Source organism: Ovis canadensis, chromosome 24, assembly GCF_042477335.2.
Source record: "Ovis canadensis isolate MfBH-ARS-UI-01 breed Bighorn chromosome 24, ARS-UI_OviCan_v2, whole genome shotgun sequence".
NCBI lineage: Eukaryota > Metazoa > Chordata > Mammalia > Artiodactyla > Bovidae > Ovis > Ovis canadensis.
Window position 1 is genome coordinate 55,807,988 of NC_091268.1, and position 59,217 is coordinate 55,867,204.

At 58.5% G+C, this 59,217-nt stretch overlaps 2 protein-coding genes and 1 long non-coding RNA gene across 29 annotated transcripts; 1 reads left to right on the forward strand and 2 right to left on the reverse strand.

The window, feature by feature from the left end:
• Positions 1-269: 269 nt before the first annotated feature.
• On the reverse strand, positions 270-10,346 carry BRAT1 (BRCA1 associated ATM activator 1). 4 transcript variants are annotated; one of them, XM_069571516.1, is made up of 15 exons: positions 10,118-10,346; positions 9,333-9,515; positions 9,105-9,247; positions 7,687-7,841; positions 5,752-5,899; positions 4,946-5,318; positions 4,556-4,672; positions 4,274-4,365; positions 3,500-3,618; positions 3,238-3,424; positions 2,957-3,030; positions 2,310-2,412; positions 2,089-2,187; positions 1,765-1,940; positions 270-1,456 (listed from the first exon to the last, which is right to left on the reverse strand). In XM_069571516.1, the coding sequence occupies exons 3-15, from the start codon at positions 9,229-9,231 to the stop codon at positions 785-787; spliced, it is 2,442 nt and encodes an 813-aa protein (XP_069427617.1). In that variant the 5' UTR covers positions 9,232-9,247; positions 9,333-9,515; positions 10,118-10,346; the 3' UTR covers positions 270-784. The 4 variants fall into 4 exon arrangements, with proteins under 4 accessions (XP_069427617.1, XP_069427616.1, XP_069427614.1 ...); XM_069571515.1 differs by having other exon boundaries at positions 270-1,459; XM_069571513.1 differs by having other exon boundaries at positions 4,556-5,318.
• A 2,832-nt stretch (positions 10,347-13,178) lies between these two features.
• On the forward strand, positions 13,179-49,309 carry IQCE (IQ motif containing E). Of its 24 annotated transcripts, none has more exons than XM_069571301.1 (25): positions 13,208-13,445; positions 13,569-13,753; positions 20,672-20,719; positions 21,600-21,645; positions 24,216-24,344; positions 24,871-25,005; positions 26,404-26,474; positions 28,664-28,777; positions 28,876-28,926; positions 31,387-31,457; positions 32,684-32,756; positions 33,002-33,051; positions 34,718-34,881; positions 36,079-36,134; positions 37,241-37,419; positions 38,989-39,093; positions 40,181-40,271; positions 41,103-41,273; positions 42,535-42,558; positions 42,740-42,836; positions 43,591-43,701; positions 44,315-44,436; positions 45,114-45,211; positions 46,011-46,097; positions 49,067-49,309. In XM_069571301.1, exons 5-25 carry the CDS (start codon positions 24,281-24,283, stop codon positions 49,218-49,220), a joined length of 2,088 nt encoding a protein of 695 aa, XP_069427402.1. In that variant the 5' UTR covers positions 13,208-13,445; positions 13,569-13,753; positions 20,672-20,719; positions 21,600-21,645; positions 24,216-24,280; the 3' UTR covers positions 49,221-49,309. The 24 variants fall into 24 exon arrangements, with proteins under 24 accessions (XP_069427405.1, XP_069427399.1, XP_069427400.1 ...); XM_069571302.1 differs by having other exon boundaries at positions 13,279-13,445; positions 13,653-13,753; XM_069571298.1 differs by lacking the exon at positions 13,569-13,753 and having other exon boundaries at positions 13,180-13,445.
• Positions 36,438-38,153, reverse strand: LOC138429609 (uncharacterized). The gene is made up of 2 exons (XR_011252858.1): positions 36,995-38,153; positions 36,438-36,688 (listed from the first exon to the last, which is right to left on the reverse strand). It is a non-coding gene; the product is annotated as an uncharacterized lncRNA (long non-coding RNA).
• Positions 49,310-59,217: the final 9,908 nt, after the last annotated feature.

The following is a 59,217-nucleotide window of genomic DNA, read 5'->3' on the forward strand; positions in this document are numbered from 1 at the left end:
TTGGAGGGTTCGGAGACTGAAAGTCTGGCCTGATTGGGCCCGGGGTCACTGGCCTCAGGGCCAAGGCCGAAGCCGCACTCTCCAGCCTGAGCGGTTGGCTCTCTGAGCCTGGGTGTCCCTGGGGCATGGTGGGGTCTACGCAGAGGAACCCCCACCCCAGGTCAGGGAAGCACGTGGCCCCCGTGCAGAGGGTCCTCTGCAGCTGTGTCTCTGAGCCCCATGGGGCCTGGGCCGCCCCTGGGCCGCCTCAGAGTCGCTGACCCACTGGGCATGGTCACAAGACATTTATTCTGAGTAGAAAATGAACCATTTCTTCAGCAATGCATCAGAATGGGACTCCTTGACCTTGCTGGGCTCGCCTGGTCCTGGATCCCCTGGAGGGTCCCCTGGGCGCCCGGCCAGACCAGGGCCCCTGGGAGGGCAGGGCCCCAGCAGGGTCCCAGGGAGGGCAGGGCCCGAGGAAAGGCCGTGGGGCCCAGCAGGGTCCCAGGGAGGGCAGGGCCTGAGGGAGGGCCGTGGGGCCTCAGCAGGGTCCCGGGGAGGGCAGGGCCCGAGGAAGGGTCGTGGGGCCCCAGCAGGGTCCCGGGGAGGGCAGGGCCCGAGGGAGGGCCGTGGGGCCTCAGCAGGGTCCCGGGGAGGGCAGGGCCCGAGGAAGGGTCGTGGGGCCCCAGCAGGGTCCCGGGGAGGGCAGGGCCCGAGGGAGGGCCGTGGGGCCTCAGGGTCCCGGGGAGGGCAGGGCCCGAGGGAGGGCCCGGAGGGTCCCGGGGAGGCGCTGCTCGGCCGGTCAGTAGCAGTCGGCCTCATTGTCTCCCAGGACGCCCACGGTGGCCAGCATGTCCTGCAGGAGGGACTGGGGGCTCCTCTCCACGTGGTCACTGCTCTCAGCCAGGGTGTCTCGAAGGGCCTCCAGGTCCATGGACCTCAGCACAGCCAGGACAGCCTCGGGCGCCAGCTCCCCCAGGGGCTGACCCTGTTCACCGGCCTGCCACCTCCGCAGGGCGGCCTCCATGGAGGCCACGTTGGGACCGTCTCCCACCTCCTGCTGGCTGCCGGAGGGAGTGGCCTTGGCCTTCAGGAAGAGGAGGAGGTCACAGGACTTCTGGGCCACGGGGCGGTCACAGTCAAACAAGGACCGGAAGGCGAACTCGAAGAGCTGGACCCGGCAGAGGGCCTGCAGGGCCTGGGTCAGTGCGCCGGGCGGGGCCGCCGTGGAGGGGCCGCGGGGGCCCAGCAGCTGCTCCAGAAACACCAGTGCCAGCTCCAGGCCCTGGACGCGCACCTCCCAGTCCAGGTCCCTGCTCGCCGCCTGCAGCACCGGGGCCACGGACTGCTCCGGGTCCTTAGCCACGTCTGCGTAGCCGTCCCGCAGCCACTCGGTGAAGACCCGCATGACGGCCCGCCGGGGGAACCCCTCTGAGTCTGTGGTCAGGACGAGCAGAAGCTCCTCGAGTGGGGTCTTCTGGAAGACAGAGTGTGAGGCGGGTGGGTGGGGACCAGGCACCGGGGCGGCAGGGAGGGCCCCCGAGGGACCCCGAGTGAGTGCTGGGGCTCAGCCTGCTCTGCCTCCTTCAGGCCACAGGCCCCTGGGCCCCCCACCTGCTCATCTGTCAAATGGGGGTGACCACGTCCAAATGACAGGGGTGCAGGAGGCCGAGCGGGAGACTCCAGGCCCTGCCCACACCCGTGGCAGACCCGCTTCACCCTGGCCCTCAGGAGGCTGGCCAGGGGTGGGCCGCGTGGCCGTGGGGGCCCACCGTGTCCTACCTGCGGGACGTCTGGGTGCTCAGGGCTGGAGGGGGCAGCGAGCAGCCCCCAGCTGGACAGCTGCCCCACGGCGGCCACTGCGCTTGCACGGACGTAGCTCTCAGGGTCTTGCAGGAGCTGCCTGGTGAGCTCGGGCACCTCCGAGCCTAGCAGCGCCTGTCTGAAGCTGCCCTGCCCTGCGGGTCCAAGCAGCCACAAGCAGCAGTGACCAAGCGCTGAGTCCACGGCCCCGCCTCACTCCCCCAAAGGCAGCCAAGAGGGCCCAAGATCCCACAGCCTGGGGGCGGTGCCAAGGCTAGGCCAGCCCCCGAGCCCTGCGCTCACCTCCCCAGCGTCTGGTCATCTGGGTCAGGAACTCGAGGCCCGAGTCCCTCACCTCCCAGCAGGGGCTGCACAGGCGCTTCTGTAGCACGGCGAGCAGCTCTGGGATGGAGGGACGGCTCAGGGGGGCCCGCCCCGGCCCCCACCTGTGGCCTCCCCGCCGTGCCCCGGCCCCCCGCCCCACCCTGCACGTCCCTCGGCTCCCCCGCGGGGGCGAGGGTTACCTCCGAGGACCAGCTGGGCGTAGGGCTCCAGGTCACAGCAGCCGGGAGGTGTGGCTGAGCTCAGGAGCCAGCGGAGTGTGGCCTGGAAGGCCTTCTTCAGAACCTGGGGCGGCAGGGTAGGTAGGGGTGAGCTGGCCCCCGCCCCGCCCAGCGCCCTCCGCGCCCGCCTGGCCGTGGGTTGTGCGATAGGGACGGCGTGCTGGGGGAGAGGGGACCTGGGCCCAGCTTCTGTGAGGCCGGAGCCTCTGGAGGAGGCAGACGGGCATCAACACGAGACAGAGAAGCAGAGGGCAGCTCTCCTCGGGACCCCTGGTTCCCAGGTCAGACGGGAACACCAGGGCCTTTTCCTGAAGGCCTGCACCTAACCCCCCCACCCCGCCGCCTGCCCAGGGCATGAACCGCTGACCCTGCGCCTCACAGCACAGCAGCTCTGGGGCTGTGGGAACAGGGAGGCTGGCAGGGAACCTCAGGGAGCTTGGTCCCACGCATTAGGCCACCCGATTCTAGTCTCCGTCTCTCAGAGAGAATTCCTGGGAAGACTGGGCCCTCTCCCTGCTTCCCACGGCCCCTCCCTCAATCTCCACCAGCCCCGAGCCCGGCCAAGCCCCAAGCAGCTGCCTGCGCACCCCCGCCCGCCCTGCCCGTACCGTGGGGCTGGAGTCGGGGCTCACGAGGTACTCCAGCAGGATGGCAAACACCTGCGTCACCAACTCCTGGGGGCCTGTGACAGACGTGGATGGGTGAAGCGCCCAGCCTGCCACCCTGGGGCCTCCCGCGCCCAGAGGTGTCAGCCCATGGAGAACAGGGGCACAGACACCCTCAGGCAGCTGAATCCCGGCCCCTCCCAGGAGAAGACAGGAGAGGACAGCGGTCCCGGGACGCCGCTGAGCGATGCCCGAGCTGTGCAAGAGAGCACATTCTCACTCACCCAGTCCCTGAGACAGGACCCCTAGGAAATCCAGGGCAGCTCGCTGGACGCGGACACAGCCCACCAGCATCGCGCACAGGCGGCTGCCTGCCTCAGAGCTGGGGGCTGCTGAGCCATTGCAGAATCGCAGTATCGTCACCGCAGCGGCAAGCAGGGGCGCCTGGGGCCAGGGCGAGGGGCGCTGGGGCTGGGGCGGGGAGGGAGCGTCAGTGCCAGCCGCAGGTCCCGCTGCCAGGGCAGACGCGGGCCGGGCCACACCTACCAGGGGCTGCAGCAGCTCCAGGTGGGCCAGGGCGCTGCACAGGAGACCCACGCACGCCGACCTGGAGGGCGGGAACTTGTCCACGGCCATCAGGTCGCCTGCGGCCCCCTCCAGCAAGCCTGGGGGTGAACACGCGCCTGGTGAGTGGGCCCCTCCTGTGAGGCCGCCGGTCACTGATTCCCACCAGAGACGGGGCTGGCGGCTCTGAGCAGTGGCCGTGCCGGGTGACTAGAGTCTGAGCCTGTCTGCAGGGCTCGTGAGTGGGGTCCCGCTCTCCTGGCAGCCAGTGCAGAGGCTGGCTTCTGCTGGTCAGAAGGCCCCTCTCCCCCTGATGTGGGGCTACTGGGCACAGCGGGCTCCCTGCGTCTAACCCCCAAACCACCATGCAACTGAAGCAGACAAGCTGTGGCAGAGGAGGCCCGCTTCCCATCACAGAACAGCCGGTCTGGGAGGACGAGGGCCAGGCCCAGGTGCCCACGTGGTCAGGAACAGTCCACGCGGCCAAGGCCCCAGAAGCCACCACCGACTGCAGGGTCGGCAACTCTGGGGCCCCCTCGACGATGCCACGGGGTCGGGGAGGGGGATGCTGCCCCACGAACTCCTGGTGGCACACGAGCCAGGCACTGCCGAGACCACAGCCCTGCCAGCCTCGCTCTTGGCTGGGGAGGCGAGCCAGGTACCTCGATGCCCACCAGCCTGCCCGGCCCCAGGGACATGCTCAGGACCCCAGGGTTCTGCCCCCCTGCACCCACCCGCCCTTCCCCGACAGCCTACGTGGCGTTCCGGGGGCCTGAGCAGCGGCTTCCAGGACATGGGCCAGGGGCTGGAGGAGGATGCGGAAAGCCTGGATCCTCAGCGCCTGGGGACTGCAGACAGGACAGGGTGAGGGTGCCTGCCCCTCCAACACCCCCAGCAAGGCCGGGGCAAGGGCTCAGAGCTGGGGACCGGGAGACAGCGACCCTGCAGCCTCCGGACTGGCACACCACCAGGAGCACGGGTCCTGGGAGGTCCCTAACCCCACTGCCTGCCCTGCACAACATGAACCCTGGCCCTTACCAGTCCTGCAGTTTCAGGATCCCCGCGGCCAGAGGCCCTGCCTGCGTGGGGCTCAGGCGGCTGAGGGCCTGTGCTGCGGTCTCCCACAGGCCAGGGTCAGAGCTCAGCACAGAAGAGCTGCAGAGGAGGCCCCAGAAGCCAGCGTTACTGCCCCGTCCAGCCCACACCATGCCCAGTGGGCAGCTGTGCCCGTGGTGCTGGGTGTGCCCGACCCAGAGATCGTTCCCAGTGTGCGGGCTTTCAGACCCCCTGAGGGGTTCCCCTGACTCGAGGCAACCTTCGTGAGAAGCCAACGAGCTGCGGCCCCGGGTGTGACGGCCGCCCTGAGACCTCGAAGGAAACGAGCGGCACCCCCTCCCCCCGCCCGGCAGCTGCGCCCGGGGGCCTGACCGGGCCACGCTGAGGAGGAGATCCACAAGCGCGTGCGGGGCCGGCACCGGGTCCTTCTCGAGCAGGCGGGCCACGAGGGGGCTCAGCCGCGCCCAAAGGCCCTGCGTCCAGAGGCCGTGGCAGTGCCCGAACGTGGTGGTCAGGACGTGCAGGGCCTGCGTGACCCGCGGGGCGGCCTCGGAGCGCAGGCAGTCTTCGAGGTGACACACGACCTTCCGGGCACAGGCCGGCCAGTCCCAGGCCTGTGGGCAGACGTGCCCCTCAGCGGGCCCGCGCAGGGCCAAGTCCAGGACACGCACCAGGAGCTGCCCGGCGGCGGAGGCCACAAACAGGCTGGGATCTCCCTGCAGGGAGAAGATGGTGTCAACAGCACCTGGGGGGGGACAACGGGGTGAGGGGGGAGAGATAGGGTTCAGCTGGGACAGCGTCACGGGGCGGCAGGGACGCTGGAGACACTGAGGGGCTTCAGAGCCTGAATCCCGCCCGCTGGGGAGGCAGGGTGAGAGGCCCAGCCTCCCCCCGCTTGGAGGCTGGAACCAGCTGGGGGTTCGCAGGGTCGGGGGTTGAGAACCCTTGCCACTTTGGAGCTTTCTAACCAGTCTCAAAGCCACCCCAGCTGCTGAGTCTGACCTACAAACCAGAGCACACTGCACAGCCTAGAGGGGCCCCAACACTTGGTCACCCCGAGTGTTCCTCTCAACAGCCCTGTGACACCACGGCCGCTCTCCCATTCAGAAGAAGAACCCAGCGCGGCCCAGGAGCTCACACAGGGATGGGGAGGGCAGAGACGCGGGCGGGGCACTCACCCGAGTCGGCAAGGAAGCGCAAGGCACTGGGGTGCTGCGCCAGAGAGTGCAGACCTTGGATCCAGCCGCTGCGCACGGAGGGGGCCGCCCAGGCCGCTGCCCCGAGGGGGCCCGGCTCCCCGAACAGCCCGGGCAGCAGCTCCCCCTGCTGGAAGTGAAGGAGGAATGAGCCGAGTGAGTCCAGCTCTGCCTCCCAGGGAGAGAGCTTGGGAAGGAAGGGCTGGGTGTCAGACTCAGGCTCCGACCCTGTCACAGTCCGCTCCAGAAGCCCCTCCCACCGCAAACGCCGGCCAAAACGCCAAACGACCCCCCTGACCATGACGCCCTGTGCCCGAGACACCCGCAGGTCTCCACAGCCCCCTGGGCTCTGCGCTTGGCACGTGGAGTTCGTGCCCTCCTCCAGAAGTCCCCCGCCCCAGACCCCCCAGCACACCCCGTGTGTCAGGCCTGCCCTGCACATACGCCTGCTCAAAGCCCTTCGGACCCAGCTGCGAGCCCGCTGCCCCCCGCCCGCAGCAGGCAGTGCCCGACTCCCCACTCAGTGCCCATCTGTGCACGGGTGTCCACCTGCGGCACAGCAGCGCACCGCCCTGACCCGTGCCACGTGCCGGAGGTTCCTGTTCCCCACAGGGCCCAGTACAGTGAGTGGGAACTCGGGGGCTGCCTCTTTCCCCCAGAGCCCCTCCCTGGGGCTGTGACTTGCTCAGAGCCTTGTCTATGTTGACAATAAAATGCGGGCCCCACCCTCGAGGGACAGGGTGCCTCTAGTCACCTCAGACTCCGGGTGCGGGATCCCTGGGCCGAAAAGACGCTCTTTCAATCACTGGAGGGTGAGTCTGACCCCACGACGGCCTTACGGGGCACCGCTGCTGGCGGCAGCCCACAGGGAGGCCCTCTGTGGGGTCACCCTTCATCTAAACGCCCCCCCCCAAAGTTACAGCCCTCCTGGGGGCAGCCTGCAGCCAGCGGGAGGGCACCGAGGCTCAGCCGCCAGCCTCATGTCGTCTGTCTGCATGCCCCCTGCCCAGACGGGGCCCATGCTGAGCATCTCACTGACAAGCAGCCCTGGGGTTCTGTGAAAGGGAAGCCAAAAAGGGAACAGGAGCCCAGGCCAGTGCCAGGGGCCCAGGGCCCAAGGCAAGCTGCCTCTGCGATGCAGGGCTCAAACCTGCCGTGTCCCTTGTCCCCGTATGCAGGGGCCAGCCACCAGACAGAAGGGCAGCCCGCGGCCTGCTAAGCCTCCACAGCCACGGTTGGCTGCCGGAAGGAGAAAGAGGAGATGGAGAAGAAGAGATGGGAACCAGGGAGCACCCAGAAGTCAGAGAAGCTGGGAAAACCCACGTGATCGGGACTGAGGATCTGTTTCAGGGAGGCAGATGGTGTGACCGACCACGCCAGCAGCCCGACTTTGCAGGGTCCGCTGTGAGCCCTGCCGGTCCTGTGGCGTTCCTCTACTGAGCCTTCGCTATCTCCTCACCCGGAGACAGAGGCGATGGCTCCTGACCTGCGAACTGGCCAGGGATCTCAGGATAACCCGAACGTGACTCTGGAAACGCTGAGGTATGTACGGAAGGATGATCAGACATGAAGTCATTTCCTATAACAGGCTTCAGTGTGGAACACCCTGGAAAGTCTGCCCCACCATTAGCTGGGGTGGGCGGGGCCTTAGGAGCTTGCACTGTTGAACTGAGGGGCACCCACGAAGGGGCAGAGGCCCAACCCCAGCTCTGTCTGATTCCAAAAAGTTCACCCTCCACCCCAATCCGTTCCTGGTGAGTTCTTCAAAGGAGGACTATACCCAGGAATAAAAACCCTGTGGAACACGCCAAGGTACGGGGGCGAAGCGAGTTTCAGAGGCTCGGGGGCCACGACAGTCACCGCTGCTGGGCACCTGCAGGGGAAGGTGGGTCACGCAGGTGGGAGGCCCAGGCTCACCTGGAGGAACTGGAAGCAGTTCTCCTGGGCTGCAAAGATCCCTGCGAGGCGGAGTGCGAAGGACAGGATTCTGGAACTCAGATCCTGGGGTTTCAGCACATGGAACAGCAGCTCTACCAGGCAGGGGTGTTCCTGCAGTAATAGGAGACTGGACCCTGGGGACAGGCCCAGCCGGGACGCAAGTCACCAGGGCGCCGTGCGTGCCTCCAAAAGGGACCGTCCTTCTGGCAACTCCCAGACCCCCTCTCTCAGGCTGTTAAGACTCAGTAGTCCAACCGGGAGAAGTATTTGCAACAACTGCTTCAAAGGACTCATTACTCTAATTCAACAACACCTCGACAACAGGCAAGGGACTTGGACAGGAAATACAAATGGCCAGCAGACCCGAAAAGACGTTCTGTCCTGCTGATTATGAAAAGAAGACACAAATAAGAGCAGCAGAAAATCTTCGCCTCTCCAGTGGGTAATTTTCTCTTAAACGGAGAGCACTACAGCAAGACACGCAGGGAACAGGCATTCTTCTCCAGACATGGCACCTGAAGTGTCTACACACCAGAGCAGCGCTGCTCACAACAGCCAAGACATGGAAGCAACGTAAACGTCCACCAACAGGCGCATGGATGAAGAAGGTGTGGTTCCGTTGCACACACACAGCGGACTACGACTCAGTCATATAAGGAGTGAAACAAGGCCATTGGCAGCCACGTGGATGGACCTAGAGACTATTGTCCTAAGTGAAGTAAGTCAGACAAGTATCGTCTGATATCACTTACATGTGGCATCTTAAAAAATGATGCAAATTAACTTATCTGAAAAAGAGAAACAGATTCATAGACAAAGAAAACAAACTTATGGTTCCCAAAGGGGAAGGTGGGGGGATAAATTAGGAGTTTGAGATGAGCAGATACAAACTACTACATTTAAAATAAACAACAAGGGTCTACTGTAAAGCACAGGGAATTATACTCAACATTTTGTAATAAACTATAATGGAAAACACTCTCAAAGAGTGTGTGTGTGTGTGTGCGTGTGTGTGCGTGTACGCACACCTGTTGTTGTTGAGTCACTAAGTCGTTTCTGACTTTGTGACCCTGTGGACTGTAGCCCACCAGGCTCCTCCGTCCATGGGCTTCTCCAGGCAAGAATCCTGGAGTGGGTTGTCATTTCCTTCTCCAGGGGATCTTTCTGACCCAGGGATTGAACCCGAGTCTCCTGCGTTGGCAGGTGACTTTACTGAGCCACCAGGAAAGCCTACACACCCTAACCCTAACCATAATTTGTGGGTGAGGAAATATGACAAGCCAGGGGGACTCTCTAAGATGTAGAAGAACGACCCCAGACAGACGGCCTCTTCCTAGCACACGGGAGCCCTGCACCCTCCGGCCTCTGGGCAGAGTCGGCAGCTGCCCTCACCCTACCTGCTCCAGTGACTGCCTTAAACCAGTCCAGCAGCTTCTCCAAACAAGTGTCATCTGCCACCGGCTGCCTGGGGTCTGCCAGGACAGCACAGAGAGCCGGGAGGAGCCGGGCGCACTCTGGGTCCATGATGGGGCTGGGGTTCCTGCAGAGGAGATGTCAGGCAGGGCCAGACCCCATCCGCCTAGTCACAGGCAGCCCCCAGCCCCACCAGGCCCCAGGACTTTCACCTCAGGCCAGGTGATGACTCTTCAGAGGGAAACTCCAAGCCGCCAGGACTGCGGTGAAGCCTCGGCTGGGGTAAGATTGGAGGTTGTCAAGAGCAAACTGGAGCCCTCGAGTCTGGCGGTGGAGATGGGAGTCTGGGGTAAACCATGCAGCCTCAGGAGCTCAAAGGCAGCCAACTCTGGATTCTGGTGGGAGGAAAGAGCGTGAAACTGATCTAGGCTGCAGGCCTGTCGAGCTAGAGGCGCATGCCTCTCTGGGGCCAGCCACGTGTAGGAGGCTGATCGGCTTAGTCAGTCAGAGCTGTAAGGGTCTCAGTCCAGCTGGGAGGTGTCTGTCTCCGTGTCTGTCCCTCCCAGAGTCAGTGTGAAAACCCTGCAGCCAGCAGTGTGCGGAGGGGACGGCGCCCTGCCCACTGTTGTTTCCTCCAGGGACTGCAAGAGCACCTGCGGGCCTGGCCTGGGAGAGGCCCGGGAGCCCGTCAGTCCTGTGGGCAGGAAGGGCTCTCGCCGGGGTATGGGGTGGCCAGTGACTCTGTCTGCCGGGGTCAAGAGCAAGCTGGGACGTCCATCTGTCCATCCCTGGCCAAGCTACGTTCTTGAGGAAGGCGCCCTCCCCGTGGACCCCAAGGAGGACGCCAGGCCGGCGGCTGCGGTGGTGCTGGGGCCCAGTCCAGGGGCGCGCACGCGGGCCCCAGGCGGTTCTACGGCCCGGGAGGCCCTGGCCCCTAACCTCGACCCCGCCGGGCCCTCCACAGCGACCGCCACCCCTCCCCGGGTGCGCGCCTCACCCGCTTCGCTTCCCTCAGCCGCCGCAGGCCCCGCCCCGGGCCGCGCGACCCGCCGGGACTGGAGGAGGCGAGGACGGGGAGGACGCCCCTGGAGGCCACTCTGAGAGCCCCAAAGGGCCAGGCTCAGGGAACGGGCTAAGGAGGAGCGGGACAAGCCGCCGCCAAGCCCGTTGCCTGAACCCGTCACCCGACCAGGGCGCTCAGAGGTGTGTGCACCGGAACCCAGCAGGCTTTGCGCCTGGAAGGCGTGGCTTTCGGCGGAAGGGGCGTGGCCTCGCCGACCAAAGGCCCGCGTGTCTGAGCTGGCCAGCAAAGCAAGATGTCAGGCGCGCAGCAGGCACGACTTCCTCTACTTACAGAGGGATTTCATCCTGACTAGATTCAGAATGCATTTACTGTCCCTGCCCCACCAGCGTCATCATCCTACCACACCACCTGCCCGGTGTGCGGACTCCCTCCGTGTCACACAGCGCGCACTTTGGAACCCGCAGCTGCTCTAAGCACTTTCGGTTCGGTTCAGTTCAGTTCCGCCGCTTAGTCGTGTCCGACTCTTTGCGACCCCGTGGACTGCAGCACGCCAGGCCTCCCTGTCCATCACCAACTCCCGGAGCTTACTCAAACTCATGTCCATGGAGTCGGTGATGCCATCCAAACAACTCCTCTGTCGTCCCCTTCTCCTCCCGCCTTCAATCTTTCCCAGCATCAGGCTCTTTTCCAATGAGTCAGTTCTTCGCATCAGGTGTATCAGTCCCTCCAATGAACACCCAGAACTGATTTCCTTTAGGATGGACTGGTTGGATCTCCTTGCATTCCAAGGGATTCTCAAGAGTCTTCTCTGCCGGGGTCCAGCCCCGGTGGATCCAGGGAATTCGAAGGGTGGACGGCATCGGCGTGGAAAGACTTGTTTATTTATTAAAGTAAGATTAGATTAAGAAATTATAGTGTAGTAAGAAGATTAAGTGGAGGAAGAGGGCTGAATAGCTTGGTTTACACGGAAGGCCAATAAAATTCCAGACAAGGAATTTGCACCATATACGTTGGGCCACCGGCGCCCGCTTGAATATCTAAGGGTGCCTCGCCTTAAGCTCCCTTTCTCGCGGATCTTAACAGCCGGGGCAAGTAAGTAGACCTGGTGAGCCTCCGCGCTCCAGGTGGAAATTCAACCCGAAATTAAAGTAAAGAGCAGAGAGAGGGAAAGAGAGAGGAGAAGAAAGAGAGAGAGACACAGGGGGAGCCAGAGTGCCAAGAAACCAGGCCGGGAGACTAGTTAGAGAAGCTAGTCCAAGAAGCTGGCCCCCGGCCCCAAAAGCTGGCCCCCGGCCCCAGAAGCTGGCCCCTGGAGCTGGCCCCCGGCCCCAGAAGCTGGCCCCTGGAGCTGGCCCCATCCTTTATTGTTCAGAAGGCCTTTTATACTTTTGATAAAACAGAGATCAATGGGTAACACAAGATTATGTAGCGTTCGCAGCTCAGGCTCTTTCTATACATCATTTGGTATACAAAAGGTCTCAGGTGATTTACATTATCTTCTGGCCAAGAGGCTTGTTAACACTTTTTGGCTCTCTTCCTTAATGAATGTTAATCTTGTTTCCCCTGAAGTGTTTTTCTTTAATCTACATCTCCTTAAAGCATTAGCATTAAAGTTACATCTCTATAGAACAAAGGTGCAGTGGGACACAACAAAGAAGGTACTTCACTCAAAGATCTAATGTTGCTAACACAAGGTCTACTACTTGTTATTCTAACTATATCTACAACTAAAGGATGTGAAAATTTGGCAGCAAATATTGACTCAACAAATGAAACCTTTAATCAGTCCTATTCTAAAGATTTTGACTCCTCGGAAGCTCCTACATTCCTAGGATGTTTTAAGCTTCCTGTGCCTCCTGCGGTCAGGAGGCCTCAATCACACGCGCAGCTGTAGGAGTCCTGCAGGCAGGCTAGAAAGCCATCAGAGGGTTTTTTGGATTGAAACACTCTTTCAAATGCAGAAGACTAAAGCCCTGAATTGACTTTTTCCAGAAAATGTCAGAAGAGTGGAAAAGCAGAGCACAAAAGCCGGCAGATTTTTGTTGGGGTACATGCTTAGGAATTTCCAGAGGGGTCCCTGAAGTCTGAGCACGCCTTGCGTATGTCAGCTTCCTTCCTCATGACCTTGTCACGGGCCGGATTCCTCACACTGGCTCCCGGCACTTCTCCAACACTACAGTTCAAAAGCATCAATTCTTTGGCGCTCTTCACAGCAGCTCTTTCTTTCCCTTGCCCGGCGCCAAATACCTACTGATTAATCACCTGTTGTGTGCCAGACACTGTTCCAAGGGACAGCAGTACAGTCAGGAGGGAAACAGCCCTGCCCCAGAGAGCTTACATTCTAGACAAAGGGAGTTCTTGTAGATAATAAAGGTCAGGGGCTGGAAAAATACATCAGGGCAGAGGAACAGAGTAAATGCCCTTGGAGGCCTGTAGGAGGAGAAAGGGCAGATTATGCTTGCTAATAGTTTAAATGAACCTTGCAGCCCAACGGGCCCAAAGATCTTCATTATACACACTGAATACAGCGAGTGTAAACTTTTTTTTTTTTTTTTCTTGTCCTGTGACTGCGTTGTAACCCTTGGGCCTAAGATCTTTTTTTTTTTTTTTTGTCCTCTGACTACATCACTGGATAGGCTCCCCACTCCAGTATTCTTGGGCTTCCCTTGTGGCTCAGCTGGTAACGAATCCTCCTGCAGTGCCAGAGACCTGGGTTTGATCCCTGGGTTGGGAAGATCGCCTGGAGAAAGGAAAGGCTATCCACTCCATTATTCTGGCCTGGAGAACTCCATGGACTGTATAGTCCATGAGGTTACAAAGAGTCAGACACGACAGCGACTTTTTTTTTTTTTTTTTTACATCATAACCCTTGAGCCTAAGATCCGAGATCAGGAAGATGGTTTTCTCAATGCCAGGCGTTCAGAGCTAGCAGGCTGTGGACTCCCTGTCCCTTTCAGCGTTAACCTACTAAATATTTATTAATGACAGCTCTGGGAACTAGAGCGCTGTTTCAGCTCCGCCCCGCTCTCCGCCCCACACTCTGGGCGCGCAGCCGGTCGGCCCGAGGGTGTCCCCGGGCACACCTATAGTCGGCCGGGCTCGCCACATCCGGGGCTCGGCGGGCTAGTGCGGTTGCCATGGAAGCGGGGTCGCGGCGGGCGCTGGGGCCGTCGGAGAGGCTGCGGGCGACCGGGTGGCCTGCGGAGCCCCAGAACCCGACGGCCGAGCCCGCCGCGCCCCGGGGCGATCGGGCAGCGCCGCCGCCATGTCGCTGGGCACCGCGGAGCCAGCCTCGGAGACGGTAAGCGCGGAGGGCGGGGGCGGGGGGCGCCCTCAATGCCTCCCACGCCGGGGCGCGGGCCGGAGGGAAGGGGCGCAGGCCGGCGGCCGCCGGTGACCGCAGCCATTATTGTTACCGCATAAGAGCGGACCTCCGGCCGCCGCCCCTCGCCCAGCCTCCGGCCGCCTCTAGTTACCCGCTCGTCCTTGCCCTGGCCGCCGCTTCCAGGAAGCCCTCCCGGACGCTGCGCCCTCGCCGCTTGGCGCCTGCGAAGCCGCGCCTGAGCGGAGCCTGCGATCGCGGCCCGCCGGGGTGACGGAGCTCACTGCGTAAGTGCCCGCCCGCACGGCGATTCCAGGGCTGGGGGCCTCGGACGCGGCGACGGACCCGAGCCGTGCCGGCTGTGAGGGAGGGGCCCCGGGCGCCGAATAGGGCAGGTTTTCCGGAGGAGGGGCCGCCCGCCCAGGGTGGCTCCCCCGGGTCAGAGCGAGCGTGGTCTCAACTGTCCCTTCACCCAGTGTTTCTGGGGCGTCAGCCATCAGCTGTAGATGCCACTGTGGGTGAATAAGCTGCATTCCGGTGGCGAGGTGATGGGACTCGGGATGGAGGTGAGGGAAAACACGGCAAAAAAAAAAAAAAAAAACCCCACCAAACGGATCGTGTCCATCAAGTCAGAAAATGCCCTGCAGAAAATAAAACAGCCCACGTAAGGGAGGCGGGGTGGTGGGCTGCTTTAGATTGGGTGCCCCGAGAAGTTGGAGCAGCGGGGTGAAGATCTGAGACACCGGGGCCAGCAGGTGCGAAGGTCCTGAGGTGGGAAAGTGCAGGGTTCCAGGGCGCGAAAGAGAGCTTGCTGGGATCTCACTGGGCGACCTGTGTGGATGGAAGGGAGCCGTGGACCTGATCACGGAGGGCCTTGCAGGCAGTGGTCCGGGTCTGAATTCACTCCTGCCACAGTGGGAAGGCTTTGGAGGGCTCCAGAGGCTTTGGAGCTTGACTCACGGGTTGCTTCCTTCACAGGGAGCGGATGGCAGAACCCGGCAGGGCTGCTGGGCGCTCTCCCCAAGTGGGGGCCCAGGGCTCCTGCCACTTGTCCCCCAGGGCACCGAGTCCTGCCTCACCAGGAAGGCCTGCCGCCTGAGCGGGCCTCAGTTACTGCTCCTTCACCTTTACAAGTAGCTCCTCATCCTGTGCCTGTAAAGGTTATTCATGCCCAGAAAAGAAAGTCAATTACCCATATCTAACTGCCTACAGAAAACCGCAGTTAATGTTTGGTATACTTCTTTCTGATATTTTTTTCAACGCATTTTTTCTTCCCATATGGCCTTTTAAAACTTGGGCTCCTATTTATATTGGTTTGTAATTCTTGCTGTCTAATTTACTGTTAGCATCTTCCCATACCTACGTTTTCAAAAACATGTTTTAAAAACTAAGTTTATATATGTATAACTGAATCACTTTGTTGTACACGTAAAACTAATGCAACATTGTTAATCAACTATACTTCAATTTAAAAGAGAAAGAGAAATACATCAAACAGATAAAGACAAATGCTGTATGATCTCACTTATATATGGAATCTCAAAAAGCTGAATTCTAAACAGCAAGGACGGATTGTATAGCACAGGCTACGCTCAATATCTTATAACCAATGATGGAAATGAATCTGAAGAAAGTACGTATGTAGTATAACTAAATCACTCTACCGTACACCTGAGGCTAATATAATGTGGTAAATCAACTATACTTCACTTTAAAACTTTTTTACTCTTAATTTGGGGGACTTCCATGGTGGGTCCAGTGGCCAAGGCTGTTCGCTCCCAGAAGGTCTGGGTTCGATCCCTGGTCAGGGAACTAGATTCCAAGCGCCAGGACTGAGAGTTCACGTGCCACAACTAAAGATCCCACGTATCGCCACTGAAAAGATTCCGCAGGCCCCAAGGAAGATCAGACATCCTGTGTGCTGCAGCTAAGACCCAACACAGCCAAAGAAAGAAATATACTTTTTTAATAAAAAAAATTTTAAAAATAAAAACTCTAACTTGGGAATTCCCCTGTGGTCCAGTGATTAGGACCCTTGAGCTTCCACTGCAGGGGACACAGATTTGATCCCTGGTCAGGAAACTAAGGTCCCACGTGCCCTGCAGGACAGCCAAAATAATTAAATATATGTATAAACATCTTCACAAGTGTTATTCATGCAAAAATGGAAAGATAATATTTTTTAATAAAAAATAAAACCTCTAACCTAATCAGTTCAGTTCAGTTGCTCAGTCCGACTCTTTGCGACCCCATGAACTGCAGCACGCCAGGCCCCCCTGTCCATCACCAACTCCCAGAGCTTACTCAAACTCTTGTCCATGGAGTCGGTGATGCCATCCAACCAACTCCTCTGTCGTCCCCTTCTCCTCCCACCTTCAGTCTTTCCTAGCATCAGGGTCTTTTCCAGTGAGTCAGTTCTTCGAATCAGGTGGCCAAAGGATTGCAGTTTCAGCTTTAGCATCAGTCCTTCCAGTGAGTATTTAGGACTGATTTCCTTTAGGATGGACTGGTGGTTGGATCTCCTTGCAGGCCAAGGGACTCTCAAGAGTCTCCAGCACCACAGTTCAGAAGTGCCAATTCTTCGGCCCTCAGCCTTCTTCACAGTCCAACTCTCACGTCCATACACGACTCCTGGAAAAACCATAGCTTTGAGTAGACGGACCTTTGTCGGCAAAGTAATGTCTCTGCTTTTTAACATGCTGTCTGGGTTGGTCATAACTTTTCTTCCAAAGCACACGCGTCTTTTAATTTCATGGCTGCAGTTACCATCTGCAGTGATTTTGGAGCCCCCCAAAATAAAGTCTGACACTGTTTCCATTGTTTCCCCATCTATTTCCCATGAATTGATGGGACCAGATGCCATGATCTTAGTTTTCTGAATGTTGAGTTTTAAGCCAACTTTTTCAACTGTCCTCTTTCATTTTCACCAAGAAGTTCCAACCTAATAGGATACTCCTATTTTAACTCACCACTTCCTTCCTTTTGGACTTCCCTGTTGGCTCAGACAGTAAAAAATCTGCCTACAATACAGGAGACCTGGATTCCATCCCTGGGTTGGAAGATCCCCAGGAGAAGGGAATAGCAACCCACTCCAGGTTTCTTGCCTGGAGACTCTCCTGGACAGAGGAGCCTGGCGGGCTACAGTCCATGGGGTCGCAGAGAGTCAGACACGACTGAGTAACACTTCCTTGCTTTTCCTCCATTGTCTTCACCTTGTGCTATTGGTAACCACGCTGCTCTTAAGGTTCTTACGCACAGAAGCGTTTGTCAAGCCCCTGACGCGCGCTGGCTCTGAGACCACCCGGTGCCCGCGTGTCTTGGTCCCCAGGGGCGCAGTCCCTCTGCTAGGAGGCTGGCAGCCGTTGGCCCAGGCTGACTGGCGGTTCCCCTGCTGAGCTGACATCTGTTCTCAACCAGACGAGACCCTCTCGAGGGCAGGCACTGGGGGCAGAGCTGCCTCTGGGCTTGCTCGTGCACTTCACGGGGTACGCACGGTGCTGGGGTCCCTGGTGAAGGGCTTCCAGGTTCCAGAACAAGGTGAGAGCATCTGTAGAGCGTCTCTGCTCCCGAGGTTCTCCGTCACCTGCGCCCCCCCGCACCCCGCCCCACCGCCGGACCTATTGCTCACATCCACTGGGCTGTCCCGCCTCACCGTCCTGCCCAGCCCCACCGTCCTGCCCAGCCCCACCACAGCCCTCCTCTGAGCGTACAGAGGCGGCTGCCCTGAAGCCTGCGCATGCCGAGCCTGCAGCGGGCCCTTCAAACAGAGCTGCTTGTCGCCTGCTCCCCCCGTGCCTCAGTCGCACTTTTCCTGTCCTCTGTTATCTCTTAGATTTTTTGTTGAAAACTCGACATTTAGTTAATATATTACTGCAGCTCGCCCCCCCCAACATTTAGATAATACATTACAGCTTCTCCCACGCTGCCCCCCCCCCGGTTGGTTTGGGGAGGGACTTGGCTCATCTGACTCTGAAGTGGTCGTGCGCGTGCTGTGCAGCCTGTTTCCCTGCTCAGACTTTTTTCTTTCTTTTGAAATCCTTTAGCCCAACTACCGTGGGGTTACCCTTAGGGCAGCAGAGGCCACGTGTTGGTCAGAGGTTGTCTCACCCGCTGGGCCAGATTTCTGCCGTTACTCCTTGCATATGTGTGCCCCTGCGTGTGTGTGTGTGCGTGTGTGTGCAGGCGGCTGTTGCCGTTCGGGGGTTTACAGCTTTGCCCACACACAGCCAGGAACCCGTGCGTGGTTCTCCCCCTCCGTCTCTCCTGAGGGCAGCCTCGGACGTGCCGTGGTCCCCCAGCCCTCCTGGGTATCTGCCTTCGTGTTCCTTTTTTACTTCGTTGGCCTGCTTCGGGCACGCAGCACACGGGATCTTAGCTCCCAGACCAGGGGTCGGGCCCGTGCCCCTGCAGTGGAAGCGCGCCGTCTTCAGCCCTGGACCGCCAGGGGAGTCCCCGTCAGTGGTTTTTAAGCCTGGCTCCCTGGGATCTGCTCTCGGGCCAGGGAGGTCCCCCGTTCCACCAGGGGTCGGTTACCACTGGGGCTCACACCCTCTGGTTGTCCTGGGTGCCGGGCCGGGCGGTTTCCACGTCTGCCCCGAGGCTGCACTGCGGCCCTTGCCCCCAGCCTCCCTGACCCTCAGGCCTGACTGCCGCCCCAGAAGGGCGCTGCTGGGCTCTTCGACCAGCGGCTGCTCTGCAGTGAGCTTTCTGCAGCCGTGACCCCAGAGCTGGGGGCCCGGGTGGAACTGTGCCATCAGTCCTCAGCACAGCTGCCATCCTGCCTCTTCTGGAGAAGGGCCCTTGGGCCCCGGCACGGCAGGGCAGCGGCGTCTCCCCCGAGCGGCTTCTGGACCAGCCCCTCCCTACACGGAGCCCCCGCCCCACAGACACAGGGGCTCTTAGCCTGCAGTGTCTGGGGAGGAGCTCACACCCTAAGCACCCAGCCCTGGGGTCTCGACTGCACCCGCCTGCCTGCAGGACCGCACTCTGGGGTCACTTCAGTCCTTGGGGAGCCAAGGGGCCTTGACTCTGGAGGCGCTTCCCTGACTTAGTAGATTTTCTGGAGTGAAAGATTCATTGATTATCTTCACTAATTGATGAAGATTGATTGCTTTGTGGGTTCTTCTGTTAGATGGTTGTTGGTTGATGAGCGGGCCTTCCAGGCTCCTCACCCCACCGTCCTGGGAGATGCCCCCTCTGTGAAGGCATCCCTGCCTCCCCTCCATTCACTGGGAATCAAAACCCTGTATGTTCCACCATCTCATTCTGGACACTATGTCTCTTCCCCCAGTGTCTTAGTTAATGTAGATTTAATGCTTTAAAATCCCAACGGGAGAACGTGTCCTCCTTGTCACTGAGGAAGCTGAGATGCGGAGGGGTCCGTGGCGCGACCAGCCTCGCGCAGCTGACGCGAGGCCACGTTGCTGCCCCAGGCCTTTTGGGACGCCCCCCCAGCGCACTGCCAGCCAGCCACCGCCCCGCAGAGTCCCTCGCGTGCGGTTTGCTTGCGGTCTCCTGTAGGAATCCGCTCAGGCTCCGGTCCTGCTTGCCGAGGAAGAGTGCATTGCCCTCGACCGCCAGCGCGCTCTTTTCCTTTCCGATACTGTGCGTGGCCCCTGCTGGAGGGGTGGGTCTTGGGCTGCTCGGTGAGCCCAGCGCTGAGAGTATTGTGCTTGTCTAGGTCCTTCGGCCAAACGAGGAGGGGCAGACTCGGGGGGCTGACGGGGGATGCGATGGAGGGGGTGAGCCCACCTGGGTTTGTTCACCACGCAGGCCATCTACTTCCCTTGTTGAAATTTCAGGTCCTTGAAAAGTCATCAGGGTTTTATTCAGAACAAAGAGCTGTGACGAGTGCTCACACGAGAAAGTGTTGCCGCTTTCCTGTGGGACTGTCGACAGCTCCCTTGGTGGCTGGCGGGCCTGTGCTGTGACGCTGCCCTGGTCCCCCTGCCTGAGTTTTCCACATCATTCTTGTGCAGTTTGTTAAATGAAGACTTTCCTCTGTAACTGTCATTTGCTACTTAAAAAAATTTTGTATTGGAGTATGGTTCCCGTACCTCGTTGGTGTTACTTTCTTCTGTGCAGTGAAGTGAATCAGCCAGACCTGTTCACACGTCCCCTCTTCTTTGGAGTTCCTTCCCATCTAGGTCACCACGGAGCCCCGAGTAGAATCCCCTGTGTTCCACAGTATACCTGTCATTTGCCATTTGCACCTCAGAATCCACCTGCCAATGCAGGAGACCTGGGTTCGATCCCTGGGTCGGGAAGCTCCCCCGGAGAAGGAAATGGCAGCCCACTCCAGTATCCTTGCCTGGAGAATCTCATGGACAGGGGAGCCTGGTGGCTGCAGTCCTTGGGGTCCCACTCCAGTATCCTTGCCTGGAGAATCTCATGGACAGGGGAGCCTGGCGGGCTACAGTCCTTGGGGTCGCAAGGAGTCGGGCACAGCTGAGAGACTAAACGATGATAGTGCAGGGAAAGGATTTGAAAAACTGTTCTGCTTTCCCCCGTTTTAGGATGTAAGCCTAAGTGCGTTAACACAGACACATCACCCACTGGGCAAGTTCCCTTTTCTCCGGGACGTGCTAGCCCTGGGGATAGTACCGATTTTGTTGTGCTCCCTGCGCCAGGTCTGATCGCTGGAGCCAGAGGCAGGAGCCTCTGTACAGGAAGACAGCGCCTGCGCTGGTGATGCGCTGATCACTCTCACCGGGGGGCAGTCGTAGGTTCCTTGTGCTCTGATGCAAAGACGGAGTGCTTTTATCAAGAACCATTCACGGGGGGAGGGATAACCTGGGAGCGTGAGATTAACGGACACTACTGTCTATGAGACAGAGAAAGAAACGGAGGTTTCCCGTATAGCGCAGGGATCTCCATTCAGTGTCCTGCAATAACCTATAATGGAAAAGGATCTTTTAAAGCAACTGTACTTCAATTTAAAAAAAAGAACTGTCTGTCGGTTCTGTGGAGATGCTGTTGCTGGACTGACAGGCCTGGAGCCGCCCCGCCAGCAGAGTTTGGCTTCGTGTCCCCACCGTCCCTTTGGATGCAGTGGACCGAACTGGCCGCCGCCCACTCCGAGTGATCTGTCCCCTCCTGCTGGACGCGGGGCTCTCCCCCGCAGCTCGGCCCAGCGGTTTCCACCTTGTGAGTGCGGCCGTGGGCCGAGCGGTGCCGACGGTTTCACTTTGCGTCTCTTCCTCCAGGGGGATGGCAGTCTGTCTGCGACCACCTTTGACTCTGACTCGGACACGGTGAGTGCAGCTGGGGGGCTGGCGCTCTGTTTACCCGCTGACTCCCGCGGGTCTCCCCACAGGCGCTGCGTTCAGGGCCAGATCACAGATTCCAGACGCCCTCGGTTGGATCTGAACCACTGAGACGATAGCTTTAAGACTTCTACAGAAGTCAGTTGTGAGCAGAGTGCGTTTGAGGCTGATGACAAGCTCCTAGCCTGCAGTCTGGTTTTGGCCTGCACGCCCCCAACCCCTGCCCCCAGCTCCCAAGCCCTGCGTGGAGGGGAGAGAGCAGAGCAGGGTGATGGAGGTGTGAGAAAGGGCCCAGTGCATTCCTGCCTCCCGCAGCTCTGAGGACTCCAGGGGGAGCACCCCGGTCCAGTCCGCGGTCTGAGGAGCAGGGCCTCCACAGAGAGTTTCCTCCTCAACACTCAGGACACGGCCGAAATGCTCCCTGGAGGGAGAGGGATCCAGGGATCCGAACCAGTCTCCCGGGATCTCAGTGTACTGAGCGAGATTTCCCGTTTGGAGTGAAGCAGTGGGTGAGGCCTGGGTGGTGCCCAGCTCCGCGTGTGGCCCAGGCTGTCGAGGGTGTCCTCCAGCCGGGCCAGCGCTGCCCCGCGCCCCCATCTCACATCTCACCTGTGGGCATCCCCCCACCTCCATCTCTGGGGCCTGCTGGCCACACGCTGTGTCAGGGGCGCCTCCCCTGGGCTGCCCGCTCCCGTGTCGGGGGCGCCTCCGCGCCTCCCTGCCCTCTGCTCGGACTCTGCTTGGTCTCTTGGTGTTGGCCGCTTAAACCACCGCCCACCCGCCTCCCCCATCCTGAGCACTCCTATGCTGCTTGGTTGGGGCCGTTCCAGCTGCCTGAGAAGGCTCAATCATCTCTTCTTTCTTTCAGAAAGCAAAAAAGAAAAGTTTCCACAAACCTCCACCCACATCCCTGAGTAAGTATGACCAGCTTGCCTCGGAAGGGGCTCTCAGAAGGCCTCCTTCCCGGGTGTCCTGGGAGGAGACTCAGCTGCGTCTGTCTTCTTTGGAGACTCACTGATGCACGCCCTTCTGCCCCTCGGCTCCGTCTCTTGCTGGGGCTCACTCCCGAGTCTTCGCCCTCCGCAGGCGTGCCTGTGGGCGGAGGCCCCATGGGGCAGAGGTCCTGAGCCCTCCCTGCACCACTGAGCCCCCAGCCCCAGGGCACAGCAATGGTCTCTTGTGATCTCGTTCCGAGCTGCTGGAGTGAGGGAAACACAGGATTTGTTCTTGAGACACAAAGAGTTCATCTGGGCGATATACTGAATTTTATGCTTCCCAAGGTCTTTGTGACCAATCACATCCTAGGTCAGCTTTCTTTTGCTGCTGCAAAGCCTGTGGCTTTGCCTGACTTTATTATATACTCACCGTCAAACATACTGTCTCACGTATGTGACGCAGTGAGAGGATACAAATGAACTGCCATATGAGCGCGAGAAGAGCATACGCAGGAAGATAAATTCCTGCAAAGGAAAGAGAGCATGTTTTGTAGCACAAGTGAATATAAGCATTCGAAACGCACCATCTAGCGAGCTTGACTGCAGAGCGGAGACAGAGGCACAGACGTAGAGAACAAGCGGACGGAAACCAAGGAGGGCTGGGGAGTGGGGTGAACCGGGGGTGGGCTGACATGCACGCTGCTGTGCATGGAGCAGGTGGCTGGAGAGGCCCGACCACGCAGCACAGGGAACTCCACCCAGCGCTCTGTGGTGACCTGTTTGGGAAGGAAATCCAAAAAAGAGGGACCATGCAGACACATGGGCTTCCCAGGTGGCGCTAGTGGTGAAGAACCCGTCTGCCAACGCAGGACACATAAGAGATGGCGGATTCTACCCCTGGGTGGGGAAGAGCCCCTGGAGGAGAGCGTGGAAACCCACTCCAGTGTTCTTGCCTGGAGAATCCCAAGGACAGAGGAGCCTGGCGGGCTGCAGTCCCCGGGGTCGCAGAGAGTCGGACACGACCGAGTGACTTAGCACTAGTACAGCCGATTCCCTTTGCTGTGCAGCAGAAACGAAACACAGCACGGTTAATTAGCAGTGCCTAAAGAAGGCCTGAGGTTATTGGTATTTCTCCCGGCAATCCTGATTCCAGTTTGTGCTTCCTCCAGCCCAGCGTTTCTCATGATGTACTCAGTTCAGTTCATTTAAGTTAAATAAGCAGGGTGACAATGTGCAGCCTTGACGTACTCCTTTTCCTGTTTGGAACCAGTCTGTTGTTCCATATCCAGTTCTAACTCCTAACGTTCCCTTAGTAAGTGTACGCCTGTCTGGTTTCCAAGCCACAACAGCAGGAATCCAGGCTGTCCCGTTCATTTCATAAATGTGTCTCTACTGCCCAGTACTGGCCATCTGATACAAAGAGCCAACTCATGGGCAAAGACCAGATGCTGGGAAAGGTTGAGGGCAGGAGGAGAAGGGGGTGGCAGAAGATGACATGGTTAGATGGCATCACTGACTCAGTGGACATGAATTTGAGCAAACACCAGGAGAGAGTGGAGGACAGGGAAGCCTGGCGGGCTACAGTCCATGGGGTCTCAAGGAGTCGGATGCGACTTAGCGACTGAACAACGACGGCCCGCTCCAGGTCTACGGGGTTTGTGGTCCCCGTGTGCTGAGGTTTCCGGGCCTCGCTGTGCTCCGAGGCGGCGAGGCTTCCGGCCCCTCAGCGTTCACTGTTTCTGCAGCGTCAGCCAGCAGCAGGAACCACCAGCTGCTTCTTCACAACTTTATCCATGGGCGTACTTGTTGTGGAATTCTCACTATTTATTGATGAACCCTGTACATTTAGGAGGGAAATGTCGTTTGTGGGGTTTTTTTACCTTCATGAATACGCACTTGAATGCATGTTTGAAGTTTGGAAGACCTTCCAAACACCCTGGGAGTGGCCACAGAGGTCCTGGGTGAGTGGGAACGCCTCAGGGCCCAATGTGTCTTTACTCCCACATCCTAAATGATAAAGGGGAATTTTCCATAAATTCCATAAGCCATGGAAAAATCTTAGACATTTTAAAGACTAAATACATTAGATTTAGAATCTCAGGACCTTCTACAGGTATAAATTACTTTGGTATTTAAGAAATATAAGCATGTTTTATGAGCAACTTGGTTTTGCATAAATTTGCACAATCTCTATATTTTACGTGAAGAAGCAAAATTCTGGATTAAAATATAATTTTAAAACCCTTCCTTTGTTTTGGTGAAAAAATAAAAAATGCCCTAGGGGGGGAAAATGGGAAATTAAATACTGCAATATTGGCACAACTTTAGGTTCATATTTTAAAATCAATTCCAGTTACTTCTTTACAATAAAACTTAAAAAGCAAATGTGAGAATATAAACATAGCCGTGTGTTTTGTTTTTGCCAGAATGTGCTCATCTGGGGCTGCTGTGAGTGTCTCGCTGTATCTACCATCTTTGTCTTTCTGAAGCACAGATGTTGTGGGGGCCACAGTGTTCTGCACCGCTAAACCCGTGTGTTGTCTTTCTAGAGTCACCTTATCACTCTAAACCGAGGAAGGTGGCCTCCTGGAGATCTCTGAGGACCGCGGTGAGCATGCCTCTCGGGGGCCGGATGTCCTTGACGCCCCAAAAGCTGTGTCTGGGAAGCTCCAAGCAAGGTACGCGGTCGCCCCTCGGAAATAGACCCCTCCTTTAAAAAAGGAAAAGAAATAGACCCGTCCTGCTCACGAGCAGCGCCTGGTCCCAGGTGCTGACAACACAGAGCTTTGAATATGCCTTGTCTGAACGGCTCCGTTTCTGACCTTGTCAAAGACGTGGCGCCTTGAGGTGTTTACTCCGAGTGTGTGCGACCTCTGACGTCTGCTCTGCGGGTCTCGGCCTGTCTGATCGGGGCTGGCAGTGGTGGGTCACAGACCCTCCTCCCAACGGCTTTGGGAGTCGTGTAAGCCGGTCAAGGTCACGCCGGCAGCTTGGAAGGGGATGTGCTGGGAGCATGCACAGCCTGGAAGTGGGCAGGCGCCCCAGGGAGGGCTTTGCTGATCTTGGGGCGGGTGGCTGAACGTTACTCACACACCACGGGTCCCGTGAGCTTCCTTCAACCCCCCGAGCCCGGTTACTAGAGGCAGCGCCATCCATCGTGTCTGCTCATACCTATCGCGTTAAAACCGTGCACATTCAAACCAGGCAGTCTGACCCCAGCCCAGACTTCAGACCTCACCTTGGAGTGTGCCTGGACCCACCCCCCCAGCAGCGCCCCCGACTTTGTGACCGAAGCCTTGAGAATGAAGAGGTCAAACCTCAGGCGTTCTGCCAGCCATGGTGAGCTCGCCGCGGTGACACAGCCGCGAGGCCGGGCATGGGGGCCGGGGGTGCTCTGCAGAGTGAGGGGCGGGCCCCGCGTAGGCGGCCGCCGAGCGTCCTGAGGACGGTGACCCTGAAGGTCCCTGCTGCCTCCTGGAGGGTGGCTTTCCTGCTGTGGAGGGAGACGTCATCCCTGGCTTCAGTGGTGCCTGCCTCCCAGAGTCACAGCGAAACGGGTTATATAAACGCTCTTAGAAGTGAAAGCTGCAAGGATAATGCTGCTGCCGCTAAGTCACTTCAGTCATGTCCGACTCTGTGCGACCCCGTAGACGGCAGCCCACCAGGCTCCCCCATCCCTGGGATTCTCTAGGCAGGAACACTGGAGTGGGTTGCCATTTCCTTCTCCAATGCATGAAAGTGAAAAGTGAAAGTCAAATTGCTCAGTCATATCTGACTCTTAGCGACCCCATAGACTGCAGCCTACCAGGCTACTCTATCCATGGGATTTTCCAGGCAAGAGTACTGGTGTGGGGTGCCATTGCCTTCTCCAGATGGCAAGGATAATAGCCCAAATCTCACAAAGCAGGGCCGGTTGGTGGTGTGCTCCTGTCTTCCTGTCCGGCCCGAGTCCACACGCCTCCTCCCCACCATCCACTGCCTTTCCGTCGGCCCCGTGGGAAGCCCCGAGAAGCCTTGTCCCGGCGCCCAGGCTGGTCCCCTTGCGGCTCTGCTGGCCGGCATTGCTGTTTCAGCCTTACGTGTTTTAGAGTCCCGTCCCCGTTAGGGACTGCGCTGAAGCAGAGTGCCCCGGGCACTGTGCCGACGTTGGGCGCAGGGCCGGGTGCTGGCATGTGCGCGATGATGTCACTGCGTTTGTTTTTGACTGTCTGTTTGCTGCTTCAAGTCCAAAGACGTGGCTTTTCTTTTCGACTCCCTCCTTTAATCCTTTTGTAGATGAATACATGGGATTCCCTGGTGGCTCAGAGAATCTGCCTGCCACTGCGGGAGACCCAGGTTCAATCAGGAAGATCCCTTGGAGAAGGGAATGACTACCCACTCCAGTATTTTTACTTGGAGAATCCCCTGGAGATTCTGGCGGGCTACCGTCCTTGGGATCGCAAAAGAGCTGGACACGACTTAGCGACTTAGCAGCAGCAGCTCTCCTTCAATCCTCTGAGTGTAATTAAGCCCTGTGTTCACATGGTTCAGTTTTCTTTTGCTGCTGCTTCCCAAATCAATACCTGTTTGGGTTTTCCTACTTCTGGGGAAAGACCATGATCAGGTTAAAAATGTTGAAACATATTTGCTCTTTTTTACTGTTTTGTTTTTTTTAAAGATAATTGTGTTAACCTCCAGGTTTCCCTAAGGTATAGTCCAGCGTCCCTTCTTTTCAGAGGGCTGTGTGTCTCCCTGCAGGTTACGTTCCGGGGAACCCCATCTACAGAGAGAAGGAGGACATGTATGACGAGATCATTGAGCTGAAGAAGGTAGGGTTCCCGCCCGTCCTCTGCGGCTGTTAACACGGGGAGGGCCCTCGGGAACGCAGATGGGAAGGCGGCACCTGTGCCGGGGTGTGTCCCGTGGGAAGAGCAGGGGTTGCGGGGTGACACCGAGTTTAAGCCCTGGCCGGGCGCCTGAGCAGCTGGGAGACGCTGGCTCCCAGAGGGCCACCGGCCAGCGGCAAGGGGACCTGGACAGCGGTCAGCCAGCGAGCTCTGGGTCTCCCTGGGGGGCGAGGCTATTTCCCGTCCCTTTGCGCCCGAGCCCTGGCATTAGGATGAGCCTTCCTTGGCTGTCGCTGTGACCGGTAACTTCCCGTCCTCGTTGCTCTCATGGTGTTTCACAGCTCTCACTGGCTCTGTCTCTACACGCCCGTGAGAGGTGATGGCCTTGAGGCTCAGAGAGCTTCGTAGTCTGTCCAGGGGTTACCACTAGCAGACCTAGGGTGTTCAAGGTCGCCTGCCTCCCAGGGCCATGGCTCCGTTTGCATAACCCACGCTGCCGCTCCCCAGAGCGCAAGCCGCCCCGAGATGAGGAGTGTCCCCCTCGTCCCCACCTGGTCCCCCCACGCCATGCCTGGCTCTGTGCACCACATAGCTCGTGGTGCCGCCCGGAGACTCGGGGGCCTTTCCCGTCCGTGACGCGGGTCTGTTCACAGTCTGCCGCCCCCCCCCACCCCCGCCAATAGAGCCAGGACCCATCTGGCACGAGGTCAAGCAGGCTGCTGGCGGCCGGCATGCCCAGAGCACTCGAGAGCCTGGAAGCCACCTTGGGCGAGGGTCCCTGTACACGACAGTCCCGCTGTAGGAGCTGCAGAGTCCTCACCCGGGAGGCGACTGAGAGCCCTGCGTCCTCGTGGTCGCGACACTCCGGGGGGAGCCTTCTCGGGGCCAGAAGCGGGTCTCTGGGTGGGATCACTGCCTTATTCCAAGTACGCAGGCCTCCTCTTCCCTTCCAAGGGGAGGGTTTATCTTCAGCACTCTGCTGCCCCGGGGGACAGGGGCACAGGGTGGTTTTTCTCTGGCAAGTGACATCTCAGTTTGCTGTTGAAAATGGGGAGGGGTGTAAGTGTAGTTTCATGGGGTTTTGTGAGGGTTCAACGCAGTAATCCACGAGAGGGCTTTAGCGCAGGGTTCTTAGCTGTGCTGAGCAGGGCGGGTATTCCTGGAAGCAGAATTCCCGTTATTGGATTCCTCGTCTTTCCCAGTGAACGGGCGTTAACTGATTAATTCACGAAACGGGCCCTGAGGGCCAGGTCTCTTTCCCGCCGGCTGCAGCCGCTGGCCAGCTTCGCCGGCTGCCCGCAGTGGGTGGACGCCCGACTGTCTCTCCAGTGGCTGGGCTGGGTCTGTTCTGATGCTCAGACTCTCTGCTGAGTACTGCGAGTCCCTTGACAGGACGTCTCCAAGACGACTGGCTAATTCGGGGGCAGGCTGTGCTGGAAGCTGGTCAGCTCCAGTGCTGGCTGACCCCATGGGCATTTCTGGACGAGGCTCACATGTGACTTCACCTGACACTTTCCCAGCCATGGGGTTGCACGGACCAGGAGAAAGTTTACTCAAGTGAGGCTGTTAGAAGTCCCCTCCCGTGAGCGTTTCCTCAAAGGACCACACATGTCTGGAGTAATAGGAAGGACATCATTTCAAAATACAGGATAGTTGTAAAAAGTGAATAAACTTAGTTTTATGAAAAATTGACAGTCTTCCTTCTAAATTCACTGCAGATGGGTGGGAGATTCACCCACAGATAAATGTGTGGGAACTGGCGCTCTGACCAGCTGAGCCTTAGTTGAGCATGAGTCTTGAGTAGACGTCAGCCTGTGACAGTTTGTGGCGTGAAGAACACTCCCACAGCGCCCCCAGGACTGCCGCTGGCCGTGCCATTTGTGTAGCAGCGCTCGTCTGTGGCGGGGGCACTGTTGGCATTTTAGGGGGCAGGGTTCCTGGTTGCCTGCGTTGCCCTGCACCTAACGGGGTGTCTGCCCCCCAGCCCCAGCCTCCATGGTAGCGTCCAGACCTGCCTCAACCTCCGCGCACGCAGAGCCCTGCTCAGGAACCAGGAGCTTTAACGCTCCTCTCCATCTCCGTGTTTCACCGGATGTCTGTGTGTGCATGGCGTGTGTGTGTGTGTGTGTGTGTGTGTGTGTGTGTGTGTGTGTGGTCCTTCTTTCCTTCAGTCACTAAACGTGCAAAAGAGTGATGTGGACCTGATGAGAACAAAGCTTCGGCGCCTTGAAGAGGAAAACAGCAGAAAGGACCGGCAGATAGAGCAGCTTCTGGACGCGTCCCGAGTAAGTGCGGGGCCGGGACGCGGGGCCGGACACAGGCGTTCCCCCGGCGGGGGAGGCCCAGCGCACCTTGTCTTCATCTCTCAATCTGCTTACCACAGGGCCCAGATTTTGTTCGGACTCTGGCAGAGAAAAGGCCTGATACTGGCTGGGTGAGTATAATCCCCAGCAGCACAGCTACTCTGTCCACTGAAATCTTACCTCCAAAACGGCCTTTCGAGGCAGGCCTTCTCTCTGAAGCACTCAGAGCAGAGGAGGAGCAGGTGGGCGGAAGGCCTTCCTGAAACCCTCCTCCAGGGAGCGGTGGGGCTTACGCGACGACACCGCGGGGGCCTTAGAGGGAGCAGGAGGCGGGCTGAGCAGGCTGAGCGCAAGGGCGCAGAGACGCAGGAGAAGGCGTTCACGGCAGGGACTTGCCCCGCCACGCCTCAGAGGACACGTCGGGCCCAACACACGCTGCTGATTCAAGAAGGAACCAAAGCGGGAGTAGGGTTAGGGCCTTAGGCACACGCAGACCCTTCTTGTGCGCCACGCAACAGCGCATAACACGTTGAACAGAACAGAATTGTGGGAAATGGAGCCGCTGGCGCTGTTAACGCTGTGGGAGCAGGCTGCCGCAGTCGGAGAAAAGTGAGTCAGTAGAGGTCACCTGAGCCGAGGAAGGACGTTTCAGAAATACCTGAGATGCGATTCACTTCTGAGACTCTTGACACAAAGTCACGTTACTGACGTGATAAATGGGTTTGATAAGGTGAAATTTGTAGTGAAAACCCACACGACTGCGATTGGAAATGTGTCCGTATAAAGAGCGGGGGGACATGACTGGTCAGCAAAACAGCTTATCCAGGGGATGCAAAGAGTCTGCACCCATGTGTAAAGAAGGGAAGCCGCGTGCGCCCGGCTCTGCCTGGGACAGCTCAGAGGAACTGCGCACAGGCTCGAGAAAACCCCATGTTGCCTGACGGCGGCTCAGCAAACTCCATGCGGTTTTCACAGGTACGGAATCTCGGTGACCATGTTGCAGTCGGAATTTCAGTCCCCATGTTTAAAATCAGGAAACTCAGGTTAAGAGATGTGTCCCAAATCGGGTTCACGGTGAGTGGCCGTCGGCTCTGCAGGCTGGGGTGTCGTGGCCGCGCGAGCCGCCATTCCTGCCCCTTGGCTCACCACTTGTCCCGTGATGCTGGTTTGTGGTTTTTTGTTTTTTGTTTTTTTTAATCTTTTGGCTGCACCAGGCAGCATGTGGGATCTTAGTTCCCCGACCAGGGCTCCAACCCGTGCCCCCTGCGTTGGGAGCAGAGTGTTAGCCGCCGGACCGCCAGGAGAGTCCTGATGATGCTCTCTTTAGGATTATGTCTTGAGAAAAAAAAATCCAGCACGAAAGGCTGTTTGCACAAGGATATTTCTAGCTGCCCAGTTTGGGAGGGGAGACTGAGGAGGAGCCATTCAGATTAGCATACCGCTGTTTTGATCCTCAGAATTGTTTTTTTTTTGTTACTGCACCTTGAGGCTGTGGGATGTTAGTTCCCTGACCAGGGATGGAACCTATGTTCCCTGCAGTGGAAGCACAGAGTCCTAACCACTGGACCGCCGGGTAATTCTGGGGTTTTCTTCTTTCTTTCTTTAATTAAAGTTGATTAAAAGTAGAAATTCCAGGTCATAGGTATGTGCCAGTTTCGCCCTGCTGCCCTTTGCCAGATCACCCTTCAAAGTGGCTGTGACTGAACATTTCTGCTTGAATCACGTGCCTTCCAGAAACCCCTGCCCTTGTGCACAGGGAGGGCTGGCTGGGGTTTCTGTGAGAGCAGTAGTGGGTTATGAACTCTGTGTCCACCGGTAGCAGAACAGGCAGCTGCACTGCACGCTCCTGCCCTGGAGGAACGACGCAGGTCTGTAGGAGCAACGAGTTAGGCTCCGCGGCGGTTTGTGAGGAGAGCACAGTGCAGATGGTGTGCGTGGGGTTACCGTTTACGTGAGCAGCGGAACGCCGCTCTCCAGAGGTCTGGAGAGTGAACACGTTACGCTGGTAACGGCAGTTAGTTGACAGGGGTAAAAGCGCAAAGGGTAAGTGTGCCCAGGTGTTGCTAGTACAACTGAAAATCACTTTAAAATCCAGTTGAAAAGTGTTTGACTGTTCAAAAAGGCAAGGGAAGTCCTGTCAGGAATGCAGGGTGTCATCTCCCAAAGCGCTGAGTGAGCAGGGAGCAGGAAGCTCTGAGGCAGAGGGGCCTCCCCGGGACCCCAGTCCAGCCGCCCGGGGGAGCGTGCTAGGGATGGGGCTGCCCTGGGCTGCTGGGCTTGGGGCGTCCGTGCCTGGTGACTGAGGCGGTGCGTGTCCCATCCCTCGTCCCGAGGGTGGCTGTGGACTGCGTGGGGTGGGGCTGGCGCCCTTTGAGGAGGGGGAGCACCCTGTTCCCGCCCCCCCTGCCCCCTGCTCCAAGTCTAGAAGAGACGCCGGCGATCGAATGGGGGGGACATCCCAGGGAGTGGGCAGCGGACCCCGCCCCAGGCCGGGCATAGGGCCAGCTGCATCTCCGTGCGGCGCAGGGGGCCCTGGCCGTGGAGGCTGGGGGTGGTCCCCGGTCAGCTTGACAGGCGTGGTCCCCCGGCAGGTGATCAGCGGGCTGAAGCAGAGGGTCCTCAGGCTGGAGCAGCAGTGCAAGGAGAAGGACAGCGCCATCAGGTACGGGGCCGGGGGGCCGGGGGCCGGGGGGCCGGGGGGCCGGGGGGCCCTGCCCGGGGCCAGCTGGGTGCGCGCACCCATCCCGCCCCTCCCCTGCCCACGTCCTGGCCTCGCTTGCCACCGAAGCTTGAGCAGTGGCCTCCTCCAGACACCACCGAGGAGCAATGCTCTCCTCCCCTCTCTCTCCTCGCTCCCGTTTCTTGGAAGAAGCGCCTTCTCTCCTGACCTCCTGTGATCACGTCTCGTCTCCAGGGTTGACTTCTTGGACTAGACCCAGGCTCTTGCCGCCTGGGCACCTCCCCAGGCTGCCTCTCACCATTCCGCACAGTCCTGTGCTGTTTTTAGAGCAGCTACAGATTTCTTTCCTGCTCTTTCATCCCAGAGGGGAGCCTTTCCTGGTGTGTTCGAGTTTATTTAAGGAAATCTGAGTTTTCACTTTCTGATGCCCTATGTATCCTCTTTATACAATAGATCCAGTCTTCCTTCGTTTCTTGCCAGAATTACCAGCCTTAGAAAGACCTTATTATTTGCTGATTTCTGCTGTTTCAGAATCCTAAACTGTGTTAGTAACTTTACCTTCATTTCTCTGTAGAGCCTTTTCTCTGAATTATATGGACAGTACAAGGAGGAAAAAAAATGGTTCTCTTTCCTTTAAAAAATAATCATCCCCCCACCTTCCCCAAAGACGACTTGTCCTTTCTAACCCTGAGGTCTTTCTTCACAATTACTCAGGTTTTTAAAGACACAGTCTTATTAGCAAAGACTATCCCCCGGAAGGAGGCCTTTTACCTCTCGCTGGAGGGTGGCTGGTCCAATTGGGAAGGGCCCTGTAAGTGTGAGAATTCTCTGGTGGGTTTTGTGCAAGCCACCCACCAGCTGGAGGCCCCTCAGGCTTCCCTGGAAGCTTAGTTGATAAAGAATCCGCCTGCAGTTCAGGAGACCCCGGTTTGATGCCTGGGTCGGGAAGAGCCACTGGAGAAGGGACCAGCTACCCACTCCAGTATTCTTGGGCTTCCCTGGTGGCTCAGCTGGTAAAGAGTCTGTCTACAAGGCGGGAGACCTGGGTTGGGAAGATCCCCTGGAGAAGGGAAAGGCCCACTCCAGTATTCCGGTCTGGAGAATTCCATGGACTATAGTCCGTGGGGTCGCAGAGTCGGACTCGACTGAGTGGCTTTGCCTTTCACTCGTCCGGCACTGCCCCGTTGACTCCGACCTTGGGTCCTTAGCAAGCTGCAGACTGACGTGAAGACCACGAACCTGGAGGAGATGCGGGTCGCCATGGAGACGTACTACGAGGAGGTGCGTGTCCCCCGCCCGGGGCAGGCGGCGGGCTTGGTGTTGGGGGGCACGGCCAGTCGCCGAGCCGGGTGGTGGCCTGGCTGCAGTGTGGGACCCTCCCCTTCTAGTTCATCTTGACCGGAACACAAATCAGCAACTTCGTGCTAACTTCCTGCCGCCGGGCCGACACGGAGACTCGCTTTCTCAGAGGACAGTTTCCTTGGCGCTCGTTTTGTGCTGACCGTGTTCTAACTTTGTGTTTGCAGATTCACCGTCTCCACAGTCTCCTCGCAAGCTCCGAGACGACAGGACGGCGGTACGACCCTCTGTCTGTCTGTCTGGGAGCCCTGCTCCGCATGCTGTCTGCATGCTCAGCGGCTGGCAGAGGGGCGCTCCTTCCATGGAGCGCGGACCCCACCCTGGGTCTGGGGCTTCCAGCTGCCGTTCGAGCTTCGAGCTCTCGTGTCCCCTCCCGGGGGCGTCGCGATGCCCCCTCCCCGCTGCCATCTCTGACCCCTGGCCGCATAGTCGGGCTTCCACTGGTGGTCCTGCCTCGCAGCTTCCAGCTTAGAAGCAGAAACACTTTCTCAAAGCAGATCTTCCTTTAGGAAGATATTTAGGGCCGAGTACAGGTTCGTCTTGTCAAGTACGTTTACTGGGAGAGATGGGCCGTTTCCTCACCACGTACATCTTCCCCTGTCCCGTCCCCAGATGACGTCAGGCTCTCGGCAGGTCAGGGAAGGAGGGGTCCCTTGCCACTCCAGTGTTCTTGCCTGGGGAATCTCATGGACAGAGGAGCCTGATGGGCTGCAGTCCATGGGGTCTCGAGTCGGACACGACTGAGCGACTTCACTTTCACTTTTCACTTTCATGCATTAGAGTAGGAAATGGCAACCCACTCCAGTGTTCTTGCCTGGAGAATCCCAGGGACAGGGGAGCCTGGTGGGCTGCCATCTATGGGGTTGCACAGAGTCGGACACGACTGAAGCGGCTTAGCAGCAGCAGCAGCTTAAAGTGGGGACGGGAGAGGCGGCCAGAGGACTTGCAGTCAACGCCCGTGGTGGGCAGCATTGTGCTCTGTAATGTGCTCTCGGGTGTGAACTGGCAAGCGATGGCCTGCTACCCCCGGGGAAGCAGCGGCTCCACCCCAGCACCCTCTGGTCAGCTTTCCCATCACCCGGCCAGCGCACAGCCCACTTCCCCGGGTTGCTGTCTAAAGGCGCCTCACCTCGTGCCCACTGTTAGCTCACAAGCCCTGAGCCCTCGACCCGCCGCGCCTTGGCTCAAGCCTGAGCAAAGCCCCGACCCACGTGGTTCCCCGGAGCCGCGTCTCAGCTCCTCGCGATGACGGACTCCGCTGTGGGGGCCAGGGAAAGTGGTGAAGTCAGCCCACAAACGGGAGAGGCCTCGTGGTCCACCCTGCTGAGAGCGGATATGAGAGCAGAGGCGGGCAGCGCCTATCCCGCCACCGGGAGCGGGCTCCCCGAGACTCAGAGCCTCCTCCCCTCCGCCCTGGGTGGCCACGGGGGCCCCATGAGGCACCGCAGGCGTCGGCCCGGGGCTCACAGAGACGATTTAGCGAGCAGACGACTTGGCAAACGAGGAGTCTGTGACCAGCCGGCGCCGACTGTACTTCAGACTCTGCGGGGGAGGAGGCGAGATCAGAGCAGCCGTCCGAGGACAGGACTGACGGAGCAGGAGGGCCAGGACCCTCCGCAGCTCTCCTGGGCCTGCTGCTCCGTCTCTCGCTGACGACTGGACGCGGTCCCGTGTTAGACAGGCATGCCCCTGAAAGGAGTGAGCCTCTGTCGGGGTGACAGTCCGCTGGCCTGGGTTCGTAGTCGGCCTTCCCCGTGAACCGCGCACATTCATGCTCAGCACACCCTGAGCGCCCAGGCCGCCGTGTGCCTGCCCCTCACTCGGGATGTGTGTTAGGCCAGCTCAGGACCTGAACCTTACCCGCTGGGTCTTGTTGCTCCTAGGCCTCCAGTGGAGAAGAAAATCGGCCTTAAAAGGCAGAAGAAGATGAGCAGTGCCCTGCTGAGCTTGTCCCGGAGCGTCCAGGAGCTCACGGAGGAGAACCAGAGCCTGAAGGAGGATCTGGACCGCATGCTCAGCAACTCCCCCACCGCCTCCAAGATCAAGGGTACCTGCCCAGGCCCCCGGGGGCGGGGGACATGGGAGGGGGCCCGTCTTCCCACGGCCACCCCGCTGAGCAGCGCTGCCCCGCGCCACCAGCCTGCCGTGGGCCGAGCACGGTCCTGGGCCCCGGGTAGAGCCGTGGAGGGCTGTGCAGGAGGGGGAGGCTGCCCCCAGAGTCACCAGCCTGCCGTGGGCCGAGCACAGTCCTGGGCCCTAGGCAGAGCCATGGGGGCACGTGCGGGGTGAGGGGAGGCTGGCCTGTGGGAATAGCGCTGGGGAAGGGGCAGATAGGGGGGCAGCCGTGCCCACGGACGGGAGGGGCACTCTGGGCAGCGGGCACAGAGCCCCAAGTGGGCCTGGCAGTGTGAGGCAGCCAGCGAGCCCAGTCCCTGGAAGCGGGGGCTGGTGGCGGATGGGGCCTTGAAGGCCACTTAGAGGGCAGCGGGTTTGTGCGGAGGAGAGAGGACCCCTGCTGCTTTGCTGCGTGGAGGCAGGAAAGAGGACTGCGAGGACAGCACCACTTAGGGTCCTCTGGGGCTGCTGGTGGCCTGGCCTGGGGCCCTGCGGTGGTGGGAAGCGGCCGTGTTCCTCGTGCACGTGAGCCCTGGCCTGGCTGCAGCTGGTGCGGGCAGAGAGGGGTCAGGGTCATAGCCTTGGTCTGAGCAGGACAGAGGGGGCCACAGGGGGAGGCTGCAGCTGTGCTCGAGGGCCCAGTGGGGGTCAGGCACAGGGGTGAGTTAGGGCAGGGCCCCGGAGGGAGACTTGAACCTGGGAGTTACCAGGTCAGGGGACAGATGCCCAGCCCGTGAGCAGGGGCAGGGGGTGGCCACAGAGCCTCTGGGCGGGTAGTGGGCACCGAGCACCTGCAGAGCCGGGTGGAGGGGGCGCTGGGGGAGTACTGCTGGGTCCGGGAGATCGAGGGCTGGGGTGGGCTTGGGATTGGCCGCGGGGCTCGCTGGTGAGCCAGAGCAGGGCCGTCCCGGCGGGGGTGGGGGGGGGGGAGGGCAATCAGGAGAGGTCGCACAGAGGAGCTGAAAGGAGCAGTGGTCACCGCGGAGCCGCGTGGGCACCACAGGGTCCTGGACTGGGGGCCGCCCCTGGAGGGGAGCCGTCTGGCCGTGCCCCAGACAGGAGGTCCCGGCCGAAGGGGCCCGTCTGACAGCTGTGGAGGTGTGTCCTTCAAACCCCGCTGTCCCGGCAGGCTACGCGGACTGGAGCAAGCCCCGGCTGGTTCGGCGGATCACAGAGCTGGAAAAGGTGAGTGGTGGGCCTCTACCAGCCCTTCCCTGCCCGGCCCTGCCTATGCGAGAAGGAGCCTTGCTTCTGGGACATAATGGGGGCCCCATTATGGGGGACAGCTGCCCGGGGACAGCTACGCCTGGGACGAGCTGGGCAGAGGAGACTCTTAGGGTCTGGACAGGACGCCTGGCCGTGTCAAGCCTGTCCCCGCGTCACAGACGGCAAGGCGTGGCCACACAGCACGCCACAGCACTTCCGACTGTACAGTATAACCGTCGGGGAAGCGTAGGACCCCGAGCCTTTCAGAGAGCCAGCCTGACGTGCACACAGGGGCTCTTTACTGCCGGTCACTTCCCAGGCGGGTTTTCTCACCGCTTGTGTAGCATCTGAGTTCACAGAAAATTGCACATCCGCACTTTACCAACCAGGGCGTTAACAAATCCTCATGTCCCCCGTGTGAATTTGTGAGTGTAACCAGTCTGATTCTGTTGAGGTTGGTCAGACGTGTCTACACTGTCCCAGTACTGGTAAAACACCGAGTTAGAGCCGTCAGTTGTTGGAGCAGAGTCAACCTAGAGGGGAACATTAAAAATAAAAATCGAACCTGTTTACAAAGGCAGAAGACAGAAAGTTTCTGTAAACTGTGGGTAATTTAAGAATGAAGCCCGTCAGGAACGCAAGGCGCCTGAAGGCAGTCCAGGAGCCGGTGGGCAGAGTTTGTCCACCTGGGGAGATGCTGACATCGGTGGGAGAAGGTGCTCGGAACCTTCAGGCGCAGAGCGGGTCTGTCAGTGCCGGGCGACAGCCTGGGACAGAACATTGCAGACATCCCGGGGACAGCGGGCCCTCGAGCCCAGGGAGGGGCAGGCTGGGCTCACCCTCTCCAGCTGCCGCAGGGCCCGCCCCGAGCCGGCTGGGTCTCCCGGCCCCAAAGCGGGAGAGTGACGTCGCCCCCAGGACTCTGCGGAGCTGCCCTCTCCCCAGGCAGCGTCCCAGCCTTCTGGGGTCACACGCAGAGCTTTTCCCAACCCCCTCGCTGGGAGGAGGTTCCCTCTGGCCGTTGTCCCTTTTCTAGGAAAGTAAAATCAGAAATAACGTCTAACAGATGCCTATGTCGCCTCCAGAAACTCAGTTCGATGGAAAGCCCCAAGCCCCAGGCTTCAGAGGCAGCAAGGCCGGCCTCCCCGACGCCCTCGGCGCCCAGCCCCGCGTTGCACCTGCAAGAGAGCGAGCGTCTGCGCGGAGCGGTGCGGAGCCTGAAGGACGAGCGCAGCGCGCTGCACGCCCAGCTGCAGGAGCGAGAGTAGGTGGCCCGCGCCGGGCGGGGGGGCAGGCCCGCTGACGCGTGCTGCCGCTGCGGCCAAGCTGCCTGTGGGTCTGGGGAGGCGCAGCGCACGGCGGCCGCCGTACAGGCCTCTGTACGTGGTTATTAACCTTCTGACGGCTCACCCGTGAGGCGAGGGCGGCTTCGGTGACACAGGGTGGCTCTCACTGGCCTGTTTCGTTGTCAGATGCGTGGGGAGTGCCATGGATATCTTACACGAAATTCCAGAGGGCTTTCCAAATTCTTTCTTAGAGAAGGACTTGCTTTCACTGGTCTGTGTGAAATGTCGGCCCTCCGTTGGAGCTCACGCACAGGGCTTTAAAGATTCCGCGCTCTGCTCACAACGCCTAATCTGTGCGTCAGTAAATATGCTGGTGAGGAGCGCGGAGTCGCCAGGGCGACCGTGAGCGAGTGGGCGGCAGAGCCTCCGGTCTGGCTCGTGTCCTCTCTGCTCTCTCGCGCCTGGCTCTGTCGCCCGCGGAAGACGCCTGTCACCTGCTCACCTGTGGCTTCTCCAGGTGCAGTTCGCAGATGCTGTTTCTCAGGCCTTGCCGCTCAGAGCGTCACACAGGGCCGCCTAGAGGTGGAGCCGCTCGGGCCCCGCCCACCCAGGCCCTGCCCACGTCTGCCGAACCGGCTTTGTCTGCTGAGCCCCCTCCCCGATTCACGGGCATGTTTAGGTCTTGGGTTCACAGCAGAAGGCAACTCATTTCACTTCCAGTGGAAGTCGGCAGTGCATCCAGGCTCTAGATTTATAAACATTAGGAGTCACTTTGCTTGTGGCTCAGCTGGTAAAGAATCTGCCTCCAATGCGGGAGATCTGGGTTCGATCCCTGGGTTGGGAAGATCCCCTGGAGAAGGGAACAGCTACCCACTCCAGTACTCTGGCCTGGAGAATCCGTGGACCTTATAGTCCACGGGGTCGCAGAGAGCCCGACACGACCGAGCGCCTTTCACTTCAGTGACGAGCATCTCTGGTTTCTCCTAAGCCGTCCCATGCACGATGACAGTCTCTACTCACTGAGCCCTGTCGATGTGACCCGCACGTGTATCTCATTCATGTGAGGTCGCCACCTCAGTGAGCAGTGGGACATTTTAAAGCCACATTCTTGGCCACGTGTCACCTGTGGGGCACGGGAGAGCTTGGGGGGAAATGCCGGGGGGACCCCCTGTCCCTGGCTCAGGCTGCACCCCCACTGCCAGTCCCAGGAGCTCTTATCTCAGTGCAGGTCGATCACCAAACAGTGTGACCACTGGCTAATGCCTGTCCCCGAGTCGGTGACACCTGTGAGAGCAGGGCCTGCGCCGCGTCCGGCCGCCCTGCTCCCAACCACTGCTGGCACAGGCGGTGCTCAGTACACAGCTGAGCGGACGGAGGCGGCCCCGGGCTCCCAGCATCACCCAGAAGGGCCTGTCTGCATCCTCGTCTGTGCAGAAGTGAGGAGGCCAGACCCGCGGGTTTTTCTGAGAGCTCCCCCTGCTCCGATGACCCCATCACTGTGAGCCTCCGTCTCAGCGACGCTGAAATGTCTCTGGTTCCTCGTTCAGTTTGGAGGTGAAGCAGCTGCTGCAGACGAAGGCTGAGCTGGAGAAGGAGCTGGAAAACGTGAAGGAGGGAGAGAGGCAGAGAAGAGAGAGAGAGAAGGTGTTGAGGTGAGCAGGCGAGGATCAGGGAGCCGTGCGGTGCCAGGCTGTCCCCGCCTCCCTGCCTGCCCCCGAGGCCCACCCCCGCCCTGGGCCCAGAGCGGCTCTCGTAAAGCTCCAGCCTGATCACGCGGCTGCTCTCCTTTCATGGCTTTGCTGCTGCCTCCGGGAGAGGCCCCTCACGGTCAGGCCGGCGTTGGCTGTTAGGCATCACGGCCCCCCTCCTCCAGCACGTCTTCCTGGGCAGCCTCGGAACAGGCCCGGATTCCACACCCTGGTCGGGATAAGACCCAGGAGACAAAACGTAGAAACAAGGCAAACGTCCATCGGGTTGAAAAAACTGAAGTACGTCCTTAGAGAGGAGTGAGGCCCGAGCCCTGCTGCACATGGGCCAGCCTCAGAAACGTGATGCCCGCGGAAGAGGCAGGCGGAGGCGCTCTCAGACTGTCTGATTCGGAAATACCCGGAGCAGGCAGATTCCTGGAGAAGACAGCGGATGGTGGTTGCTGGGGGTGGGGGCAGGGAGTGACTGTCAGGTTAAAGGGCTCCTTTCTAGGGGGACGGAAACACCCTGGAATTAGGCAGTGATGATGTTTGCACAGCATTGTAACTGAAAAGCCACATAACTGCGTACTTTAAAAAAGTGGGATTGGGGTTCTGTGAATTTATCTCAATAACAAAGGCCCCAAAAGTAGATCAGAAATCCAAGCAGAAATATTTGGTGCTCAGAATAATTAGTAAGATGCAGATTACTGAAAGGAACAAAAAAATATTATTTTCAGAATAAACGTGACTAGACTTTGTCAGAAGCCTAGAATTAAAGTAAATCAGAGTGGGCGGGTGTGTGGTGGAGAACAGTTTTTACTTTACCTTTGAGATCTGTGGCCAGGACGTGGGTTGTATCTCCTTCCACCCCCGCTGTTTATTAGCTAGTCGTCGGTCACCTCAGTTCCTCCCGTGAGCAGCCGTGGGGTCCCCCGGGCCGTCGGGTGGTGGCCGGGCGCCCCCGTGGCTCGGTGGGCAGCCCCCCGCTGTCGCATGCAGACGCTGAAGCAGCAGCATGGCAGGTGAGGTATCCTCCCCCTTCTCACCTTAGAGAGGAGATTCAGGAGCTGACCAGGAAGTTTCGGGAACTGGAAGGAAGGAAGAGGGAAGAGGAAGATGAGCCCGCTGCGGCGGCTCCCGAGGTAGGGCTGTCTGTTTTCCCCCGCCAGGGCCGGGAGGCAGGGGAACCCTGAGCTGACGCGCCGTGTCCCCACTTGTCCCCACACCCGCGGTTTCTCCGGAAGCCCACGGTGAGAGTCCAGCTCCATCATCACTGTTGGTTTCTGCGAATGGTGCACATTGAGTCCTGGGCTTCTGGACTAACCGGTGGTCAGTTCATCATACCACTTGGTGTATCGGCTCTCCCCACGGACTTCTCCACCGAGAAGCACGTGTCTGCACAGAGCCTGCAGTCTTCCCATGAGAAAGTCCTAATGTTTTTCTGTTTACGGAGAAGTTTCCCTGCAGATAACAATGTGGACCCTAAAATAGTAGAAATAAGTGCGATTTTTATTGTCGTGAAAGCAATTCTTGATTCTTTCCACCTTAAAAACCAAGCTAGGGATCTCTTGCCTTTTATCTCAAAAGTCCCACCTACGTAATCGGGTACTGCCCTGGAAGGAAGACCGTGAAAGGACCCCTGAGAGGCAGATGTCTCGCGCGCGGATGCCCAGATGCGCTGAGCCCAGACAGGGCGTTACGGTCACCTGGGTGGCACCACGGTGCCTGCCGCCTCCTGTCCTCACGGGAGAGCGTTCCCACCAGTGTCAGGGCTCACGAAAGCCGGGCTTCACCTTGTACACTCGTGGACCTCTGAGCAGTGTGGACAGTTCCTCCTCTAAATTAGAGAGTCTGATCTGATAAGCGTCTCCGGTGCTCTCATATCCTGCCACCACCTGCCCGAAGGCCATCTTTTCTGCCCCCCACACCCCGAGCCCCCAGAGCTCATCCTTCTCACCTTGAATTTCCTGCAGACCCATGAAGAACCCAGCCAGCCTCCCAGCCCCACCGCCAGCCCCTCCCAGCCGGACACTGAGCCAGACTGGAGCCAGGGGGGCTCCTCCCGGCCCCCCTCCTGCTCAGAGGGGAGGAGAGACGAGGCCGCCAGGGTCCTGCAGCGCAGGTGGAAGGGGTACCAGCGCCAGGTGAGCGCCCCGTGGCCCCTGCTCCACCCGCTGCCAGGAGGCAGGGTAGAGGCGTGGAGGGGTGGGAGGGAGGCGCGCCTGGAGGCACGTGGGGGCTGGGGGGCCCAGCGGCAGGTCTAGAAGCGCTGTCACCCCCCCCCCGGTGGGCTCACACAGTGGCGGCTCGGGTCCCCCTCGGGTCCCCGGATTCCGGGGATGCTGGCTCCGGGCACATCCTCTCCCACAAGCGTGTTCCTGCCCTTCCCCGGGGCTCCCGGGACTGCGTTTTGTTAGGGGCAGGGAGAGGCTGCTGAGGGGGGAGGGCAGGCGGGCCAGGCCAGTGGGCCCGCGCTGGTGCCCGTGAGCCGGGACAGCGAGGACTGCGAACCCGAGCCCTGGGGGCACTCCTCCTCGGCCCCCGCGTGGCCCGCGGAGAGGGCATGGGCTCTCTGACGGTGGAGGGCCCTACGGGAGTCCTCCGGTTTATGAAACACAGCTCGGCCCTCATTCCCCCCACCGGACAAGCAAAACCAGAGTTCTCTGCTTACCTGAACACTGTAAAATCTTAGCTCCAGAAAGTGGCCAGTGGAGGTTTGTTATTGTAATCTCTTCCCAACTGTTTTGAAGGAAGTGTAAAAGACAGCAAGCTGAAAGAAGTCAGTGCAGTGATGTACCGATTCTTGCCTCCCACCTCAATTCAACAAGAATTAACATATAGTCATGATTATTTTCCACACATGCTGTTTTTTTTTTTTTTAAGAATCGTTTGCAAATAAGTTTTAGATGTTACGAGGCCTCTGTGGGTATCTTCTCTGAATAAGGACATGCTGCAAACCGCAGGACTGTGGCCAAACCTGAGGCACTTGCCCCCGTGATTCTGATGGCTGTTCAGGCTCGGGAGCCAGGGACCCAGAGCCTGCACGGGTTAGAGTTAGGGTGAGCGTGTCCTCCACAGAGGGCACCCTGTGCTCGGACGGCTCTAGCTGGGGGGCTCCGTCGTCTGGAGCCTCAGACAGCCCGGTCACGGCGGGTCCCCGTGAGTCACTTCACGGCAGACGCCCCCACCAGGCTGCATTTTCTGCAGTGATTTGCCATCCTGACCACGGCCGCCCACTTCTCCCTCCCTGCTGCAGGCATGTCCGGCTCCCTCAGCTCCACCTGCTGCTCCTGGCGGGTCAGGGAGGCCAGCACCGTGGTATGGGGGGGGGGGGTCAAGAAACAGAAACCGCGCTGCGAGGTAACTCACCCTCATGTTGACTCATCACCTTTCTCTCTGTTTCAGAAAGAAAGGGCTCTTCTGGATGAAGTAAGCAAGTTTTATTTCACCAATTTCCAAAACACATGTTTTTCCTTTGGTTCCACTGCCTGTGGGGGAGGGGGTCCCTGTCTTCATGAAATCAGGCTGACCCAGCACCGAGATGAGACACCTGAATGCTCTCAGCACCCAGTCGGTGTGTGGATGAGTTCACACTCCATCTCACTCACAGCATTCTCTCAGCACACTCGTGCGGACCTCAGTTCTGCGTCCGCAAGCTGAGGGCCCTCGGAACACGGACCGTAAGGCAGGCCAGTCCAGGCTGGAAGGTGGGTTCAGGGCGCACCCCCGGTGCTGTGGGGCCGCTGCTAACGCCTGCCCGGCCGGGGCATCCCTGCAGGGAGCCTCGAGGAGGAGAGGCCTCGCTGGACTGGGAGGAGAGGAAGGGCAATCGGGCAGAGTTGTCATGAGCGGAGCCCGCCGGGAAGGGGAGAGCCAGGGTGTGCCTGGGATGTGGGCACTGCGGCTGCTGCTCTCCCGAGCTGCAGGCCCGTCCTTGGGCTCTGCTGTTGCTGACTGGGGCTAGAAGCAGGATCCTCAAAATGACAGCGCCGCTCCTGAAACCCGGCCTGTTGATCCCAGAGCTTACAAAGCGTCCGCGCATGTTTCTAGAGAAAAGCACTCAAGAGCAAGGTTAGAGTATAAGTAACTCCTTTGCGACAGTGTGAGGCCGCGCCCGACCTGGCTTGACCGTGAAGATGCGCAGAGAATAAAGTATGGGAAATGGGGTCACTGCCTGGGCGTGCAAGCCTAGCTGGGCAACGGGGTCGCATTTGCAGTGAAACGGGAGAGCCTTTAGCCGCCGATCCGTTTGTGTTCCAGGATTTGCTTTCCTGTGGGGTCCAGCGTCCGGGCTGGTCCTCCGTGGAGGCCGGGCGTGTTTCTGGGTGGGAGAGGTCCCGGGCGAGTGAGGAGCGGGAGCCTCAAGGGCAGGAGGAAGCGGGGCGTCTTCTCTGCTGTCAGGACCCCTCCTGCGGGAGCCTCCCGTCCTCCAGGGAAGCTGACCTCTGTCTCTCTTGCCAGGCGGCTGCCGTGCTGCAGGCGGCTTTCCGGGGGCATCTAGCTCGGGCGAGGCTGCTGTCCAGCACAGCGTGTGTCTCGGGACACCCCAGGGTGCCGAGCCCTCCCACCCAGGTACATCGGGTCTTCGCTCAGACCCAAGTCCTCCCTCTCTCTCCCCATCTCTTCTCACGCTCCACCCACCAAGCGCTGGGGCCTCCCTGGCGGCCCTATGGTGAAGACACCACCTTCCAAAGCCGCGGGTGCACGTTTAGTCCCTGGTCAGGGTGCTGAGACCCCCCGTGCCTTGTGGCCAAAACACGGAAAACAGAAGCAATATTGTAAGGAATTCAATAAAGACTTTAAAATTGGTCCACAAAAAACAAGCCAGGGCAAGTGCAGGTGTCCCCTGGCCCTGGGTGTGCTCCTGGCCCCTGCCCCCTGGCCCCCGGCCCTGGGCACCTGGCAGGGCTGAGCTCAGGGGCTGAGTGGCGTGGAGGCGCTGGGACGTGGAGTACCGTCTCCACTGCAGCGTCAAGACAGGCCTAACGTGGGATAGGAGCACCCCCACCCTGTGAACCACAAGACATGAATTCTGAGGATCTCTAGAGTCTTAAGAATTAACCTAAGTAACGAGGGGAGCCACCTGAATCAGATTGCGCTGAGGGTCGAGGGAGGCGGCCCTCACCAAGCGGGAGGGGGCAGGGCTCTCAGACGGTTCTCCCCCCACTCCGTCCCTGCGCCCCAGGACTCGCCCGAGCCCTGCACCCCGAGCCCCGCTGCCCAGGCCGAGGGAGACCCGTGGCAAGAGGAGGCCATCACCATCATCCAGTCTGCCTTCCGGGCACACCTGGCACGGGCCAGGCACAGGTCGGTCCACCTGCAGGCCCCTGTGCCCAGACACCGCTGGGGGTGGAGGGGGCAGGCTGCCATCCAGGGAGGCACAGGGTGAGGGACCGGAGTGTGCTACACCCGCCTCTCACTGCTGGGGGCCCCAGGCTCCCATCCTCAGAGGAGGCCTTCCTGGAGCCATTTCCTCGCGCTGGAAGCGTTAGATTCTGTGAGGCTCTGGGAGCCACCGGTTTGCAGACTGGCTGCGGCCTGTCCTGAGACCCTGTTCCTTCCTGGAGGAGAGCGTGGCCTGAGCCATGTTCAGGAAGACGTGGGCATCGTCAGAGCTCCCCTCATCCGCTCTCGCTCTTGTCCACGGCTCCCTTCCCACTGGACCCGCCTCTGCAAGGGCTCAGAGCCCCACAGCCGTCAACTCGGCCAAGTGGCGTTGACTGCGGGCCAGGGGCTGAGCTCGGGTCAGGACCCAGGCCGGGAGGTGGGGGGCCACGTCTGAGGCTCCCCACAGCCCACATCTCAGGACCTGGGCCCGTCGGGTGCCAGCTGGCCGTGTTGGCCATGGCTCTGGGGCCCCAGATGCCGGCCTGGGGCTGGCCTGCGGGAGGTCTGAGCCGGCCTGGGGCTGGCCTGCGGGAGGTCTGAGCCGGCCTGGGGCTGGCCTGCGGGAGGTCTGAGCCGGCAGGTGTCTCTCTCCCCAGTGCCCCCGGTCCCGGAGCCAGCACTGCCGCGGCTCCCGACAGGCCGGCCTGGCTGCCCCCCAGGGCGCCCCCTCCACCCCGCCCTGCGGCCGCTCCTGGTAAGTGCATGTTGTCTGGGTTTCACACGAGGGTGGCTGGCCTTCTGAGGTGGATGCCGAGAAGGCTGCTAGCCTCCCGGGAGCCGGGCTTTGTCGTCGCCAGTCAAGGGGCTGGGCCTGCAGCCGGGTCCAGGGTCGGTGCCCACCGACCGCGCGGTCCAAGCCTTGTGGCTTTGATCTTTATTCTCAGCTCTAACCAGAGGGAGGTGGTCTCCCTCCTTTGGGCCAGTGTTTTTCCTGTTTGTTGCTTTTAAGCAAAACTGTATTTCCTTTTCTGCCTTCTTAAGACCTGCCAGCCGTCAGTGCAGAAACCCCTGGCGTGGCGGGGCGGCCGCCCCAGGAGAGGCCTGCGTCCGCTTGAGGCCGGGCGTCCTGTGTGAGACAGAGCATGGGGCAAGACCACTTGCCCATCGCCTTTGGCCCGAAAGCTGATTCCGACTGTCCTCCAAGCCCTCCCTCCTCTAACTGGGAAGGCTTCATCTGTACTTGCTTGGGCCGTGAGGCCAGAGATGGGCAGAGGCGGTGTTCGGGGTCAGAGCGGTCACTGGACCCAAAGCACGGTCCTCAGCCTGGCTCAGGAGCAAGGCCTGCAGGCGGGAACCTCCCGAGATGGCCTTTCAGGGCCGAGCCCTGCGGTCGCGACGATGGAGTCGGGAAAGGGGGTTGCGGGAAGGGAAGGGCGCTTCCCATCAGGGAAAACCCACAAAAGGAGCAGCGTTCCTGACCAAGACGGGCGGGAAGACGTGTGGTGCGGCCACGAGTCTGTGCAGATGGGACCTCGGTCTGCGTGCTGTTGCAGGGCCCGGAGACAGCGAGGGGAGCAGCGGGGAGACCGCCAAGGGGCCAGCTCCAGAGGACGGAGTGCCGAGGCCGCCACCCTGCTCCGGTGAGTGTGGGACCCCGTGGCTGAGTCCCCTGCCCTTCCAGGCTCATCTGACCTGGAAGTCAGTTCAGTTCAGTTCAGTCGCTCAGTCGTGTCCAACTCTTTGCGACCCCATGGACTGCAGCACACCAGGCCTCCCTGTCTATCACCAACTCCGGAGTTTACTCAAACTCATGTCCATCAAGTTGGTGATGCCATCCAACCAACTCATCCTCTGTCCTCTCCTTCTCCTCGGGCCCTCAATCTTTCCCAGCATCAGGGTCTTTTCCAGTGAGTAAGTTCTTCGAATCAGGTGGCCAAAGGATTGGAGTTTCAGCTTCAGCATCATTCCTTCCAATGAACACCCAGGACTGATCTCCTTCAGAATGGGCTGGTTGGATCTCCTTGCAGTCCAAGGGACTCTCAAGACTCTTCTCCAACACCACTGCTCAAAAGCATCATTTCTTCGGCGCTCAGCTTTCTTTATGGTCCAACTCTCACATCCATACATGACTACTGGAAAAACCATAGCTTTGACTAGATGGACCTTTGTTGGCAAAGTAACGTCTCTGCTTTTTAACGTGCTGTCTAGGTTGGTCATAACTTTTCTTCCGAGGAGGAAGCATCTTTTAATTTCATGGCTGCAGTCACGATATGCAGTGATTTTGGAGCCCAAAACAATTAAGTCTCTCACTGTTTCCACTGTTTCCCCATCTATTTGCCATGGAGTGATGAGACCAGATGCCATGATCGAATGTTGAGCTTTAAGCCAACTTTTTCACTCTCCTCTTTCACTTTCCTCAAGAGGCTCTTTAGTTCTTCTTCACTTTCTGCCATAAGGGTGGTGTCATCTGCATATCTGAGGTGATATTTCTCTTGGCAGGCTTGATTCCAGCTTGTGTTTCATCTAGCCTGGCATTTTGCGTGATGTACTCTGCATATAAGTTAAATAAGCAGGGTGACAATACAGCCTTGACCCACTCCTTTCCCAATTTAGAACCAGTCTGTTGTTCCACGTCTAGTTCTAACTGTTGCTTCTTGACCTGCATACAGATTCCTCAGGAGGCAGGTCAGGTGGTCTGGTATCCCCATCTCTTGAAGAATTTTCCACAGTTTGTTGTGATCCACATAGTCAAAGGCTTTGGTGTAGTCAATGAAGCAGAAGTAGATGCTTCCTGGAACTCTCTTGCTTTTTTGATGATCCAGTGGATGTTGGCAATTTGATCTCTGGTTCCTCTGCCTTTTCTAAATTCAGCTTGAACATCTGGAAGTTCACCTTTCATGTACTGTTGAAGCCTGGCTTGGAGAATCTACAGCCTTCTAGAGCTAACACCCAGAAAAGATGTCCTTTTCATTATAGGGGACTGGAATGCAAAAGTAGGAAGTCAAGAGATAACAGGCAAATTTGGCCTTGGAGTACAGAATGAAGCAGGGCAAAGACTAATAGAGTTTTGCCAAGAAAATGTACTGGTCGTAGCAAACACCCTCTTCCAACAACACAAGAGAAGACTCTACACATGGACATCACCAGATGGTCAACACCGAAATCAGACTGATTATATTCTTTGCAGCCAAAGATGGAGAAGCTCTATACAGTCAGCAAAAACAAGACCAGGAGCTGACTGTGACTCAGATCATGAACTCCTTATTGCCAAATTCAGACTTAAATGGAAGAAAGTAGGGAAAACCACTAGACCATTCAGGTACGACCTAAATCAAATCCCTAAGTGACAAATAGATTCAGGGGACTAGACCTGATAGACAGAGCGCCTGAAGACGTATGGACAGAGGTTCGAAGTTCGTGACATTGTTCAGGAGGCAGCGATCAAGACCATCCCCGTGAAAAAGAAATGCAAGAAGGCAAAATGGCTGTCTGAGGAGGCCTTACAAACAGCTGAGAAAAAAACAGAAGCTACAAGTAAAGGAGAAAAGGAATGATATACCCGTTTGAAGGCAGAGTTCCAAAGAAGAGCAAGGAGAGATAAGAAAGCCGTCCTCACTGACCTGGGAGCCCCCACGTTTGAAACCGCCCTCTGTCCAGCTCAGTCACCTCCTGGCTCTGTCCGAGCCGGCACACTGCCAACTTGGACGTTCCCTCACAGACCTCCACTCAGCAAGCTCCCAATGCCGGCACGTTTTCTACAAAAACCGCTTTCACTCTGATGTCAGCAGACCCCACGCTGCATGGCCTTTAGAGTCTTGCACTGGGGCTGAAGCGTCTGTTCGTGCCGCTGTTTCCTCCTCTCGTGAAACGTGTGTCATTTTGAAGCGGCCGCTCCCTCCTGCCTGGAGGGCGCCTTCGGAGGTCTCTGTCAGACCTGTTCACACGAGGGAGCAGTCTCCGTGAAAACTGGACACTGAATCCTCTGATCTGATTGTGAGAATGTTTGTAATGGAAAATAACTGAAGATAACCTCGAAAACTGATGTTTTTAATTTCAGAAGCTTCCACTTTAATCATTTTCTTGGAAGTTACAGAGAAAAAGCTGGCCCGGTCACAGCATGTGCAGAGCAGCTGGGTCGTAATTTCCTCCCGTCTCTTATCTCAGATCGGAGATGGCGCCTCTTCCATTCCTCGGCGGAGCAGTGAGAGCAAGGCGCCCGGCCCTCCTTCGCTCCCCGTCCAGGGGTCACGGAGGCTGGAGGCAGTCTGCAGCCTCGCCTCAGCTGGGGGATGGAGAGCCTAGGCGTGTGTGGGAAAAGGAGTGGACGGTCACAGTGGTCCCCAGGTCTCCCGTCCAGTCCCGCCCCCTCTGCCTCGGGGCACGTGTCCTCCCGCGGACGCTAGGGCCACCGGCCGCCAGACCCCAGGACTGTGCCAGCAGGGCGACTCGCGGAGAATTCCCGCCACAGCCCCAGGTCCCCTCCCTTTCGCGGGTGCCTTGCCAACCTGCTGGTGCTGAGCGTGGAGGCAGGGCTGTGCAGCCGGGAGCGGGCCAGACATCTGCCCGCGGGCCCCGAGCTTGGCCGTGACCCCCCTCGTCTCTGTTTCAGCGGAGTCCCCCAACTTGGGGCTGCAGCCCACGGTGCCCACACCCGCGGAGGACATCAACTCCGACGACTCCGACGAGATCATCCTAGCGCCGTCTCTGCCCACGAGGAAGAGCGCCTCCCCACCCTAGGCCCCGGGCTTGCCTGCACGCCGTGACGCCTGTCAGGGACCCTAGGCTCAGAGGACAGGCACTGAGATTGGAGAGTAATGTATCCTGTTAGGAAAAGAACGCTGCCTGCTGGACACCTCGGCCTCCCCTGCCTCTTCTCTCTGTTTGCCCCTTTGCTTGTTTGTTGAAGGAACCCAAGGCCTTTCCTTTACCTTTGGGAAGGGGTCATTCCGTTCCGACCCCTGGCTGCCCCTCCCGCGATGGTCTTCAGAGCCCACAGACTTACTCCCCGGACTGGAGGGCTGTGGGGAGCCCACAGAGATGGTCCGCATGGCCCCTTCCGGCCCCTGTGGCCGAGACCCGGACAGCACCAGCGACGGCACTCTGCCACCCTCCGGATGGCTTTACCAGCCAGTCACGCTGGACGCGCCTGCTGTGCCTTTGGAGGAGCAAGGGAGCGGGAGACAGGCCTCTGGTCAGGGAAGTCTCTCCATTCCTGAGACAGAACGCAGTTCTGGAGACGCCGGCAACGTCAGGGCCCCCAGACGGCTCGTGTGCCTCGCCACCCCCCACACACAGGCCTTTCTTCTGCCTCCTTGTCCCTTGGGGCACTGACCCCAGTCAGGGATTGGGGGGTAGATTGGTCACTGGGTGTATTAAGCCTTAAAAAAAGTCCAGATTACAGTCACAGAAGCAGCATCAAGGCCGCTTCTGCAGCACACGGCTGGCACAGGGGGGCTACTGTGCCCACGCGCGGCGGCAGGTGCTGCAGACTCCACGGGACCGCCCCGCGCCCCCACCGCATGCAGACCCCGGCTCCGAGGGGCCACAGCCTGGGCCGGGAGCGGACATAAGGGCCTTTCAGGAACTCGGGTCTGCTTCCTGTCTGGGAGATCAGCCCTGGCTGACGGGGGGAGCCTGAGGCATCCGGGCCCCCCACTCAGGGCTGCTGCCCAGCCATCCCCGCACGTCCACGCCACCTCTCCCGGGGCAGGCTGTGCAGCTCAGGGAGGGCTGACGGCAAAAAGCCACTCTCAGCTGAGCCCAGGGGCCTGCCCACACCCTGGGGGTCTTGTCCCCGCCAACCCCCAGCCTGGCCCCCAGCCCCCCCACCAACAGCTCCTGGTGTTGAACCTCAGGGGCTCCAGCTCAGCTGTGTCCTCCTCTCAGGAATCTCCTGGGCCCTCCTCACAGTGGTCAGAAGCTTCTGGCTCCAGCACTGACGAGGCGTGTGGCCCAAGGAACTCTGTGTGGTTCTGGCTCATGTGCGGCGCAACCTCCCAACCCAGCCCCTTCCACCCCAAGTCACTCAGGGGACCCCTGGCCCCCTTTACCACTTAGGTGCTATTCATACAGTAGCTTGAAAAAATGCCAGCTGGGGACCAGGCTTGAGTTATTTTTCTCTTTATTTGGCCTGGAGCTGCCAAATCCACTGTTTTCCGTCTGTTTCTCTCACTGGACTGATGGCTCATGCGGCTGGATTCCGGCTGACCTCTGCCCGGTTTCATCCACTGTATCTGCTCCTCCTCTGGGTGCCAGCTCAGCTGAGGCCCATAGGAGGCACCCAGAGGTGGTGGGGGCAGTGCCCATGGGCCTGCACGTTCCCAGGGGTCCTGCTCCCCAGTGCCCACTCAAACCCGGGCGTTTCAGCTTCAATCCTTACTCTCAGGAGCCCAAGGCTCTGGGCCCTGCAGCAGAGAGACCACCTTCAGGACACCGCCCCCCCCCTTCCAGGGCCTGGAGACCAGGCCGTGTGCAGTGGGCTAGCCATCAGCAGAGCTGGGCGAAGTCAGCCCCCGAACCTGAGTTTTCCGAGAAAATGCCCCTACGTTTACAGATCTGCTGTAAACGTAGATCTGTCTGCCTGTGCTCCTTGAGTCCAGCAACGTTGATGTAGGAAAAGTAGCCACCTCAGTAAATGGCTGACCACAAGGCTGTGACCCTCTGACACTGCACGGCTCCGTCCCCTGGGGAATGCCAGGTGCCCGGCGGGCTTGCAGGGCCCGGGGCTCAGGCTGGGGTTCTAGGGCCTGAGGAGAGCAGCGCGGGAGCAGGGCCTGGGCTAGAGGGCCGCCTCCTGCGGTGCCCGCCTGCCTGGCGCTGCCCCCCTGCCTGGCGCTGCCCCACCAGGGCGCCCCGCAGACAGACCAGAGCGCTGCAGACCCCCAGCAGAAAGAGCAAGTGGGAAAGGGACCGCCACCAGCCAGGCGGACCAGGGCAAGCGCTGCAGAGCTCCGCTTCATTCTTGAGAAGTACATACCCTCTGGGAAAGCCACATTCACCTCAAGGTCTGAATATTTAAATTGCGCGAGAACCCACCTAAGCCAGTTCAATCCCTGCTGTGGTTTGGGAAACAGTGTTCGCTCTCAGAAGTTCTGAGGACCGGAGGGTGGGCGTACACACCCACCTGGGTCGGCTGGCTGCTGCCCCAGGACTCGGGGGGCGGGGGTGGGCCTCCCCGAGCTCCCTGGGGTCTGTCAGCAGCTAATAGAGCCAGGCAAGCCTCCTTCAGGGCCAGAGGTCTCACTCGTCAGGGAGTCACAGGGAGACGCCAGCAGGCAGCCTCCGTGGGAGGGGTGCCTATCTTGTCCCTGATGACGGCCGCGCGTAGGAGTTTCCCGACCTTACGTGTAACTTACCGTGAGCCCTCTGGAAGGGATCGGGTTTCCCTCTGCTTTTGTAAATAAATGCTGCTTGGCGGGTCTCTGTCTGGACTGCCCCGCAGACCTGTGGCTTTTCATGCGCGACCCTCAGGGGTGCAGTCGCCGAGGCTCCTGGGCTTCTGGGCACAGCGCAGGCTTGGGGCTGGGGGCCCCGCAGTCAGTTTCCTGCCGTGCAGGCTCTTCTCTCGGGCACCCGTCCTAGGATTTCTCGTCCCCGTTCGCGAGCAAGGGCATGAGCATGACCACGTGAAGATGAGGGGTTTTCTCCCCCTCAGTCTCTACTTAACTTCTGTTTGGGGAGCAGAGGAGGAATACCTTAGGAATCACACAGACGCCCAGGACCCTCAAAAAGTTGGCTTCTAGAAAAATAACTGGTTTCCAACGTTTTGTGGGGAAATCGCTGCACGGCGCGCACCTGTGTGTCTCGGCTTGCTCGCGCGGCTCACAGCACGGCGCGCACCTGTGTGTCTCGGCTTGCTCGCGCGGCTCACAGCACGGCGTGCACCTGTGTGTCTCGGCTTGCTTTCGCGGTTCACAGCACGGCGTGCACCTGTGTGTCTCGGCTTGCTCGCGTGGACTGGCCGGGCCCTTGAACTTGTCTGAAGCCCTTCCAGGGCTGGCTGCTTGGCTCCAGCGCCAGCCCAAGCCAGTCGCCCTGTGCCCTGTGCCCTGTGGGCAAGCGGTTCATTTGGGAGACTTGGCGCCATCAGAGGAGCGGGCTGGGCCTCAGGAGGCTTCAGCAGAGGAGAGCAGGGCTCGCCAGACCTCAGCCCAGCCACGAGCCTGCTGCACCCACTCTTGTGTGAGGCTAGGGTCCAGCAGCAGAGAGGCAGCCTCGAGGGGAGCTGGTGGGAGGAGAATGGAGTATGCACCCCCCCAGTAGGAAGAAAGGTGGCACGCGGGCGTGAACCCGTGGACGCGCACCTGTGCACACACACACAGGACCCTCTCCTGACGCCTGCCAGCTCTTCCCTTTCAAGGTGGTCCCAGCCTGGTCTGCCAAGGAGCACCTGAGCCTCGCTAGAGGCTGTGGGCTGACTGTGACCTGCCAGCCCTGCCAGGATGATTTTAAATACGAGGTTCCTCAGAATAGAGAGAGGAAATGCTGGAACACAAAGCCCTGGTTCCCTTCAGCTGCCGTTGGGTCCAGAATGTGAACACTGGGGTGAGGAGCGGGCCCTTGTTCTCTGCTCGGTCGCCAGCTCGTGGCCTCTGGCCAGTGCCGCCCATCCTGCCGGGCGCCCCATTAGACGGTCCTGCCTGGGGCCCTGGGGGACGTTTCCATGGTGCCGTGTCCTGTCTGAATAGGGAAACAGGGTGCCCCTGAGCTATTCATTAATGAAGCCCAGAACAGCCCGGATTCAAAGCAGCGGGTCCAGCGTGTGCCAGGCTGCCACGCAGGCCGCCTCCCGGCCCCTCCCTTCCAGCCGGGCTTGCAGGGGTGAGAGCTGGCAGCCTGGGGATAGGGGGCCGTGGGCGCAGCGCCTGGAAACGGCAGGAGGCTGCTGTCCCTGCTCACGGCAGCCTCGTCCGCTGTCGTCCGCTGCCCAGCATGGGGACGGCCCCTCTCTCTGCAGCTGGGGACCCAGGGGCCCCTCCCCAGGCACCCTGGCCTGTACCAACCCTTCCTCCACTTGTCGGTCAGACATGGGTGTCCCCGGGACTCTGACCCCAACACCCAGGACCCTCAGTGTGGACGTGCATGATTGCACACAGGCCTCTCCAGAGCCTCAAGCTTGGCTTAGCCCAGCGCTGACTTACCTTTGCCCCTAACCTGCCCCCTGCCAGTGGCCCCACCTCAGGGAATCACAGCTGCTCGGTTCTTGGCGCCAGAACCAGGCGTCCCCGCCGCGTCCCCCAGCCTCCTCACCCTCCGCAGTCTCCAGACCCCAGCGGCAGTTCCTCTGAGGCCCCAGCACCTGCTGTGCAGCCGGGGGAGCCCCCAGGGGCCCCTTGGACGCCAGGGCACCGCCCAGCTCCTGACGATGCCGTGCCCCCACACACCACCGCAACCACACAGGCAGTGTGAACACACACACTCTAAACCGAAGCCTCTGGGAGCGATACGTGTGAAGCGCCGCCATTTCTCCCGAGGCGCCCACAAAACAAACAACCCGAAAGTTGGGATACTTTCTATGGAGGTGAATTACACTGGAAAAAGCCAGCCTGCCCCTGATTCGTTAATCTGGCAACACATATTTGAAATCATATAAAACAACACAAACTTTGGTTTCGTGAACGCAGGGTGACACCACCCCCAGCCTCGGTCATTCCTTCCACGCGGACGGCCGCAGGTGTCTCCCTCGGCCGAGCCTTCCTCACCCACGCCTCCCTTTCCAGCCGCCTCCTTAGCGTCTCTCTTCAGACGTCTGGACATCTTCTCCAAAAGGACACTGACAGGCCTCACACCCATTAGCATGGCTACTATCAAATCAAAAATAAAACTCACAGGTGTTGGTGAGGAGATGGGGAGATGGGAATCCTGTGCCCCGACGGTGAGGACATATGACAACAACTGTTGAAGACAGTCGTCAGGTGATTCCTCGAAAAATCGAATACAGCCTCCATGCCTGCACGCTCAGTGGCTTCAGTCGTGTCCGAGTCTTTGCGACCCCAGGGACTGTAGCCCGCCAGGCTCCTCTGTCCATGGGATTCTCGAAGCAGGGATACTGGAGTGGGCTGCCACACCCTCCTCCAGGGGATCTACCTGACCCAGGGATCGCCCCTGCACTGGCTGAGTTTCCTGCATTGGCAGGCGGATTCTTCACAGGGAAGGTCCATCAGTTCAGTTCAGTCGCTCAGTCGTGTCTGACTCTTTTCGACCCCATGAATTGCGGGCCTCCCTGTCCATCACCATCTCCCGGAGTTCACTCAGACTCACGTCCATCGAGTCCGTGATGCCATCCAGCCATCTCATCCTGGATCGTCCCCTTCTCCTCCTGCCCCCAATCCCTCCCAGCATCAAAGTCTTTTCCAATGAGTCAACCCTTTGCATGAGGTGTCCAAAGTACTGGAGCTTCAGCTTTAGCATCATTCCTTACAAAGAAATCCCAGGGTTGATCTCCTTCAGAATGGACTGGTTGGATCTCCTTGCAGTCCAAGGGACTCTCAAGAGTCTTCTCCAACACCACAGTTCAAATGCATCAATTCTTCGGCGCTCAGCCTTCTTCAGAGTCCAACTTTCACATCCATACAGGACCACAGGAAAAACCATAGCTTTGACTAGACGGACCTTAGTCGGCAAAGTAATGTCTCTGCTTTTGAATATACTATCTAGGTTGGTCATAACTTTTCTTCCAAGGAGTAAGCGTCTTTTAATTCCATGGCTGCAATCACCATCTGCAGTGATTTTGGAGCCCCAGAAAATAAAGTCTGACAGTGTTTCCACTGTTTCCCCATCTATTTCCCATGAAGTGATGGGACCGGATGCCATGATCTTCGTTTTCTGAATGTTGAGCTTTAAGCCAACTTTTTCACTCTCCTCTTTCACTTTCATCAAGAGGCTCTTTAGTTCTTCTTCACTTTCTGCCATAAGGGTGGTGTCATCTGCATATCTGAAGTTACTGATATTTCTCCCAGCAATCTTGATTCCAGCTTGTGTTTCTTCCAGTCCAGTGTTTCTCATGATGTACTCTGCATATAAGTTAAATAAGTAGGGTGACAATAGACAGCCTTGACGTACTCCTTTTCCTATTTGGAACCAGTCTGTTGTTCCATGTCCAGTTCTAACTGTTGCTTCCTGACCTGCATACAGATTTCTCAAGAGGCAGGTCAGGTGGTCTGGTATTCCCATCTCTTTCAGAATTTTCCACAGTTTATTGTGATCCACACAGTCAAAGGCTTTGGCATAGTCAATAAAGCAGAAATAGATGTTTTTCTGGAACTCTCTTGCTTTTTCCATGATCCAGTGGATGTTGGCAATTTGATCTCTGGTTCCTCTGCCTTTTCTAAAACCAGCTTGAACATCAGGGAGTCCACGGTTCACGTATTGCTGAAGTCTGGCTTGGAGAATTTTGAGCATTACTTTACTAGCATGTGAGATGAGTGCAATTGTGCGGTAGTTTGAGCATTCTTTGGCATTGCCTTTCTTTGGGATTGGAATGAAAACTGACCTTTTCCAGTCCTGTGGCCACTGCTGAGTTTTCCAAACTTGCTGGCATATTAAGTGCAGCACTTTCACAGCATCATCTTTCAGGATTTAAAACAGCTCAACTGGAATTCCATCACCTCCACTAGCTTTGTTTGTAGTGATGCTTTCTAAGGCCCACTTGACTTCACTTTCCAAGATGTCTGGCTCTAGATTAGTGATCACGTCATCATGATTATCTGGGTCGTGAAGATCTTTTTTGTACAGTTCTTCTGTGTATTCTTGCCACCTCTTCTTAATATCTTCTGCTTCTGTTAGGTCCAGACCATTTCTGTCCTATATCGAGCCCATTTTTGCATGAAATGTGCCCTTGATATCTCTAATTTTCTTGAAGAGATCTCTAGTCTTTCCCATTCTGTTCTTTTCCTCTATTTCTTTGCATTGATCGCTGAAGAAGGCTTTCTTATCTCTCCTTGCTATTCTTTGAAACTCTGCATTCAGATGCTTATATCTTTCCTTTTCTCCTTTGCTTTTTGCCTCTCTTCTTTTCACAGCTATTTGTAAGGCTTCCCCAGACAGCCATTTTGCTTTTTTGTATTTCTTTTCCATGGGGATGTTCTTGATCCCTGTCTCCTGTACAGTGTCACGAACTTCCGTCCATATTTCATCAGACACTCTATCTATCAGATCTAGGCCCTTAAATCTATTTCTCACTTCCACTGTATAATCATAAGGGATTTGATTTAGGTCATACCTGAATGGTCTAGCGGTTTTCCCTACTTTCTTCAATTTAAGTCTGAATTTGGTAATAAGGAGTTCATGATCTGAGCCACAGTCAGCTCCCAGTCTTGTTTTTGTTGACTGTATAGAGCTTCTCCATCTTTGGCTGCTGAGAATATAATCAATCTGATTTCAGTGTTGACCATCTGGTGATGTTCATGTGTAGAGTCTTCTCTTGTGTTGTTGGAAGAGGGTGTTTGCTATGACCAGTGCATTTTCTTGGCAAAACTCTATTAGTCTTTGCCCTGCTTCATTCCGTACTCCAAGGCCAAGTTTGCCTGTTACTCCAGGTGTTTCTTGACTTCCTACTTTTGCATTCCAGTCCCCTATAATGAAAAGGACATCTTTTTTGGGTGTTAGCTCTAAAAGATCTTGTAGGTCTTCATAAAACTGTTCAACTTCAGCTTCTTCAGCATTACTGGTCAGGGCATAGACTTGGATTACTGTGATATTGATTGGTTTGCCTTGGAGACGAACAGAGATCATTCTGTCATTTTTGAGACTGCATCCAAGTACTGCATTTCGGACTCTTTTGTTGACCATGATGGCTACTCCATTTCTTCTGAGGGATTCGTGCCCGCAGTAGTAGATGTAATGGTCATCTGAGTTAACTTCACCCAAAGTCCATAGACTCACCATAAAGCTAAAAGTTAGTTTCTCAGTTGTGTCTGACCCTTTGGGACCCCACAGACTGTAGCCCGCCAGGCTCCTCTGTCCATGGGATTCTCCGGGCAGGAATACTGGAGTGGGCTGCCATGCCCTCCTGCAGGGGATCATCCCGGCCCAGGGACAGAACCTGACTCCTCCCTCCTGCACTGGCAGGCAGGTTCTCACGGGGGAATTCTGCAGACTCACCACGTGGTCCAGCAATCCCACTTCTCCACCTACACCCCAAAGAGCTGACAGCATGGACTCCAACAGATATTTGCACACCTGTGTTTACATCATTCACAAAAGCCCAAAGGTGGAAGCAAGCCAGGTCTGTCGATGAGTGAACAATCTTAACAGGGTTCATCCATTCAGTGGAATATGTTTCTGCCTTTAAAATAAAGGAAGGTCCTTCCCTGGTGGTCCAGTGGCTAAGACTCCACGCTCCCAATGCTGGGGGCCCAGGTTCGATCCCTGTCAGGGAACTAGATCCCACGTGCCTCGACTAAGGGGTCACAGGCCGAAATGAAGACCCAGCACAGCCAAATAAATAAATAAATATAAATCGGTTATACCCCAAAACAAAAAGTTTAAAGTTTGGGGAAAAAATAAAGTAAAAATGCTTTGCCAAAATCCTCTGAGGAGCTGGAGGCTTCCCAGAGAATGAGATACCTTGTCTGCCAGCGTGGGCTTGCAATAAACCTTTCTCCAATAAAGAGATATTTTTATTTTCTCAGCATTTGTTTATTTGACAGCACCGTGTCTTACTTTTGGCACGTGGGATCTTTAGCTGAGGCATGAAAACTCTTAATTGTAGCAAGTGGGATCTACTTCCCTGTCCAGGGATCAAGCCCGGGCTCCCTGCACTGAGAGAGCAGTCTCAGCCGCTGGACCACCAGGCAAGTCCCTAAATAAGGATTTTTTTAAAAAGGAAAGAAATCCTGATACTTGGTACAATATTGGATGGACCTGAAGGACACCATGCTCAGCGGAATAAACCGGACACCATGCTCGGCGGAATAAGCCGGACAGAAAAGGGCAAATACTGTGTGATTCCACTTCTCTTATGTTGCCTCCCCCTTCTGAATTCAAAGCTTCACGGCACACAGTGGCTACTTGAGCTCCAGCCACAACAGATGCGTTTCAGCCAGCAGGAAGGTAAAAGGGGATACCCTCTCGCTGGAGCACACCTCCACTTACATCCCGTTGGCCAGAACAGTTGCACATCCAGCTACAAGGGAGCCTGGAAATACTGTCCGTGGTTCTAGGTGCCAATACACTGAACACAAGCGAGAGTGTTACTGAGGAGGAAGAGAAGGCTGGACGCAGCGGGGTGGCAGCCCTCCCCTCCCTGTTCCTCCAGCACCAGGCCCTTTGGCCCTCCTCCCCACACTGCCTCTGTGGTCCTCGGTGTAAAACCCAGTGTAAACACACGCCTTCTCCCCCACCTCAACAGACTCAAGTTGCATGTTCCACGTGGCGCCCCGGATCCCCTCCACGCCCCAGCTCAGCCCACCACTCCCCGCCCTTTCCAGAAACATGAGGCCCATCCCCGCCTCCAGCTGGCCCCTCACATGGGCTGTTTCCCAGCCAGGAATGTCCTCTCCACCAAGCCAGCCCGCACTGCTGAGAAGCTCTCAGGGATCAGCCCCTCCCTCCTTTGTGCTCTCACAAAACGAGTTCATCCCCGCGAGTTAAGATTTCCTGCACATCTGCGGCGTGCCGGGCGCTGGGGGAGGAAGGTGCTTTGTGCTCGGCATCAAGGCGGATTTCATCTGCAGGCGAGTCTGCCTCTCACCCGGGCTGAGCTCTGGGGGGGTTGGGATACCCCCCTTCCCCGCCCAATGCCTACCTGCCCAGGTGCCC

What these genes read in the sequence shown, in the direction of transcription:
- IQCE (XM_069571298.1), top strand. Translation starts at nt 13,410, where the DNA reads ATGTCGCTGGGCACCGCGGAGCCAGCCTCGGAGACG. An exon ending in CAGGCGTTCTGCCAGCCATG is followed by an intron (nt 25,006 to 26,403) that starts GTGAGCTCGCCG and finishes GTCTCCCTGCAG; the next exon opens with GTTACGTTCCGGGGAACCCC. An exon ending in AAAGGGCTCTTCTGGATGAA is followed by an intron (nt 42,559 to 42,739) that starts GTAAGCAAGTTT and finishes TCTCACTCACAG; the next exon opens with CATTCTCTCAGCACACTCGT.
- BRAT1 (XM_069571512.1), bottom strand. Translation starts at nt 9,231, where the DNA reads ATGGACCCAGAGTGCGCCCGGCTCCTCCCGGCTCTCTGTGCTGTCCTG. An exon ending in GCCCCGACTCCAGCCCCACG is followed by an intron (nt 2,413 to 2,956) that starts GTACGGGCAGGG and finishes CTGCCGCCCCAG; the next exon opens with GTTCTGAAGAAGGCCTTCCA. An exon ending in AGCACCCAGACGTCCCGCAG is followed by an intron (nt 1,460 to 1,764) that starts GTAGGACACGGT and finishes TCTGTCTTCCAG; the next exon opens with AAGACCCCACTCGAGGAGCT.